Source organism: Sparus aurata, chromosome 8 (genome assembly GCF_900880675.1).
Source record: "Sparus aurata chromosome 8, fSpaAur1.1, whole genome shotgun sequence".
Lineage (NCBI taxonomy): Eukaryota > Metazoa > Chordata > Actinopteri > Spariformes > Sparidae > Sparus > Sparus aurata.
Window position 1 is genome coordinate 27000453 of NC_044194.1, and position 72089 is coordinate 27072541.

The 72089-nt window shown below is 41.6% G+C and overlaps 1 protein-coding gene and 1 long non-coding RNA gene across 2 annotated transcripts in view; one reads left to right on the forward strand and one right to left on the reverse strand.

The window, feature by feature from the left end:
* The first annotated feature begins 12266 nt into the window (after positions 1–12266).
* LOC115586165 (uncharacterized) lies at positions 12267–36379 on the forward strand. Its single transcript, XR_003984827.1, has 5 exons — positions 12267–12400; positions 33329–33411; positions 33510–33580; positions 33694–33757; positions 36172–36379. It is a non-coding gene; the product is annotated as an uncharacterized LOC115586165 (long non-coding RNA).
* Positions 36380–56175: 19796 nt separating this feature from the next.
* The window catches only part of LOC115587024 (transmembrane protein 189), a 51805-nt gene continuing 35891 nt past the window's right edge, over positions 56176–72089 (reverse strand). The window contains exons 4-6 of the mRNA XM_030426573.1: positions 70487–70631; positions 65825–66037; positions 56176–60305 (exon numbers count right to left, since the gene is read on the reverse strand). Coding sequence (XP_030282433.1) covers positions 60181–60305; positions 65825–66037; positions 70487–70631 — 483 coding nt within the window. The 3' untranslated portion in view covers positions 56176–60180. The remainder of the gene's footprint in view (positions 60306–65824; positions 66038–70486; positions 70632–72089) is intronic.

Consider the following 72089-nt stretch of genomic DNA (forward strand, 5'->3'; position numbering starts at 1 on the left):
TTAGCCAACCAAGCTCCTTGGCTGGCTGTACTGATGAGGGAGATGGCGTGATCTATTGTTGCGTAGTGCATGGAAAAGTCGGGGCTAGGGATTAGGCTGTTGATGCTTGGGACTGGGGAGCTGTGGGGGGATGAGAGGTCTATGATGAGTCTCTTTTTTCCTGAATATTTCCTGGTAGCGATGCCGATTGGACTGATTCTGAATGGACTGAATGGTGGATTGGGGAATGGACCGATCATGAATCTGTCTTTGATTTCTTGGTCCAAGTGTTTGTCAACTATGTCAGGCTGGGAGGTGGCAGACTGTAGGTTGTGGCATGTGTGGAAGGAATCTGGTGTGACTAGTAGACCTGGGTGAAATCTGTTTTTTGAATCCTTGGATGAGGTAATTAACAAACTTGCGGTCGGGATGACATTTTAAAGCATCAGTGAGAGCGTGGTTGTTGATGGGTGTGTTCAGATACTTACACAGGCCGTGTTTGGTGGGGTTATGTGGACAGGTGGCTCTGTCGTGGGCTCCGCCGCAGAAGGAGCAGGTATGGAGGAAGCGGTAGCTTGAAACTTTGCAACTGAGGTCGTTGATGATGTTGCAGACCATCCTCCCGCCCTGATATAGGACTGGTCTGCCTCTTTTGTCAACTCCTTTAGGGAGAGCGCAGAGAGCGATTGGTTGAATGTTGACTGGTTTAGGGGTGATGGATGGAGGAGGGGCTGTTGGGTGCATGTTGTGGAAAACGGCCGGCTTGTGGTTAGTATGGAAGGAGGTAGGGGGTAGAGAGGCAGTGAGGGTGCAAGTTGTGGTGGGATGCCGCACAGGTCGCAATTAAGCGAAGCGCGGGCCGAAAAGCTGAGCAATAGAGCTCTGTGTCCAGCGTACCCCAGTAAGTTCCTTGATTGAACTGATGAAGGCGGCCGGCAGCTTGGGAAGCAAACAGAATGTGGTATGTATAGAAACCATTGCATCTGAACCGCAAGGCCAGGTCGAGGACCAGAGACATATAGTCGTCCAGCTCTTGCCTGCGTTCAGCGAAAGATGAGCAGATGATGTAGCGGTACAGGGAGAAAGAGAGGGTGAATTCTGCGGCGGTGAGTTCTTTGGAGCGGGTGGACAGGGGTTGCTTAAGCTCAATTGGACCGAGTGCAGTTTGTAGTTCTCTGGGTATATGAGGGTTGCAAGTGGACGGATGTTGCCATGGGCCGTTGTTGTGGGCACGCTCTGTGCGGCTGAGGCAATATGACTGGGTGTTGTAGCCGAAACAGGAGGGACAGGGAAGTTAGGAAAAAGAGAAGAAGAAAGGATGGTGGGATGGAGGGATGCGTGTGCTCGGGTTGTTTGTAAAGTGTGAGGTAAGATGAGTTAGGAGCGAGAAAAGCAGGCTCTGGGTTTGGTACGACCTGGGAGGGCTGTTGAGGGAGGTTGAGCTGGGTGCGTGATGACGTCATCGGCGCTGCGGTGGGCGTGAGGTTGTGAACCCAGAAGTGGCCGTGGAGTTCTGCGGTGTGGGATGCTGCTCTGCTGGGAGTTGGTGAAGAGTTGGAACAGCTTCGCCTTGTTGTCGGTGCGGTGGAAGGTTATGTTCCGCTCTGTGAGGGCGCGCTTAAGGCGAACGACCGTCCACTCTGAAATGTTTGGAGCCGCGAGACGGCGAGGTGAGGCCGGGTCGCGGAGGCTTCGCCCGGAGCGGCTGGAGGAAGGAGTGTCGGTTGGACGCCGGGCGCGAGATCGTCCCCTGGAGCGGTGGGGGGAAGATGGGCTGATGGTGCTGGAGCTGCCGATGGACGGAGGCTGGGAGCGCCTGACGACGTGGATGGTTGAGCGGGTCCGGGCTCGCTGATGAGGAGGGATGATCGTTGATGGAGAGGACTCTGGGATGTCGTCAAACAATTCGCTGTCTGATGGGTAAGAGTTCGTTCTCCATGGTTAAGGTACTGCTTTCTTTTTGTGTTTTCAGTTTTGACGATGTAGAGAATCAGTCAAAGAGGGAGTGAACGGATGAGGTGTGCTTAAATATCATCTCCACAATGCACCATCTACCCTTCCTAATCTCCAGAACCCTCCTTCTCATGGTATAAATTTCTGTTTGTAGAAAAATAAGACAATCTGTGAGTGTTGGGTCAGTCTGTGTGTTTGGCTGCTGGTGTGAGTACAGTGTAAGATGAAAAAAATGAAATAAATGAATAATGTTTTCTCCAAAGTTACACACACTTACAAATTATTTATTGTCTGAGCTAAGAATTAAGGCAGTTTCTAATGTTGCCGTGGCCTCACACCTAACCCCGCTATGTAGCACTGTGCAGTGTCATTGTTATTTCCTGTTTTATGGATGCATCAGCATCGTAAAGCTCTGATGCAGCAGGCCGGCACAAATCTAATAGGTTATTTTATATACAGTTGTTCTGGCGTAAGATTAATTAACATACGCTTCGGCTATTTATAGGGATATTCTTGAAGTGGGGCTGCCATTAAGTGAATTATTGTCTGTCACTGCATCCAGCACCTCTGCTGAAATAATCAAATCAGATATGTAAAGTGCAGCCCATAATCTCGTTTTCTCTAACCCGATTACGTTCTGTTGACAGGACATTGGTCGATCTGATGGTTGCTGGGCGTGACAGCCTGGTGCACTGCAAGGTTGTCACGTCCTATACGAAGTAGTCCGCTACGTGCTGAGTCATTTTCAGGAACACTCGACCAACGGAACAACATGAAACAGCTGTTTACAAAGTTAGATTTTCAAAGTAACAGTAACAGTATCTTCTTCCAAGCACTGAATGATGATTTATATGACAGCTGCGCTGAATTTGAAAAGAATAAACTGGTGTCTCTTGATTACATTCACACACCAGAGCATTTATCTTCGAGATGTCTTGGAACATGGTGAGATCACAAAAAATAGGTCGGATAGACGATCATGTCCTTAATTTTGTAAGCAGGCCACCCAGTTGGAAGAGGATGAAGACAAATGGTAAGATTTTTACCCATACTGTGTCGTAAACATCCATCACAACTTGTTCCACATCACATCCATCCAGATCTTCAGCATCACCCTTCGCTCCTTTGCCACCACCAATGGCTACACTTCATCAAGGTTTTTATCCTGTGTAACCTATGGCATTACTCACATGCTTCATTTTCACTATGAGCATGTTAAGGAATTTGATCACTCTTTATGTGTCTGTTTTATGTATGCTTGTCATGTCTGACCACTAGACCTCACAGTGCACCCCCCCACTTTGAACTGTTTTTTGTTCTTTACACACAGTTCTGATCAGTATTTTTACATGAACAATGGTTCAAGTCTAATACATGTAAAGTGAGAAGTGTTGCTGGTTGTGGAGAACATCAAAATAATTATCACCTGACTGTAGATTCTGTCAGCTCAGTGGACATCTTAGCATCTTTCACCAAATTGAAAATGTACTTCACAAACAATCACTTTGATTTGTGAAGTAATTTTCACTATGCTGAAAGATGTCCACATTTTGGTTTTGATCTTCACAACTCCACTGGTTTGATTTGCTCTCACCATGCTCATCAGCTTCATTTTCAGCCGCAGCAGGCAGCTGTCTCAAGTGAACCGGCTCAGATAAACATTCTGTACAAAACCTGCCCAGCAGGTAGTGGAGACCAAAAAGATTTAAAAGGAGAGGGAATATAATTCACAGAACAGTGAGAGACTTCAAATAAATGCTGATGCTGCCCTGCATCTGCTCAATGTGTAAATAGGGAACTGTTAACAACACTGCCATATTAACTTGAAATGTGCTTATTTCAGTTATGTGGTTAGTCATTGTTTCTACCACCTCCAGGTGACCAGAGCAATCTGTAAATGGGCCAGTGTGAAGGACTGAGCAGGGTGTATTGACAGAAATGTAATATTACATTCATTATTTCATTTGTTCATCGTCGCCTGAAACTGAAAATCCTTGTTTTTGTTACGATAGAATTACCTTTTTAGTTCTTTAGTCTTCAGTTGGAGCAGGTCTTCTTCCAAGCAATCCGACATGTTGCATGTTTCTTCATTAGCCCAGAGCAGACCTGGAGAGGACCGTTCACTTTTTTCCTGGCAACGTGGTTCTCCTACGCAGAGAGGGTGAGTAGATTAGTGTTCGGTTGGTTGCAACCTGCAACTTCAAAGACAGATGCCACTAAATCCTGCACACCTGACCTGGGACTCAGAAACATACAACCTAATGATGATTGTTATAAAACTGTACCATGGAATTGGCCCATTTTTGTTAGCTTCATAATCTGCAGCCCCTCTTTGTGCCATTAATCAGTGCAGGTTTGCAGTTGTCATATATATACACAGGTGGACAACTGCGTATTTGATGATGTAGTCAATATCTACAGATCTACCAAATGATCGTTAGGAGTGATATAAGCTCTGCAGAGGTGATTGAGGAAGAATCGATGCAAGCACCAGCCTAAGTTCACACAACATATCACAATGGGTCAGTGTTTTCTTCTGGTTCTTGTGTAGTTGTTGATCCAGGGTGTACCTAATGTATGATGTTTTTGGAAAATGTTTTTTTATCCGTCTCCTGTGCTCTGTGCTCCTTTCTACCATGGAGAGAGCACTCAGCTGAAATAAGCAACAAACTCTCTTGGAAATCTGTCATCAATATTACATGATATCCATCTACTATTAACGACAAAGTAAAACCACTCAGAGCAGGCATACTTAATATCTGAACCTGTACCTTGAGTGCATATGTTTTCTCTCTATGTTTAGATAGTAAATGAAAAGTCTGGGCTCTGTCCTGATCTGGAAAAGAAAATCCAATAAAAGAAACATGTTTCTCACTTGTAGATTTAGTAGTGTGGTTACAGGGGGATCTATTATACAGAGCAAGCTCCTGTCCTATAGCATGGCCTTGCAGAGACCTTTAGCAGGGCAAAAAAGGGGGGGACAGGGGACTAGAGTGCCTTTGTGTGGTGACGTGGAGCGGAAGAGGGGATTGCCAGCTGCAAGACTGACAGGAAGTTACATGACGACAACAATGACAGCAGCTTTATTTTCACATAAATGATGCAGGATTAGATGGGGAAGCCTTGTAGCGCTTGTTACTGGCAAAAGACAAAAAACAGGAAAATATACACAGCGCAGAGCATATTGCACCACACACACACTCATACCTTTTCCCGAAATCTACTAGTTTGATCCTGATCCAGCATCTGTCCTTAATGTAATTTAGTTCTAGCGCTATATTACAGAAAATAATCAATATCAAAATGATGCGTTCACATTCGTTTGACTATTTGTTTGACTATCTGCTTTGCTCAAGGGCAGAAAAGCATATAAAGTGTTCAAACTGCAGATATAAAGGCTGCAGGTTAGTAAAGTGAACGTCAGCTACATCTCAAGCACCTGACGTAAACGTCTGTAGGTAAATAGTTGGTACCTGGGCCCCATTAAGTTAGATTAAATACATTTGCTGCCAGCTATTGTTAAATAGTGAACTTAGACAATCTCTAAAATGAAAAAAGAACAATGAACAGAAACGAGGCACGCCTGAAAAACCTGCTCATATCTTTCTCTTCCAGCAGCACAACTGTGTTGTTAGCGGACGGCTAACGGATGCTTGTACTGTTAAATACAAGAACAGCACTGCTAAAAAACACAAACACGAACGCAGCATGCAAACTTTGTCTGGTAAAACCAAAAACACATCAGCTACAACTGAATTCCCACCCACTGAAATTAAATCTGACGTGTCTTGATATCCTTTATGGAGGTCTGTTTGTTGCAGCTGCATCTCTTTGAGGCAGGTATGACCCTTCAAGTCATCAGCATCGTGTGACGTGCTGCCAGATTAATATAATTATAGCCAAATTACATTGTTGTTTAGTTTTTCTTGACAAGGGCCATGAAAATAATAATGGAATACACCTTAACAGACAATTTGGACTTCAGGGGCGGGTGCTCAAGCAGCCTGTGCATCCCCCTCTACATGTACCTGGTTATAGAAAATTGGTGTTATACTCCTTTTATTAGACAAGTTGCAGGTCCTCAAGGATTCCCTCACCTTCACGTAAAACTTTGGACAGTCCGTCAGTCTTTATTCCTAAAGTTTTATGAGTGTAGCTGTAATTAGCTCAGAGGATTTGGGAACATGTTTCAGCACATTTTGTGGTTGGAGCATGATTCATGGCTCACTGTAGGGGTGCTCCTTTGTGCTCTCCAAGTAATGCATAGTTCAAAGTTACCACACTGTTACATCAGTGGCAGACGGAGACCAAAAAAGCAATGTCACTTACACTTTCACAGTGTTTATTTTTGTTTCTCATACAACTTACAGAAGGTATACATGAGATACATGCAGAGAGAAAATGCAGTAAAACTAAAGGAACCCAGAAACCTTCATTCATAAACCTATGAATATGTGCAGCAGCTGATGTTTTTCAAACAGTAGGCAGTTACCGCTGCATCTGCCATCCATCCTGTTTTATATTTTGAGTCTGCCAGCGTGGCTAAAGGCATAATTTCCTATTTTTGATTTCTATGTGTGTTAAATGAATGTCTTATTCGATGAGTGGGTAATGAAGCTTTGCTGGTTTTGGAAGAGCTGGGCTGAGAGGCAGCGCAGCCCAGTCTCACAGCAAACCATGTAACAACGTGACCTGAGAAATGAGACCTTCCCTGCTCTCTAGTCTGCCTGTACAAGCTTTTGGACAATTTGCTTCAAGTTGGTCAATACTAGGGGCAGGTACCTCGCGATATGATACTATCACGATATTTTGCCCACGATAACGATAATATCACGATACAGCGATTCTGCGATAATCGATATATTGCAAGAAATTTCATCCACAATACATCACGATATCTGTGTCACTGAAGAAATTCAGAATTTATTGACTGCACTGAATCCATTTCACAGGAATTACAAAACATTGTCAATCAATTTCACATGAATGACAGCCAAGTAAACAAAGAGTATATTGCACAGTGTCTCTTCTTAACACACACACTGACTACAACTATCATTAAATATCTATATGTGTGGGTTTCAGAGCTACTTAAACCATTTTTTTGTAATTTTATTTGGTTGTATACCTATGTTTGAATAAAGATAAAGCTGTCCTCCGAAGAGGGGTGGTGGTGGTGGGCCAAAAAAAAAATATATATATATATATATATTTATCTATTTATTTACATTTTTAAATATCGATATTTGGCACCAGTGTATCAATAATGTACCTCAAGACGAAATATCGCGATATCTCGTAGTATCGATATTTTGGCACACCCCTAGTCAATACTGGACTGTGGATTTCTTTGTGAAGGAGTCAGGTCAGATTTTCCATGATAGTCCAAAGGATGTGACTTTATACACGTTCTCGGGTACCTCGTCTCAGTGCCTCTCTCCGCTCCACTAACAGAGAGCAACAGTAGCCAACACTAGTTTAGAAATGTAGTCCGCTGACATAAACTAAACTAACATCACTGAAGTTCAGCAGAGCTCCTTTATGGCTAGATCCCACCAGATACGAGTCTGAAACAACAACATATTATCTGGTAAATTTTCAAAATAAACAGCCCGTGTTGACACCAGCACAGAAATCTAAAAAAAGGGGGAAAAAACAAGCACTTCTCCAAATCCTTCGGTTGGGAACACTCTGCGTTACCTATATACCTACAATTGCGGTCGGCAGTGCTGAGACGCGCCGGACTCAAAACGCAGCCGGTGGGGGTTGCCGGACGCAATGCACATGCATGCAGTGGAATCTTAGAGTGAAGAAAGCAGTTACCAACCTAATCGAGGAGTTGGTGACTGATGACTACAGACTGGGTCAAAACATAAGATCAGGATCAGTACTTATAGGACAATAGGACACTGGAAAGCTAAGTAACATGGAGCGAATACAGTGAGGCACAGACCGAGTTGTGGTGTGGTAATGAGAAACAGGTGAGTGATTTGATCCACAAGTTTCCTGAGGATATCATTTGGGGAAACGACAGCTCGGCGGAATTAGCGTAAGTAACACACTATCATACTAACTGACTAACCAGCAGCACTCTAAAGCCTTTAGAAGCGTTAGCTATGTGGGCTAAGCGATAATAGAGTCACGCTGAGGGCAAAGATGTTCACCCAAATGCAGGAAAAAGAAAAAGAAAAACCACCGAATGTGCTTGGACGAACGAATGGGTTTGGAAGAACGCTAGGAACAGGGCAGGGCTAACAAACTTATGCAAGACGGGTGTTGAGGGAAAATCAGTCTCGCGAGGGGCACAGGAACACAAGAACACAGGAAGGAAACAGAACCCTGGGAACAGGGATGTTTATGTAGGGCAGGTGCAAAGGGAAGGCAGACTGGGGAGGAGAGGAATACAGGATGGAAACAGAGCAGTGGAGGCAGGGCAGGGCTAACAAGGCTAGTGCAAGACAGGAGTGGAGGGAAAATCAGGCTCAGGTGGAGTGAAGGAACACCAGAGGGAAACAAAACACTGGAAACTTGGCAGGGCTTTCGAAGTTGATGCAGGGCAGGTAGGTATGGAGGGAAAATGTGGCTGAGAAGGAGCACAGGAGCACAAGTAAGCAGGAAAAAGGGCTTGAAAGCAGACAAAGACAGGAAGTGGGAAGGTAAAGCGCACCATATGAGGAGAGAACCTAAAAAATTAATCAAGAAATAACTTAACTAAAAACCTAGAGACCTAGGTCTTCATGAAGAAACAAGATACACCATATATATTGGTATAGATAGATATTGAAGACCAAGGCTTACTGTCCTGTCACTATGGAAAAAACTGGTTACGTGACTGGACACACCAGTAGTCTCACCCATAAATCATGCAAGGTATCATGGGAATGCAAACGTGCAAATTGTGAGGAGAATAAGGTAGCGCAATAGAGATGACTGGATCCGACATGCAGTGTTGGAGAGATGCCTGATTTTGACCTTTCGCTTTTTCTCACATTCACACTCATACCCCCAGCGCATACAAAAACTGAATTTCCCACAGTTCCCAGGGTGAGACCCCTCTCTTTGTCCCATTAATAGACTGATCTAACCTGATAGTAGTAGTGGCACATTAGAGAAACATTCACCTTGACTCTCCCCTCTCACACCTATCTGATTAGCTGTCATCACCTCTCTCTCTGTGTCTTTATCTCTTTTTTGGTGTCTTTGAGTTGCTCCGTTTCTCTCTTGTTGACCCCGATTCTTTAAGAAAAGCCTCCTACTGTGGGTGAATCTCTCTTAAGAATTCCAGATTTCAGTCTTAGACTTGGAGTAAATGCAGTGTTGCTACAATCTGGAGATCATATACATGATATACGAAGGAGGTTAGAGAGGGGAGGAGGCAGGAGAGAATGAATAAAAACTGAGTAGGGAGGGAGGTAGGAAGAGGAGGAATAATAATTTACCAGTACTCACAGAAGAGATCTTCCATGGGGCTTTTATCTTTATGGCCTGACGCACACGGCTCGCCAGCGTTGCGCGTATGTGTGTATGTGTGTGTTTGTGTGCATATACTGTGTATATCTCCTGTGTACACACTCAGCCTTGTGTACAATCATAAACCTCTGTAAACTAAGAGCAGGAGAATTAAACCTTCACCCCATGGTCTTTACTAGGAACACACACACACGCACACACACACATAAATATAATGTAATTGAAAACTAGAAACATGCATACATTTTCACATAATGCAAACTGTGACTTCTGTCATTTATGTTGCATATACAACTGTGTGTGCGTGAAGTACATATAGGTGCACCCAATGTAGGGTGTGTGTGTGTGTGTGTAACACTGTGACTGCAATATTTTTTTCTTTCATTTTGTGTGAAAGTATCAAGGATATATGGTGTGCATTTTGTGTCGTTTCTATGTTTATGTGTGTGTGTGTGTGTGTGTGTGTATGTGTGGTCCGTGTAAGGTGTATGTAATAAAGGTTTTCATTTGGTTATGGGGCTTCAGAAGGGCCGTCCAGAGAAGCCTAAGATTGGATCTGCTGTGTGTCCGAGGAGAATGGGAAATAACATCAGCCGTCAGGAGAGGAAAGGTGAAAAATAACCTGTCATCACTTCTCCCTCTTACTCGCTCTCTCTCGCATCCTCTCCTTCCTGGCTGTCCTCCCTCTCACCTTTGGAGCATCCCCGCTCTCACCCATCTGAAACTCACTGGCTCGTAGATTTTCTCGCTTGTTTTTATCCCTTTTTTTTGTCTTCCCTAATCGTTTGTTGCGCAGTGATTCGCCTCTTTACATCTCTTGCATGTAGAGGCTTATTAACAACAAAAAAAACGGAGCAAGCACAAATGAGAATTCAAGCTGAGATGAAGCGCCGTGTTAGATTTGAGTGGGCACTGGGACAGATTTGCGAGACAGATTGAAATGTGCTCCTTTTTCAGAGGCTGCTGATCACTGGAGATCATCAGAGGACCGCGGCCAAAATATAAGACACTGTCGAAAGTGGCAATCAAGGTTTTTTCTTTTTGTCTTGGTGGGATGAATGAAATAGGATGTCATTACAACACTACGAGTGAAATCCAGTAATCCCACTGAAGATTGAATTTTATTGATACAAAACATTTTACATAACATAAACAAACTTTTCTTGGGGATCAATAAAATATGTCTGATTTTGATATTTGACAGATCCATCATGTCCCCCAAACAAAGCCTAAATTCATGGGCTAAACTTGTGTCAACTAGTGCAGGGTGAAAATTGGAAAAAAGAAAATCGAAAGAAAGCATCCTGACTAAAAACATCTCAAAATAGCATGGTCCGTACACGGCCCAGACTGGAATGAAAAGGTGGGCGATTAAAACCGCCGGCAACATCACTGATAACCATCTACAGAGCATCAGTGACTGCGGTGAAGTGAGATGTCTGCACAGAGCCCAAAGGATACTAAAAGACAACACCTACCAGAGCCACAGACTGTCAGCCTGCTGCCACATGGCAAAAGATACAGAAGTATCTGCTGCCAATCCATCAGACTACAGAGCAGCTTCATTCATTGGGCTGTGAGACTCCTCAATTCATACTCCGCACCTCATGGCATAAAATAATTTGTTTTTCTTTTTTTTTCTGTTTTGTAGCATACAAGTTAATATTATCTTATTAATCTCTTTCCACCTTTTTTTGTTATCTGTCTTCTACTGAATGCCATCTAATGAAGGCAAGTAACACCCACAAATATAATGAAACAACCACGCAGAGTTTCTGGGATTGGGTACTCCAGCACAGAAAAACAGGAAATGCACACACGGAGAGAGGACCGGAGAGTATTAGCAATGCAGCTGCTTATTCCTGCCCGCCAGCCCCCTGAGCATGGTCATGATAGCCATGCTCTTGAAAGATTAAAAGCTGAAGAATCTAAGCTGAATGAACAAAATATCTTCACATAAAACAAAACCTACTTTCCATACTGATATCTTGGGCTTTCGCTAATCCTTAAAAACCCTTCATAGAGTTTTCTTTCTAACAAAAATCTGTTTTCCTTTACCTTAAATTACTCCTCTCTCACTTGATTTCACACTCTGTCAAAGCCAGTTTTCAGGGAACAGAGTGTGGTGCAAACGTGTGTGCATGTATAACAATTGGACTGGCACACAGAGAGAGAAAGCACCGTCATGACGGATGAAAGTTGAAGAAACTTGATTAAAGTTAATAATGATTAAAGTGAGAGGGTTAAAGCGTAGACGGTCGCGCGTCTGTTGGCAATGACAGTTGGAAGCTGGGACTTGCAAGCCGAGTGTGAGAGCGGGAGCGAGGGTGGTAAATTGAAAGAAAAGACGTGGGAGAGGTGAGAAACACCAAGATATATATAGCTGCAAGCCAGGTGCAGCTCTGATAAAGAGTGATCATTGTGGCGAAATTGTTTCCTGATTCCATGTGTGATAAGATTATCGAGAAGATTAAGAATACCGAGCTGCATATGAAATATGTGACATGAAGACTTTTGACTCATCACAGATCAGCCGCCCAGTGAGCACACACACGGCTCAGGCTGACAGGAAGAGCTACAAAAAGTCAGACGTTAAGCTTAAAACACACCGTGCAGTCATTTATCCTCAGAATTAATCATGTTAATTGTTCTTATCGGTTTTGTTCATGATATGAATTTTCTACTAGTCCTCAAAGACGTGTGAAGTGGGCAGGCACTGAGAAAACAGCTAGAGCAAAAATAGACTGACTCCTTCTCCATAAGCTGCTCAAAAGAGCGATTTAAATAGCGTTGAATGGGAGGTGTAAAGTGGGCAGTCAGTGAAAACACTGGTGTGTTCGCCAGAGGAAGCCAGACATGTTGGAGAACATTTGGTATGCAGCACACCCAGAAGAACAACATGTCACTGTGGCCAACACCAAGTAGTGGTTGCTCATTTTTCTCAGACGAGTGTGAATCTGCTCCGTAGACAGCAGGTGATGTCTTCAATTCTAACAAGGTGAGTAGGACACAAGACTGTTTTGCATCTCTGTTTATCTAAATGAAAATCTTGTCAGGTCACAGTGTCATTTCAGTGTGTGTGTGTGTGTGTGTGTGTGTGGAGTCAGGATGGAGCTGGGGTTTCTTACATTTTTTTTTTTTTGATTGTGTGTGTGCCTGTTTTAATGTTTGTTTGCACCTGTGTGCAAATATCAGAGAGGCGTGAGGTGTTGTGTTGACTCTGAAGATCAATGGTTGATCTCTCAGGAAGAAGAAAAGGCCAATTTTCTACTGTACACTATACCTGTATGTGTGTGTGTGTGTGTGTGTGTGTGTGTATGTTTAAGAGAAAAAAAAAGTATTATAAAACATAGTCCGCCCCTACAAAGACATGATAACCAAGGCTTTCATCTTAGAGGAACAATACACAGATTAGACGACCATCAGTTTGGATGTCTGAGCACATCCTTCTTCTATTTTATTTTGGAATTTGCTGTTTTTTGTTTGTTAGACTGTGTCCTCATACTATATGATGCAAATTCAAGGACAAAAAAGATCACAGCCCAAAAGTTATATCTCTAAGCACTTTCTTCTGACTGATGCGGTTTGAAATTCATTAGTAAACTATTCAGATCTGTTCAACATGTTTAACATACCCAGGGGTTGCACCACGGCCATCTTTGAAACTCGATTTCAACTAGGCACCTGTAAAAGCTTCCTAACTGCAACCTGCATGGTAGGGACACTGTCAGGCTGACAAAATCTGTCTTCAGACGTACTTACACACACAATGAGAACAACCGGACTAGTGCCTGGAACTGGGTAACAGGCCAGCAAACATTTCCGTATAGGCCCCATATGGGCTAAATATGAACTACATATGGGTCCCAAGTGGGTTAGTCAGACATTTTATGGTGGCCCGACTGAGGTGGTGCCCATATATATGGATCATATGTGCATCTTAGAATTTGCCCATATGGGCATACATGGAAATGTTGGCTGGAACTGATCTGCAATTTAAAACGAATGTGCCAATAACCCCTTTCCTACGTCCTGCCTACCCAGTTCTGGACCCCTCACTCGAACTTTGCCCATCTTCAAACTTCAGACCCTTCATTTTGATCTTGACTATCAGTGTTGGGAATAACAGCGTTACAATAAACAGCGTTACTAACGGCGTTACTTTTTTTCAGTAATGGGTAATCTAACTAATTACTATTTCAACCGTTCCAACGCCATTACTGTTACCGACTATTAAATGTGGCGCGTTACAAACTGAAGCTGCTCATTGAAGCTGTTGTCATCCGACTCGGCTCTCAGCCACCGGAGCTGCAAAGGTGTTTTACTTGATTATTTTTTTTAGCTTGGCGAGGGAGGAGGGAGGGGCGGGACAACCGCATAGTGATGGTGATTGGCTCTCTAAGGTAGAGTGAGAGTTCGTAAGCCAATCAGAGGCAGTGTTCAGTTTACACACAAGCCACACACGCACACAGCAGCCTCGCACACACTAACTAGCAGAGGTCAGCTGCAGCACTGGTGAGTCCGGAGGGAAAGTTGGCGTTTTCAAAGTGGAAGTACAGACACTACTTTAATCTCTTTTGTCTACGTCCGTTGTAAGCAACTTTTATCTAATGAATCAACTCTCAACGGCACACGCTTCTACAAAACCAGTGGCCAAAAACACCGTTGTTGACACTGTTGATGATGACAGCAGGCCAGGTGTGGCTAATGTGAGCTCCGCTAACAAAGAAGGACACGGAGCTGTCCAAGCAGCTACAGCTGGATTTCTCTGCTCCAACTTCACAAAAACTTGACACAGACTGAACTGAATGCAATGATAGGCAGGTATGTTGTTGAGAACTTGCTTCTGTTATCAACAGCTGACTCAGACACCTTCAGAGCACTCACTGGCAAAAATATTGGGAAGAACAGGAGCCGGTCCACCATGCAGAGAGGCATTTTCTAAATACATGGATGCCGAGTAGCTAAAATGAATGTCGAGCTCAAGATGGGGAATAATTTAAAGTAACGCAATAGTTACTTTCCTGGTAACTAGTTACCCAGCAGTAATCAAGAAGTTAGGCTGGTATCATCATCTACGCTGCCCACAGTGGTGCGTTTACTATCATGGACCAGTTAATGTTAAGATAGCAAACTAGTTATGATTAGGTACAGCCTGCTCTATGACCTCTGTAATTTTCCAACAGCCGATTTTAATTCAGCTGTAAAATCCAAAAGAATGTTTGAAAAATGTACATGTATGTACCCCCTTATGGTGTTTGCATGTGTGTATGTGTGTATGTGTGTGTGTGTGTGCGTGTGTGTGTGTGTGTGTGTGTGTGTGTGTGTGTTTGTGTGTGTCTGTGTGTCTGTGTGTGTGCATGCTCACTAGTAACTGGCGTGCACTACAGCCCTTAATTAATAGCGCCACTTAGCAAATTTAATACATGTTAATGAGAGCTTAGTGGCCACTTTCAGCATATTAGTGCATACAACCATGTCATCAGCATATGTCTGAGCTTCTACCTCCTCACAGATGGGAGATCATTGATATCACTGAACAGCAGCAGCCCCACAATTGATTTTATTCATTTGTTTGATTTTGTTTCCATTTATATTCCTTATAAATCCTTAATTTATTTGGTTATGAGTTGACAGTTTACCATAATGCCCTCTTATCAGCAAGAACTTGTGTGTTCTGTGGGGCAGAAGGCAAGTCAATGTATCATAAAACTTTTAACCCTCTAAGACCCACTGTTGTAATATTACAACGTTACCTTTAGCCACCCTAAAAAACAATCTGTTATATTTTATCTTGTTTTTTTACCACATTTACATAGTCATTGGGTCCTATTGTTCAGTCTCACGATGCTATTGGATAGTACATTTGTTTATAAGTCCGGCCTCATGGCCATGAACTCACACAACCTCTCATGGTTTCCTTCGGACAACATTGCTTTGTTTCATTGGACTAAATTCATCAGATTCAAGTAAGTAAAATGTCTTTTATATTTTTTTTTGTTGTTATTACAATGTCTAGAACATGTACATATGTAGTTTTTGTAGAACAGATTCATCACATTTCATTTAGAGCTTGTTATATAATTGTTGTAATATTACAACGTTGGGTGAGTGTGGTAGTCAAAATAGCAGGCTTGTTGCAGTGGGAACAAACAGGTTGTATTCCCTCCACTACACCACTGCCTGAAACAGAGTGTTTTTTATACATGGACAGTATACATACTACCCTTGTGTTGTGTTCTAGTCAAATTTGACTGATTTAAAAGTTTTATCTCTAAAAAATTTAGTTAATTTGATCAAACTGACCTACAATTCCACAACTTTGTTCACAAAGTGGATATCAACAGACAATTCAGTTCTAAGAAAGATGAACATTTTCCTGAATGTGGATGTGTGGATGTAAGTGGGGGTATGCATGTTTTCCTTTTAGTATGATAATTAGAGACCATTACAAGCAGTATTGTCATGTCAAGGCAGTATTGTGTGACTTAATGGCTGGTGATTGGGATGCACATTTCTTTTAGCATGATAAGTAGAGAGCATAGGCTGAGCCATTTACATTTACATTTAGGGCATTTAGCAGATGCTTTTGTCCAAAGCGACTTACAATAAGCAGACAGTATTGTCTGCCTGGAAAACATTGGGGAATTCACTACTTGGGAACAGCCAGGCAGGTGCGCCTGCCCAACTGTGACCTTGAAGACGAGAAGAGCTTGAAGAAAAAGGGGAGAGGAAGCGATGACGTCAGAGTGGAGGGGAATCACAACATCTGTGCTGTCAAATGGTCTGACAACAGGGCCATCACACTTGTGTTATTCTTTGCTGGACCTGAACCTGTGCAGAAGATTCAACGCTGGGACAAAGCCAGCCGAACCTACACTGAAGTTGAGAGGCCTTACATTGTTGGTGTCAACAAGTACATGGGAGTTGTGGATTTGTTGGACTCATTTACAGCCAAATAAAGGTCCCCCATCAAATCCCCTCGCTGGTACATGTACATCTTCTGGCACACCATCATCCTCTCTCAAGATGTCTAGCAAAGAGACAATGAACAGGAGACAGTTTCAGGCACAGCCAGCATCCTCTCTCATCCTGGTGAACATGGCGCTCCAAACTCCAAAGAGAGGACGACCATCTTCAGGCAAAGGGAGCCCAGCAACAGTGACATCAGGAAGCCCTCTTACTCCTCAGAAGAGACCATCCAAGAGAAGTGCACACCTCCCATTGGATGTACGCAAGGACCTAGTTGCGCATTTCCCAGTGAAGACAGGGAGAGGAAGCTGCAGACACTGCACTAAAGGATACACTAACATGCAATGCAGCAAGTGTGATGTTCACCTTCGCTTTTCAGAGGACAAGAACTGTTTTTGGGACTTTCACTATGAATGAAAGTCAGCCATGAAAAGAAAAAAAGGAATGAAGAAGTCACTAGAAAAAGCTATTTAATAAAAAAATTATAATAATTCTTCATAAAAATATGAATGTGTGATTATCATTAATGTTATATACCTTTATGCGGCTAAGTAAGCAATCAACTCTGCAAATGAACCCTTAGTTGTTCTGAATTGTTGTTCAGAGAACATGAGTACACATACAGAAATTCTGCTCCCACCTAAGCCCAACGTTGCAATATTACAACATTTCTCTAAAAACGTACATAAACATTTTTTTTTAAAAAACTCTTTCATTTCTGCATCAGAGGCCTCCTACAACAATATCTGAAGGGTCAAAAAAATTTTTTTTTTAGGTTTTTCTATATTTGGGTCTTACAGGGTTAAAATAAAATGTAATTCCTTTCAACGAGACTGATCAATTTATGAGTAATTGGGTTTGTTATTTATTTATTTATGAAGGTAGTGCCCCACATCAAGGACGGCAAAGGTTCCATTCTGAAGTAGTATGTAGGCTTCACTTGGTAATGACTTGTACACCAATATAAATGGAATCTATCATTCCAAAATGTACCATTTAAATAAAACATACATACCACTGTTAATCAGTATGAAAAATTATTTCTTGGTCTCTTTTTGCATTAAAAATACATTGCGCACTCAACAGTAACATCAGTGAGTGGGAAAACATTTTCAAACAGTCTACACCTATAAATTAAAATATTTCCTCTCAAACTACTCTACTCCAACTACTTTTACCTGGAAGCAGTACACAGAGTGGCTCAGCACAGTAATTAACACTCTCAGTGTGTGTGTGTATGTTTCAGTCCGTTAGTGTGTTAAACATACCTGATTGGATTGTGAAGATGAAAACTCAAGTTTGCTTCTCATGCCCCCAATTAATTTAAATATATGCAGAGAGGAGAGCCTGACCGGTCCGTTCACTTCATACACACATTAAAGGAGGGATGGTTGATGAGGGAGGAAGGAAAGTGTGAAATTCAATAAAGGATCTTTAAAAACTAAAGAGTGAGTGTGGAGAAGGACACCGTGAGATGGAGAGACAGAGGGGTGAAGAGGTGGAAAAAGGGGCAGTAAGGAGGAAACACATCGACACTGACTACCCATGACTCCTCCTTGGAAGCAACTCTGATTACCATTCAGCTGAAATACATATTAGGTAGGAAAGACCCTTTTTCGGAGCAGACATCTTGACTTGTTAAAGTGGAAAAACACAATGTAAATAATAGCATTAACATGTGTCAATCATGTTCTGCGTCACACTTCCTGTCCTTGTGTATTTCCAGCCTCTTTTTTTATTACCTATATTCATTTCACCTGTCCCTCATTACTTTTCTTCCCCAAGACTATTTAAGTCTGTGTTTGTCCCTCTTTGTCATTTCTGTGTGTCCTGTGTATGTTCCCTTATCCTGTGTTTTCTCCTCATAGGCCCTCAATGTTCCCCATGGCTTGCTGGTTTGTTCTTAGTTTTGTATTCTTAGCTTCTTTCTCATGGATTCTCTTTGGCCTGGTTTTGCCTGCATGTTGATCTTTAGGATTCCAGCTTTGTAAATTGTGGTTTCATTTTAACCTGCCTGCCTCTGTGTCTGCATTTGGGTCTGCACCTGTTTGCTAAACAGCTAGGTTATTTAGAGCATGAGGAGATTCTACACCTTCCTCGACTCTTCAGGCTCCTGATTCCCTGCTGATCACACATCCCTTACATCAAGCTCATCACTATTCAACCCTGGCTCTTCATCCACTCCTGAAAGACGATGCTGACGATCTATATACTACAAGTGCTGCTAGAGCTTTTTGACTTGTTTCTAATTTTTCCCCATACTCCTTACTCTTCTTCTTTATCCACTCATCGTCAGATGGTTGTTTCAGCTGCAGTGGTAAAGCATCTTCTCTTGGTTAGCTATCCTGTGACTTCAGTAGTTTGTCCATGTGTTGTTTTCCTCCGCACTAATATCCGTCTCCTTCCTGTGCTGCAGGATCATTACTTGCCTGCCTGCCCGCCTGCCTGCTGCTTGCCCGCTCTCCAACCAACCAACCACCTGCTACCCCTAGCCAGCCCACGCCATCCTCCACCTTTCATCCACCCTGCTCCAAGAAGATCCTGCAATTCCTCACCGCCCGTGTTGCCCGCTGCTTCAGCTCGCTTCATCCCATCTGCAGTCCCCGCCACCCTTCCAGTAAATCATCTTAATCCGTTTTGCTTCCGAGTCTGCGTTCAGGTCCACCTTGCAAACGCGTGTGATTTTCCATTTAAAGGTTGCAACCGGATCACGTCTCACTCCTTGTAGCCCGGATCTGCGGGTAATTTTTTCATCATATCAGGCATCTTTCTCAGAGGGTGCAGCTTATTTGAAAATAGCAGAAAACACAACCGTGAGAACATCAAGCAACAGAAGGAACCACTGTTTTGTACATTTTGTCACAGCAGAGAAGGAAAAGTAAATACAAGGAATGAGAGGCACTTTGTTGTGTTGCTATTTTTGCTTGCAGGTAATCTGGAGTTTCCCCCTCCATAAGTGAAAGAGAGACACGTGAGGAAAGCACCCAAAAATGGAACATAGAAAGAGAAAGGGACAGGGTTTTTTCAGGGTAGGAAAGAGGCTAGATCTATCCCAGGGTAATGTGGGCAGAAGGACGGAAAATAAGCCAGACAGATCACAGAGCCATCACGGCGATAACACACAATAAAAAAACGACAAAACACACTGACATCCGCGGCGTATTAGGGTTTCCGGTTCAGCTCACTCATGTCTGTAAGATTGAAAGCGGGCTCACGAAAATGTGTTGAAGACTTGCAAAATCCTCACAGACGAGGCTGAGGTGGAGGAAAAAAACAGCTCTATTTGCAACCACTTAGCTGCTGTGACCGACACTCAGTTTGAAAAAACACTGAAGGAAAGGAGAGATGTGAGGAGCTGGGATGGGGAGGCTGGCAGAACGAACACGGGGGAAACGGTGAGGAGGGTAGCTAAGAGCTCAGAAGACAGAGGCCAGCAAAAAGAGCTATTTAAAACACAGTGAAGAGACGAGAGGACCGATCCAACTAGCACTTACCTACAGGTCACGGGCTGTTAATGGAAAAGATGGAGTGATGGATAGGAGGAAGGGATGACTGTGAGTGGAGGAGGAAATCAGTTAGGGGTCGAGAGAAGGTAAAGACATAGCTTCCAAAACAATCAGACACATTTAGATACAAACTAATCAAATTATTGTGTGAAATTTGGCGAGTGAATTTTAGCTTAAAATGATGTGATTGTAGGGAAACTCGAAATAGATTTTTGCATATTATTACACATAAAGGGAGAGAGAACTACTTGGAATGGGGCGAGAGTTCGATCATTTTCTCTGTGGCCCTGAAGAAGCTTTCTAAAGTCTGAGAAAATTACCCTGATTTCATCTACTGATGGCAATTTAAACCACAAGGTCAGTCCACCATTTCAACCTGGATAGAAGTATCTCCCAGCCTTATTTTAAGCTAATGCTAATGCTAATCTTCAGATTCATACTTGAATTTGGGGATCCTAGTAAAATAGGTTTACATACTTTAATTTTCAAAAAACACTTGCTTCAGCATCCGTTTTCCCACTGTGTCTTAAACGTTCCATTATAGCCACGGACTGCTAGAGGCATCGCCCCCGTCTCTGTCGAAGTTAGCCAACCATTTATAAAATCATAGATTGAGTTTGCAGGCTGATGAGCAATCAAAACTGCAAATTTGTTCAAACACACAAAGCACAGAGAAGAGAATTTTAAAAAGGTGACAGACTGAATGCCTTTACACACTAATAGCATCCAATTATTAGACAAAAAGAGACGCACGCTGCACTGATGTCACAGGATTTAATCAAAATGTTGCAGCCGGGCCGCTATTAGGACTGTTGTGTTTTAACAGGTTGAGAGGCAGTCCATTAGCAGGGTGAGTCACTGCAGCGTCCCGGTCACAGCCTCCCTTCCCTTTTCCCCCGTGAAAAATCACCGGCGTGATGCGGCGGGAAGGCTGACAGCTGTGTAAAGCAGCACACACTTACACCTGTCCAGTCACATTACGAGTCCGATTAGTCCCAGAAAAATAAACAGCAGCGCTCACTGTAAAAGTCCTGCACTCTGCATCCGCACTGTGTTTGCAATGTAGACGTCCTCTGCGCTGCTTTCCCAATTTTCACTCTCTTGTCACACCTGTCTATTTTTACCAACCTGCCACACTTAGAAAAGCAGAGTAAAGAGGAGTTTGCTCCTGTTCAGCAGATGTAGCACTAGTTTATGTATTTGAATACCACTTCACTTCACTCACTATGAATTCTATGTAAATTGGCGTTGACATCAAGACCCCCCCGTTTCAAGCAGACACGGAACGAGAGTCGTGTGAGCAGCACGGTTTGAAATGAAACTCAAAACGGAATTTCATCTAATGATAATTCAAAAGGTCATCTATTGGTGTTTTGAGCTTAACCAGACAAAAATCAATACCTGTTGTCTGCTGGCTCTATAATCCACTTTTTACTCTCCCAGTCTTTCTTTGCTCTCCTTTCTGCACACTTGCCCCCCCCCCCCCCCCACTTCTGTTCCCTTCTTCCTCCACATTTCTCTTAGTTTTCCCTCATGTGCTCTTTTCATCCTTTTTTTTGTTCGTTGTTTTGTACGTCACTGTATACAGTGAGGAGGTGAGAGCCTCTCTCCCTCTATCTCCAGACTGTGCGTGTGTGTGTGCTGGTGGTGCTGAAGGGTTTTGGGGGGGTGGTGTGAGGGTGTAGGTAAAGGTCAAAGCTGACAGCCATTTAGCAATGCTGCCAACAGCGCACCGAGGAAAACACATAGACAGACAGGCGGATGGAGGGAGAAGTTTGTGCAGAAACAGACATAAAGAATGAGGGAGATGGATGGCTGAGGGGTGGAGGGGGGAGGGGGGTTAGCTAAATATCTCCTCAGATGGATGATGAATGGAAGGAAGACAGGAATAAGGAGCAGACAGGGAAAGGTGGGGATGGAAGGATGGGCAGACTTGACATTTTAATCTTTATCAATCCCAGTTGGCCTCATTGAGACATCTGAACTGCTAACTAAGAGGAAGAGAAGCGAGATATTTATCTGGAGTAGTGCTCATCAGTGGAAGTGAACATGCGCAACACAACATTAGCCACGAATCGGCTAATCGGACAGATGTTGGAGGGAACAGAAAAAGCACCGGGAAGGAAAAACACACCTGAGGAGCCGAAAAGCAAGACAAGACATTTTTAAAATAAAACAGGAAACGAGAAGATAAAAAACTGGGATCCTAACAGAGGTGTAAGCAGGTGTAAACAGGTTACACTAAACTATTTGTTGCCTAGGGGTACATCAGCTTGTCACTGGGACCCTCTACAGGTGTTGTGGTTACACCCCGCCTTTCCGAAACCCCGCTGCTCCGAACATAGAATTCAATTCATCGTAATGGCGGGGTTTCCCTTTTTTTCAAAGACCCCGCTGTTCCGAAAAGTCTACTGGGGAAACCCCTCCATTCCGAAACCCCCCCACTCCGAACGGACACAATCAGAAAGGAAACGGAGGCTGCACATTTATCCTTTTTTCCTTTGTGGGTTCAAACTGACCATGTGGCTGATTAACCGCAAAACAAGCCTACTTCATATTAATGACATAACGCTCATTATGCTTCAGATGGACAAATGGCTATGTTGAATTGAAATTACTTTATCATGCTCACTTGGTAACTTTACATCTTTTGAGTACCTGGCCATGCTTATTGGAAACCGCCAACATATCCTGGCACTCATTTATCGACCACCCAGGTATAAGCCCATTTTTTTTAACTGAGTTCTCTGAATTTTTATCTACCGCTTTGATTAAACATGACAAAATAGTTCTGCTTGGTGACCTGAATTTTCACATTAATGATGTTTTGGATTCTGAAGCAACCGAATTTCTAGATCTTCTTTCTAGTCTCAACTTCATCCAACGTGTCACTGGCCCCACTCATAATCTTGGTAATACTTTGGATCTAGTCTGTACAAAGGATATTACTGCTGGCCTCCCTTCTATTTTTCAGGTCCCGGTCTCATATCACTCTTGTGTCTTTTTTAACCCTTCTCACGCATGCACAGACTATTCGCTCTGAACCTAACCCTCACTCTTTTCGTCCCATTAACAACCATGTTAAGTCATTTCAAATCATTTGCCTGATAAACTTGAGTCATTCTCCAACACGGCTATGTCTGTCAACAATCTCACAGATAGCCTAAACAGTGCACTGTTCAGTCTTTTGCTCCTCTTAGAACTAGTAGAGGCACTCGAACTAAATCTGTGCCTTGGTTCTCCGACCTCACTCACTCATTAAAACGGGCTTGCCGTAGACTTGAAGACAAATGGCGCACTTGTAAATCAGAGCCCTCTCGTGTCGCCTGGACTCTTAGCTTTAAACGTTATAAACATGCACTTTCTGATGCCAGATCTTCTTATTTCTCCAACTTGATTGAAACCAATAAGAACAATCATCGGGTCCTATTTAATACTGTGGCCAGGCTTACACACTCTTCACCTGTTCTGAGCCCTTGTTTTACAGCTAAGCTTGAGCTTTTCTCACTGATAAAACCTCCCAAATAAGGAACAATATCATTAGCCTGCAGCTCTCTAGTACCATGACCAACCAGTGCTCTGCATCTTGGTCCACAAGTTCACTCTCTCAGTTCAAACTCATTTCTGCTGAGGCCTTGGCCTCAATGGTTGCCGCCTCAAAACCAACAACTTGTTCATTAGATCCCATCCCTTCTGACCTCTTTAAGGAACATTTTCCTATTCTGAATGCCCCTATACGTGCCATCTTGAACACTTCCTTCTCTGAAGAAACCCCTCAAGAAACCCAATAGCGATCCACTGGTTATTGCCAATTAACGACCTGTCTCCACTCTCCCTTTTTTATCCAAAATACTTGAGAGAATTGTTGCTGATCAACTGACTGCCCACCTTTCTGCCAATAATCTCTATGACAATTTTCAGTCGGGTTTCCACTCCTGTCACTCTACCGAGACTGCCCTAACTAGAGTAGTTAATGACCTACTTGTCACTGCTGACTCTGGATCAGCCTCCTTGCTTTTAATTCTTGACTTAAGTTCGACCTTCGATACCGTAGATCATTGTGTGCTTCTACACCGACTGGAGCAATACGTTGGTGTTCACGGGCTGGCACTCTCATGGTTCCAGTCCTACTTATCTAGTAGAACCCAATGCGTTAGTTTTGATAACTCTTTGTCTGAATCCTCTACAGTTACTGCTGGTGTGCCCCAGGGGTCTGTCCTGGGCCCTCTGTTGTTCTGTATTTATATGCTCCCTCTGGGTAGGGTAATTGAAGAATATGGTATAAAATTCCACTTCTATGCTGATGACACACAGCTATACAATCCACTACAGCCTAATGACCCCTCTCAAATACAAAATCTGAAACATGTGTAAACCGAATCAGGATCTGGATGAGTCATAACTTTCTCATGCTTAATACTGCTAAGATCGATTTGCTGGTGATTAAGCCTAATAATTATAAGTTCTCTTCCGAGAGTCTCTGTTTTAATATTGATGGATGTTTGATTTCTGAAAGCATGCACATTAGAAACCTAGGTGTTATCTTTGATCCAACCTTGACTTTCCAGACTCACATCAAGGAAATCACCAAGACGGCTTTCTTTCACCTGCATAATATTGCCAAAATCTGCCCTGCTTTATCCCGGCGTAGCGCCAAGGTGGTTATCCATGCCTTGTGTCTTCCCGTTTAGATTACTGTAATGTCCTTTTTTCTGGTCTCCCCATCAGTACTACTAGGAGTCTTCGGCTTGTGCAAAATTCAGCCGCCAATCTTTTAACGAAAACAAGCAGATTCTGTCACATAACTCCTGTTCTGGCATCATTACATTGGCTGCCCATTCAGGCTAGAGCCGATTTTAAAGTTCTTCTTTTAACTTATAAGGCTTTAAACGGACTTGCACCATCTTATTTAACTGAACTACTTTCTCCCTACATTCCATCACGGCCTCTTCATTCTCTTAGTTCAAACTTCCATGTCATCCCTTCAATCAATAAAAAGTCAGCTGGTGGCAGGGCCTTCTCTTACCATGCTCCTCTTCTATGGAATGGCCTCCCACTAGATATCAAAGAAGCTACATCCACTGCAATGTTTAAGTCCCGTCTTAAAACATACCTCTTTACCCAATATTTTGGTTTAAACTAATTCTTAACTGTTTTATCATTTTCCTCTGGTGTTTTACTACTGTCTGTTATTATTGTACTTGATTTTATTGTAAAGTGTATTGAGACCATGTACCATGGTGATTTTGCACTTTAAATAATAAATTGATTGATTGATTGATAAATATCTGAAATTGTATGAAAATTGCTCCAATGCGTTATACCGATCTTCGTGCATATTCAGACACAGCCTGATATGGGTTCTGAGCAAAGGAATGTCTGTTTTCTCCCCCGGTCTGTTGTCAGCAGGAGCGGGGGCTGCAGGCTCGCGCCTGGGTGAAGTGGGCTCAAGCCAGAGTCCAGCCGGCTTATGCGAGTGCGGCTGGAAGTGGGGATTTCAGCACCACGGATAGCGCGTGTAAAAGATTAGACAAATGTTTAAATGTGTTTGCTGCAAGCGAAAATATACTACATAATAAATGAAGATAGTTACATAGGCCTATTAGCAATAAAAAAAAAATGAGTTGTGTGAGTGCGGCCAGTGAGCGGACGGCAGTGTTTGATGTAGGAAGTAATGTAAACTTGAAAATCAATTTCGGAACAGCGGTGTTTAATTTCGGAACAGCAGTGTTTTGAGGGGAGGGTCGGAACAGCGGTGTTTCGGAGTGGGGGTGTTTCAGAATGGTGGTGTTTCGCAATGGAGGGGTGTCGGAATGTCACTGCGCACCCAGCTAGGTGTTGGTTGGTGTGTTGTGCCCTTGACATTGAGTACTTTTTTGTACCCTTGTGGTTTGTATCTTAAAGAGGTCAGTCTTGTGCCACTGGTGGCAATTTTGTACCTAAGTTTAAGGGGACGACAATGTAGCTTTTAAAAAAGGCACATAGAAAAATCAGCACATGTATTTATCTTTTACTGCTTGAGAGCATACATGTAACTTTTTGGCCCTCACAATGTGCACATAGTTACCTTGAGGTCCAATATTTAGCCCTTACATTAGTGTATACTGTATTTCTCATATGCTATATAAGTTTGTGTGATGCTCACAGAAAAGTGTTTCATCCGTTAAAAATTCATATTCATATAAGATTTGCAAGCAGCACAAGGTTATCCAGTGTTATTATGGCTTGTTATTCCTCCCAAACTGTATGGACGTCACAGCTGAGGGCATGCAGATATGAAGTATAAAGACGACGTCTGACTCAGTCAGTCACATTATCGCAGAGAATTATTGTTTTGATTCAAAGGCAATGCACCCAGTGCAGCTAAAAGCTGTTTGCCAACTACCATTAAACAACGACAGCAGTGGGCGGCTGTGGCTCAGTGGGTAGAGCATGTCGTCTAGTGATCGGAAGGTCGCCAGTTTGAATCCCGGCTCCCCCTGTGTCGAAGTGTCCTTGAGCAAGATACTGAACCCCAAATTGCTCCTGATGAGTAGTTGGCACCTTGCATGGCAGCCTCCATCATCAGTGTATGAATGTATGGGTGAATGTGGCATGTATTGTACAGCGCTTTGAGCTGTCGTTAGACTGGAAAAGTGCTATAAATATGCAGACCATTTAGCAGTAGAAGAAAAAGAGGAAGACAATAAAACAAGACAAGGAAGAGGACTGCTTGACTGATGACTGGTGCATTGTGACGAGTTCAAATAAGACACAGGTTAATTTCAGGTCTATTTTGCTGAGAACTGTGCGTGTCGCAGCACAAATAGAAATAGGCTCCAAATCAACCATCTCGGCAGCCATGATTGACAGGCATGGGAATCTCATTTAATGTGAACGGTGGAAAGCAAGAGGTAACGGCACGCAGCAGCGCTGCACACGCATCAAGTGTGCCCAGCCTTTAACTCTCAGGCACTTGACATCCATGCATAATTTCAGTCTCCTAGGACAAACACTGTGGCCACAAACAGATGGGCACATTTTTGTTGACTTGACTTGATTGCCATTTTCTGTTGAGTAATGACAAGAATCTGATATAGATTCAAATAAATACAGTACATGCTCTTGTAATTCATAACATGCATATTCTATGTATTGATTTTCCTTATGATGTCTTAAAGTTAGCTTGGTGAACCCAGCAGACACCCACCCTGACACTGAGGTGTAAGGCTGTATGAAAATAAAAAATACATGGAATTTCTGTAGGAAGACTTACTTTTGGAGTAAATGTTTGATAAAACTGCTGAGAAATGAATTTATTTTTCCATGAACAAGGTACACATTATTTTGGAACCAGAACATAATGCATAACTCCAGCAGAAAAACGATAAACACCATCTGTAAGAGGATAAGTACAAAATCTCTTGATATTAACTGCACTGCAGTTTCAGTCCAGCTGTTCAGCCAAGCGACAAGCTGCAAATATCAAACTTGAAAAGTGTATCACTGACGGTATAATAAACACCAAACAGCCATCACATCAACGTTTCAGCAGCTAGTCAGCATCCTGGCCTGACTTGAATATCAGCTGATGGATTTGAACTTCTTAAAAGGTTTTCTACTGAGTGGACGTTTCTTTAATTCTGCCAGCAGGCCCCACAGAAAGCATTCAGCATCTGATAGCACAAGGGTGTCATTTCTTCTAGATGACTTCTGCATGACTGTGGTAGATTATTTTTAGGCCAAAGGGCGTTCCGTAAAGAAAAAGAGTGTCAGCCTTCTCCTCTTCCCTGCTGGTGCAATGTTTAAAAGTAGTGGTGGGCCGTTCTTTTTGTGGTTGCCTTGCCCCTTCATCTTCATCAGGAGATTCTTATGGCTGGCTCCCAAATCCCTCTGCAGTTGTTCATTAGGAGAGTGTGGATGGTCACCGTCTGGGGGATGATACTGATTGTTGCTCGCTTATGTTAGTGCTCAACAACTTGAGTAGGGGGCCCCTGCATCAAAACACCACCACTGTTGCCTCTGGGACGCTTCTGATGCAATTCTTTTGTAAATAATAGATTTTTCTTCTCTTTCCTGGAGAAATCCTTTATTGGTACAACAGACCAGAAGCACATAATAAGGCACGTTTATTTTTATGCACAATATGGGTACATAGTAACAGTTGACAAGGCTGCACACAAGTACATTGTCTATGAGTATTTGCATGGTAACAGCTTTTCCACAGCACACTGAAGCATGGGCGTAGCACTGTGGCACACTATACATAGAGGTGTTTGTTGCACTTGTGTGATTGGCTTATTTTGAGTTGTTGTGTTTCTGCAGCATCAGTAAGGGAATTACATTTTGGTTTAATTAGTGATGTGTGAAAGGGAACCCATCATATCATACAGTCGTCCATCGTCTTCAGTGGGTTTTTAACACAAAACTTTTAGTACACATTAGTAGGACTGAACATAGCTTGGTTTAATATAGCCAAGTGACTTTTTCTATAGTTAGCTCCAATCGAGAAGTTGTGACTCACCGATGCAAAGAAAAGACTGTTCTCTGGCATCAGGCCTCTATACCTATGGGCGTAGGATTGGGTAGGGACGCTAGGGACATATCCCCACCAGTATAGAGTAAGTTATTATAATGGTACACAAACACTTGACAGATCTTGTTCTCTGCTAGTCCCGCCTCCCTGAACCAATAAGCTAACAGCCTTGGCTTTGCATGTTCTTGCTAACGTGTGACAGGCCGGTTCATGAATATGAGCTGGCTGTAGAAGCTAGCTACACCCTGGTTGAATTTATTTGCGCCAAAGCCGTTCTGTACATCCGGGGATGAATACAATGAGAAGAACTGTCATTAGCCAACATTTGTTATGTGCTATTTTCATCAAAATCCATCGAATGTCGCAATGGCACAATCGTGTATTTGTGTAATCGAGGTTTTTTTTTGGTCACCTGGGGGTTTTGTTTGATTTTTAAATGAGTCAGAAATTCTGACTAATTTAAAAATCAAACAAACCCCCAGATCAGCTCGTTTCCAGCTTTTTCGATTATTATTATTTTTTAATTATATATTATTAAGTGTAAAAATAAAATGTTTCATAATCAAATAGATTACTTTAATTTCAAGAGGTTTCTCTATTAACATCTTGTATAAATATAGGCAATAATTACGGTTTATTATGTGTGACGATATGAATATTGATAAATGTATAATTAAACTTGTTAAAATGTACATTTTGGTGTTATTTCGTTTTTAAAACATGAATGAATGACACAATGAATGCATTCATCACTCTATCACGTATTTACATGAGAGATTATAGAGTTTAAAATCTAGTGGTCAAAATGACCGCTTACTGCCGGTCTAGCAGTGTTGGAATTCTGGCCCTTCTAGTGTTAAAAGTAACTACCTAAATGTATGTGTCTTTTATACATGAATATCCTCTTTATTCTAGATAAGTTGTGTTTTTATCTTATCCTCTTTTTTTTTACTAACTAACATTAAACAGCAAACTCTTGTGGACATTAATTACCTGTTTTGTTTTTTTTTTAGTGTGGGCATGTTTCCTTTCAATTTAAAATATTTTTAGGTAAAATATTCTTGTGGGCCTTGGCTAATTTCTCAGAGAAAAATGTGGGCCTTGAGGTTGTTACTATGATATGAGTATGGTATGGAGCCACCCTACTTGTACTTGAAAACAGTACAGATTTAATAAAGATACATAAACTGCATTTGTTACATTTTTTTTTCACCTGGTTTATGTTTGTTTTTATTAAACAATAATTTGCCCAATTATATCACTGATTATTGTAATGCAGCTTTTTGTCACCTTGTTATTTGGGAACTCCTCAAAACCTCAACAAATTGTGTCAATCCTTATATGTTACACCAGGTTGATCCACCATCCCCAGTAGAGCAGTGTGTGAGAGAGGAGTCAGAAGAGCAGGAGAGAGAGTCAGAAGAACAGAAGAGAGAGACGGAAGAGCAGGAGAGAGAGACGGAAGAGCAGGAGAGAGAGACGGAAGAGCAGGAGAGCATTCTTAGATCACCACCCACAGCAGAACACCAGCAGGGCAGTTGTGACGAGGGTGTTCACCTGTAAAGATGGCACTAACAGGAAGTGGCTCACTTACTGCAAAGAACGCCATTTATTGTTCTGCTTTGTGTGTCTGGCAATTTCAAGGTGGACTGATACCAGCGCATTTATCACAGGCATGAGTGATTGGCGACATGTACATCTGTGCCAGTGTTCTGGGTAACACGTTACAAAGTAACAAAGTAACGCGTTAGAGTACTCTAATTACTTTTTTCGTGTAACGTAACGCGTTTCGTGCGTCAAGCGATCAGTAACTTCGTTATTTTTTTTAAAAAGCAATCCGTTATTTTAAGAATTTCTCCGGATAAGGAAAGGAAAATCCCGACTGCAGCCTGCTTTTTGTCAGACAGTACTGTGCCACCTGCGGATGTGTCAGTGGAGGCGCAGCGCTGTGATGCGTCTGTGCCCTGCTGCTGACCTACATTACCTGTGTGTGTGTGAGTGTGAATGAGTGTTTTCGAACCCCCGGCAAGATGGCAGAGAGGACAGCTTTTGTATCGTGGAAGTACGCACATTATTTTCAATTCGCCAGCAAAAAGGACAAGAACAACATAACGGTAAAAAGCACACTCTGCGTTGGTGAAAAGCTTCTGTCGACCGCAAAAAATTACGACTTCTCTGTGCATTTAAAGGAGGCTGTGTGTGTGTCAGTTAAGTTGCAGCATGTGCGAGGCGATGCAAACGGCTTTTAATTTTTGGTAACGCATGAGTACTCTAACGCGTTAATGCTGTAACATAACTGATTACTTTTAATTGATGGTAACGTTGTAACCTAATTAACTACTTTCCAAAGTAACTATACCCAACACTGATCTGCGCACAGAGGAGCATGAAAAGAGCACTGCACACCAGACCTGTGCTGAAGCTTTTTTCTTAAGGTGCTCAAAAAGCAACATCAGCAGCTTGTTCACTGGCAGTCAGATGTCAGCTCATAGGGAACAAGTGAAAAAGAGACGCCATGTTTTGGAGCGAGTAGTGGATGTGGTCAAAGAGGGTGCTGAGCTACAGGCAGGTGGACACCTGGATGATAACACCATCGATCATGGTAACTTTTTGGAGCTGATTGTGTTCTTAGGCAAGTATGATATCTGCCTTAGAAAACACTTGAATGACTGTGTCGAAAAAAGAAGGAAGTTGCATCAGTTCAGTGGATCAAGAGGTAGAGGGTCTCTCATCACCCTGCTCTCCAAAACAACCGTTAACTCGGTGATTGATGCACTTGGGCACCTCATTCAAGAGAGCATCGCCAATGATGTCCAGAAAGCTGGAATGTTTTCTGTTCAGCTAGACACAACTCAGGACATAACAGGTTATGATCAGTGTTTAGTAATTCTTAGGTATGTTACTGAGGCTGTGCAGGAGAGGCTTGTTGCCATAGTGAGTTGCGAAGCGTCCACAGGGCAGTATTTTGTGGACTTGCTCTCAGGAGTTTTAGAGCATCTGAATCTGGACAAGGCCATGTGCATCGGGAATGCAACAGATGGGGCATCAAATATGCAGGGCCAGTACAAGGGCTTTTCAGCACTGATGACCTCAGTCTCCAACTCATGTGCATGTGTGGTGCTATACACACGTACTTAATCTTGTGCTTGCTAACACAACCCAAACTGTCATTGAAAGTGGATCACTCTTCAGTCTACTTAATGACATAGCTGTGTTCATCAAGGAGTCCTATCAGAGGGTCAATCTGTGGGAAAAACAAACCCAAGAAGAGACAGGACACAGACACCTCAGTCCAATTGGTGAGACACGGTGGTGGGCCAAGCATGATGCTCTCAAAAAAATCTTTGGACATTTTGGAAAACCAGAGAATGGCCTCTTCATTGATGCAGTGCTCACACTGGAAGCCATCGAAAATCGGGAAAAAGAAAAGCCAGCTGTTCGTGCCAAAGCACGAGGCTTTAAAGAGTGTCTCTTGAAACACGAGACTGTGTTAACAGCACAGATTTTCCTTAGAGTGTTCAAGCAAACACCTCCGCTGTCCAAGTACCTCCAGTCAAAGGGGATGGACATCCTCTATGCCCATCGTATGGTGACTGCCACAAAAGAGAGCCTCAAAAGCATCGCCAGGGACTTCACATCTGTGAAGGCAGCTGCAGACACATTTGTGAAGTGGACAAATGAGAAACTGGAGGAGAGGGAGGACAACACAGACATGGAAGTGGAGGCTGCACTACCTGAGAAGAGAGCCAAGAAGAGAAAAAGCAGGGCTGGAGAGATGGCTGAAGATAAGGTACATATCAATGCTGAGAAAGTATATGAGGTGAAAGTGCACAACACCATCCTGGACACAGCTATTGAGGCAATCCACAGACGATTCGTTACACATGGCACTCTCCTCGCTGATTTGGCATGGCTGGACCCCAGGAAGTTTGATCAGGTCAGAACTGTTTCTCTTCCTAGTAATGCACTTCAAAACCTCAGCACGTCTCCTCAAATTTGACAGCAGGGCTACAGTAAGTAACCTTCAGTCAGAACTGAAAAGTTTTGCTGGACAGTGGAACAGGCTTTAGGCATCACATGTGGATGAGTACAAGACGAGAACAGCAGAGGATGGATCTGCAGAATGGGAAGAAGTAAGTCAAATTGTGACCAAAAGCTGTGATTCTTGCAAAAATTGCCCACTGTGCTGCTATCAAATACTCAGGCGGTTCAACATGCTATCACATGCCTATCGTCTCTTTGGGCTTGCATACAAGTACCTACTGACCCTCTCCCTGACTCAGGTGGCCTGTGAAAGAACATTCTCAACACTCAAGTTCATTAAAAGCAGACTCCGAAGCAGCCTGTCCGCAAACAGGCTGGAGATGTTCATGCTGATGGCCACTGAAAAGGACATTCTCATGTCATTGGACTCTGACATGGTTACTGACAGGGTAGCTGAGAAGAGTGAGCTGTTGAGAAAGCTGCTTTTGTAGCCTGATGAGGTAAAATAAAATGATCAAAACACTCATTGTAATGTATCAGATAAGATTAGATTAAACTTTATTGTCATTGCACAAAGTACAGTCCAAAGAAAAAGTTTTGCATCTCACTTGCAAACGAGTAAAGTGCTCAGAAAATGCTTAAATTAGAATTAAATAGAATTGGTGCATCTCAATAGGTCTTAATGCATATGACACTAGGTGGAATAAATATAAGAATGAGGTATTGTATATACAAACAGCCGCTTTCTTCCAGCCTTAACCTCTCACTGTCTCTTATAGGGTGCTGTCACTCATTTTTGGAAGCCTGCTGTTTTTTCCTCTAAGAACTGTATAGAAGACATGATTCAATAATTTTTCTAGAGTGAAGATACCAGTACTGTGAACATCTGAGCAAGTCCATCAGGTGTCATTCTTTCTCACCATTCTCTGTCTCCTTTCACTTTTTAAAGGTTGCCATGTTTGAGGAAATGTGCTGTGTTGCTGTGCTGAGTGTTACTGCTGTGGAGGTCTAATGTGACTGTTTATTGATGTGGTGAGTACATAGTCTGTGAAAATATCACTCAATCACAATCTGTTATTCATACATTTTATTATTCATCTAATCTTTGTTCCTCTCTGTCTTATTTTCAGGATTCCATCATATGTGTTCATTGTTTGTTCAGGAGGTTCACTAGACCATGCAGCATTTTGGGTCCCTCTAAGTAAGTACCGTATAGAATACATGATTCAACTATTTTTCTAGAGTGATCATCTGAGCAAGTCCATCAGGTGTCATTCTTTCTCACCATTCTCTGTCTCCTTTCACTTTTTAAAGGTTGCCATGTTTGAGGAAATTTGCTGTTTTGCTGTGCTGAGTGTTACTGCTGTGGAGGTCTAAGGTGACTGTTTATTGATGTGATGAGTACATAGACAGTACATAGTACATACACCTCTATTCCTCTCTGTCCTAATTTCAGGATCCCATCATACGTTGTACATTGTTCAGGAGGTTAACTAGACCAAGCAGCCTTTAGGTTTCCGCTAAGTACTGTATAGAATAACGTGATTGGGAGGATGGTATAGGTTTAAGTTTATTAGACAAGTACATATACATCAACAAGACAGTGTACAAGCATTGTCACAAGAAAGTTTGTTTTCATTCATAGTCTTGTCTTTCCATCAATACCTGGTGGGCCGGTCTCGGCTCAAAATGCCCGGGCCAATTTTCTGTCCCAGTCCAGCCCTGGTAAATTCAGTCAATAAATACATTCTGAAGCTTGTCAAGGCATGACAACAAAATGTGTTGTTTCCACCAATTTTTTTTCTCCAAATGATGAAATAAACCCACAAGTATGCGTTAAAGTCATAATTCTAGTATGCATGACCTCAGTATCTATGAAATCATTGCGACATCCCTGCATGCAAGAAACTCTTCCACCTTAAAAGATGCAGGTGGTCCTTGTGAATTAATTGTTCATTCTTGAAAAGGAAGTAACCGTGTGTGAGCTCATCTTCAGTGTGCTCCAGTACTTAGTGTAGTAATAGTGCTGCAAGCCTGTAATGTAGCTTGCGTAATTGCTGTCCTCTCTGCCTTCTGCCCTTCTGGTGCGAACAGACACCTAGAAACCTCAAGACAGGCAGTGTTTTGCAAACGCTTCACGTTTTAATATCTGTGATTTCCTCTGTTCCCACCAATATCAAAACTAAACCTATGTCCTTGTCTGTACCCATATTGGAATGCAGTTTCCTTTTGCCTTATGTTAAAGGGAATCTCATATGGTAATGAGCTAAGACCCCAGGAAGAGCGGCAGACTTTGAAACCAACTTTCATAGTGGCCAAACTGTGTAATTACAACAGCAAGTGATGCACTGCAGCCCTGAGAGACTTTTTATCGTAAGCTTACATTGCGAAAGAAGTGGCTGTAAAACGGTGGATTATAATTTGTATCATCCTTGTGACAAACCTTCGATGACTTCCCCCAAACCCTATACACTTTTATAATAAACAAAACAAAGTCGAATAATATCTAGGAATTTTACACTTTAAAACTCCAATATTGTGTCCATTTTACTTTTTCTCCATAGAGCAGAGTAATGGGAAATAAGAAGTAGAATAATTTGATATTACTCCCAGGTTCACCAACAGGTCAACGACTACGACTAACCATAAGTTTCTAGTCTTCAGGATTGCAAGGTGTGCAGGCCCAGACCGCTTCCCTCTTCAGCCGGCTACCATTTAAGTTCATTTGTTTTGCTATCAGGGATGTTGTAGCAGGGACACAGGCGAGCCGCATCCCACAAATGGCTCCCTGGGGGAAGCGCAGGAGCAGGAGAGCAGAGAACAAGGTGACATGTCTAAAACCAGGAAATATGGACAAGGAGGCTAAATCAGGATGCATGAACAGAGTGGAGGAGCATTGAGGAAATATGAGGAGAGGAGTGATGCAGAAAGAAAGCAAAGGTTGTATGTGGAGGGCATGAGAGAGACGAGAGAGAGGGAAAGAAAGAAGAACAGAAAGGGCAGCGGGCTCAAGAGAGTGAAATAGAGAAGAAGAGAAAGAGTAAAGAGTAAGAGAGGAGGAGAAGGAAAGATAACGATTAAAAAGAATCTCTGAGGCCTTGCTTGTCCAGGTGTGTGTCGCATGTGTTTGTGTGTGTGTGTAGGTGTATGTGTGTTAAGGATGAATGCGCTTGCAAGAGGGGGTAGACGGATGAGAGGCACCGACTGAAGTGACAATGCATCCCTCCTCTCATCATCCCAAAGACTCATGGGGCACCACACACACACACAAACACACACACACAGACACACAAACATACACACTAAGTACGAACATAGTGTAGAAAGACAACAAGAAAGCAAAAGAAAAGATGTGAGGAAGAAAAGAACAGGAGGGACAATGTGTCAGTCCACAGGGAATTACATCAGGCTGAGACACCCAGTTCCACTGCATCAAGCGATTGTTCCAACAGGGACCTCTCATTCAGCTCTGCTCTTATACTCTCGTGTTGTCTCTGGAGTTGTAGAGAAGGGTGAGAGGCCCTCAGATGCAGATAGGAGTCGCTTTGTTAGTTGACATGGACAGCTCAGTGGTTCAGAGCGAAAGGTGTGCACACCGAGTACTAGCTAAGACGATGGATGGAGCGATTCATAGTAACACACACTAAAAACTGTTTCAACATCTTCGCTCCGAAACTGGAAATAAAAAAAAAACATCCCCAGTGGTTGGTGAGGAAAAACAAAGTCCAGCAAGAAACCATATAAAACAGCAGTACTACAACACATTAAAGGGTTACTTTATCTCTCCGGCAGGTCCCATGGCAACAGCTTCAGGGATGAATACCAGGACGAAGAAGAATTAGAGCAACATCAAACTGATAAGTCAGCAAATGTTAACGCCATTCTGGAGTCCACAGATAAGATTGGGAAGAGCACTTAGCACTTCTGTACACATTACTTTTTATGTTTAGTGAGATTTAATCATGTTAAAGTGTTAACAATAAAAGCATCTTCCACTTCATTTTGGTGTCCTTCTGCCTGCAGTGTGACTCCCACTGGCATACTGCTGCAACACAGATGACTCTGAGATTAAATCAGGGGATCAGGGCCTGTGTTTATCAAAAAATCTCAGAATAGCTCTCATGGAGAGTAGTCGCAGGACCAAAAATCCGCCTTCACCAGGGTACAATTTGAGGTATTCATAAATATTCCCAAACACTCTCAGCAGGAAGTTCTTCTTTGAAACTGAATGATAACTATTTGTGACACAGCTGTAAAATGTAACTGGGTCATTCCATGGAAGTGTCCGTCGCCTTTCCAGAAAAAGTACCCATACGCCTTAAAAACTTGATTTTTTTCCATACCTTATAATAAAACAATAGGTTATTTAAAGTTAGAAATTTGAGGATATTTTAAAGGACCAGTGTGTAAGATGTAGTGGCATCACCTTAACACCCCTCGCCTCACTGTCGGCTAAGGAGGTTGCTGAAAACACAAAAAACACCAAAGGCCCTCTCAAGAGCAAGTGTTTGATTTGTTCATTCTGGGCGACTGCTCAGATATAGTGATGCAACATGGTGGGCTACAGAGAAGACCTGTAGAAGGCTAATTTCTAAGGTAACAAACACAAGTTTCTGTGTTTCCACACTTCCTGGAATCTGACACATCTGCCTTGTCTTTCACCATCTGGTATGAACTAACACACTGTAACAGCTCTGAAGCTAAATCCTGGAAAGGAAAGGAGTTGTATCCCATGCTGATTAAATTTCATCACTCCACTGATTGCAACACAATTCACCAAATGTGTCACTCAGTCATTGCTATTTCTTTTGAGTTACCAAAAAGTTTTGTGATCATTCTGTCCTCTCTATTTTCTGTGTGTCTGTGCACAGTACAGTATGTGTGCGACTATGATGCAGCGCATCTTAGATTAGGCATCGGTGCCTCTAGCATTGAGGCTTATCAGCTGCCATACAGGAATACACACACAATGATAACACATGCACCCGCGCCCAGCCCAAAACATTTGATCAATACCCTTCATCTATCTGAATACACAGAGCCAACAAAGACTCAAAGGTCTGTTGTTAGTTTACTGATAGTTGTATAAATGTGTGCATTCAAAAGCACCTACAATTCATAAATCATGTTTGTATTCACCAGGTGGGTAGAATGGAATGAATGAATGGATGGATGAATTATTTTGTTTTGTTTTGTTTTTTTTACAAATATTTTCCCTTCACTAATTCATTTTTTTTTTTTTTATGGAAATGCAGGAAAGATGCACTTTGTATTACGTTTGCTTCTTCTGAAATGTCTATGAACAGCAATAACCTTTACACCACCATTCCAGTTTTGTTGTTCTTTCAGTGGTTATGCCTCACTAAACTGTGATTCTAAACTTCAGTCTCAACACCTACTGACCACCTAACAACTACTAATCTACATGACCAGTGCTAATCCAAGCCACCCTGGTTTTGTGAAATCCTCTTACTGAAAATGTAAAATACATAAAATATGCCATAAAAACACACACGATAGTATGTCAATTTGAAATCAGCTACCAGGATTGTGACCAACTGTCACTAATTTGCCTTGGAGCTGCTGTGTTGTTGTGTTGGCTGTCTGCAGTGTTGGAATCAGGGAGGAGCCACCAGCTGCTGCTCATCATTATAATCAAGTTCTCTTCAAAAACTCTGCCCAGTCATCTCCACCCTGTCAGCTCATCATTGCCCTTCAGTCAGTGCTACCTTAGACCAGACTCTGCTCTCCTGACTCTGGGCCTGCCCTCCCTCCCCGCACACTCAAGCCTGCTCTTAATCCACCTGCCTGCCACAACCACTTTGGACCAAACCAGCCCTCAAGAACCCCCGCCCTGGACCCACTCCTCTTTGCTCCATCTTCTTAAGATTCCCTGGGATAAAAGAACTTAAACTGACTCCCTAGTGTTGTCTGCTTTTGAGTTCATTAGCCCTTTAACACTTGCTACAGTATGATGGTGTGAACCATTTTTTCGTATAATCTTTTGTGAACTAATCACTTTTTGAGTGAATTAAATACACTCTACCAAGGAAATGGGTGCAGTCAGCTTTCAGTGATGAATGATTGAAGTTGACTGAGCATTTGGAGAGTAAGAAGTGCATTTTAGAGTGCTCGTGCCCTGTTTGTTGAGTAAATAAGCTTTGTTTAGCTCTTATAGCACTTGTGTAGTGCAATACACATCTGTCAGCCCGTCAACTCGACTGTACAAGCAGCTTATTAAGAACAATAACTTGCTTACTTTTGGCAGCAGCCTCTAGTGGCTGTAGTGATTGTAACAACAGCATAGTAGAGGTCAGAAGGAGCGTACTACATAGGGAGGTGGACAGGGTGGTGTGATGGGTCAGACAGACAGACAAACACAGGACTTTCAACCAGGTAAACACTATTTGTGTTCCACCACTACGAGTGATGTGAACTTGATAATGTAGTTAAGGTGCATCATGTGAGTTGCGTACTGTAGGAAACACACAAAGGTCTATTTATGTTGAGTAACATGCCTGACCAAGTAGTTTTGTTACCTAAACCTAACCAAACTGCAGCCATTATGATGGTCCAGTACACCTGTTGCTGGTATGTTTTGGGAATGCTGATATATGTCATTTTCATTGGCAATTGAGTTATTCAGTTCGTTAGTTGAGGATGTGTTACATATATGCATGTATGTTCACAAGTTTTTCAATGTTAGCAAAACCATTTCCTAGTTCACTGACAATATTATACAACTCATAAATGTGGATTTTGGGGGGAAAACTGGGCCGTTCCAGCTGAAAACTGCCAGGGCAGAATTTTGTCACTGCTCTGACCTTTTCCTCTGTTTCACTTATTATCTGCCTGCCTGCCCTCTGGTCTGAAATCTGCAACAAGGCATTTTGTTGTCGTTGATTTAATTACATAACTCAAGGAGAGAATGTGGTAAGGTGAGGAGTCATAACAGCACTCTCATGCAGAGGCAGCCATTTCGCTCACATCTGTTGTGGATGCACATGGAGTGTTGGTAAGTCTTTCATGGTGACAGTATGTAGGTAGGAGGTAATATCTCAAGGTTTTATTTATCTCACGGAGTAGTCATGTGTAGTGTGTGACGTTATGTTCCTGAGTCTTCTGACAGACCTGTTCAAGGATATGACGAGTGCAGTATTACCATGGCAACAAACACTGATAATAATGCAGCTCACCAGTCTTTTTTATTGCCTTTAAGATTATGAAACCCCCACTTGTACACAGCAATTATGAGTTGTACTCTGTGACATTTTTTGACGGCTTAAAAGAGACAACTGTGTGTGGAGTCAAGCCTTAATTACACCTGTTAAAAACTACGGCTATAAAGGTATGTAAAGAGCACATACATTCATGGTTTGGCGAGAAACTCTCTGAAATCCTTACAGATGAGCAACTGCAATCAAAATATGTAATACTTGAACAAAAAGTCTTCCAGCGTTTTGTACTGAAAGTGTCTCAGCAGCTTACAGATATCCTCCTATTATAGCTATCTACACAGGTCGGGTAACGACCCTTGCTTTATGAGCAAAATGTGACCCAAATCATATTTTATGCTTCAAGTCCATTTTCTGCTGTTTTACACATGTGACTACAACTTGGTGCCCTTTATCACAGTGGTGGCTGAGGGTTATGGGTATTGTAGTATTAAGATCCATTCTCCATGCCAAAATGATGGACAAAACATGATTTCTCAGAAGCAAAGTTGAGATCATGTGACATTCTCCATGAGAGTGTAAAGTGTTTGGTTTTTTTACAAAAATAAAAGCAAGAGGAAAATAACGTCCACAACCAAAAGCCCCTTTAATTTAACACACTCTAAATCTCCGTATATCGATACGTTCACTGTATCTTGGAATGGAGATGAGAGTGTGATTCTCTCCCAGCAATTTAATCAGACTGAATTGTCATTTCATTTGATTTCATTCACTCAGCCTGACTTTTAGTATCATTTACAGTCTGTTTCAGGCTAAACTTACTGATTGCAATCAAACCACTCCAGAGTTTGAGTGGGGGCGAGCCAAGACAATCATTTCCAAGCAATCTCTGCCCGCTTGTTTTAACCTGCATCAGTACATAAGTACAACTGTATGCCCAAACCCACCAAACCTGGAGTTGAAACCCTGCAGGTTTCGAAACAACTGATCCAAACGAGCTTGGTGTGAATACATCCAGTGCCCACAGCCATGGTAGCTGCTCTGTGGGGTTTTGGCACAGTGAAAGGTCTACTTTGAATGAAATGGACAGAATTCAAAGGTAGCTCAAAAATTATACAGGGGGCAGCCTGACCTGACTGCTGCTCCCTTTACTCTTGCAATAGCAAGCTTGGGCTGTAGCGACTAGCTGCCATTAGCAAGTAGCCCAGTTAGCCCTAACCCATTTTGCTGAGCGGACTCCGCCTGCACCACAACCACAGGTAACATGAGGAGTTATGATGGCCAGATTCAAGTTTAAAGACAGGGGATGCAGTATGGAGGTTACAGCAGCTCTGACCAGGCAGGGACAGCAAGACAGAGATTAGACTAGCAGCAACTGGCTGCTTCTACATCGCCCAGCTGAAACTGCAAGGGTTTGCAGACTCTTTCAAAGGGGTATTATGAGACATGACAGGCCAGGGCTAGCTGGTTAGCATGCTAAGTTCAGTAGCCATAATGTCAACACTTGTGTCTTCACAATCTGTTGATATTTTTAGTTGATTTTTTTAGTTTTTTAAACAAAAAGTCTGTCCATATCTTACACACTTTAACAAGCTTAAATGTTAACACATGCATGCTAACATGCTCACAATGGCAATACTTACAGTATATGCTAATGCTATGCTTAGATTTAACATATATTGTAAGTATTGTCATTTTGTATTATGTTAACCATGTCACCATGCTTGCATTCTCTGATTAGGACAAACAGTGGGATGAGATCATAATTAGTAGGTCGGTCAGGTCCATCCTCCAGCAAGGAATGCCTATACCAAAATGTATGACAATCAGCCGGGTTTTTGTTGAGATATTTCAGTCCCAACCAAAGCAGTGGACTGACGAATGTGCCGCTAGCATGACTAAGAACCATCAGAGAAATACAGAATTTATCTGCTGAGTGTAAAATAGAAACACAAACACAAATTGTTTTTCTGAGCTTTTGTCATGTCACTCTGTCATCCTGTGTGTGTGTGTGTGTGTGTGTGTGTGTATGTTTGTTCTGCCCCCTCCTGTCACGTAACTCTTTGATCAATCACTGTGCTTGGTGACAGTTGCCATGACAACCAATCACATGATCAGAGAGTGCACCACAGGTGTGTGTGTATGTGTGTTGTACAAGGTCACAACTCAGGGTTTCTGTGCTGACACACGAACACACACATGTGCACACACACACAGTACTGCCACTATCATTCCCCATCAAACCTGGACACACATACAGTACACACAAACACATGCACTGTATGTACAAAAAGATAGAGGTGCGAGGGAAATCACTACTGGTCTCTCTCTCGCTCTCTCTGTGTGACTCACTAACACACACACACACACACACAGACTATGTGCATTCACAACAGACTCATACATAAACCTACAGAGAACAAAAAGATCCATACTGATCTTATTAGTAATGACTGGTCAGACAATTAAAAAGCTACTGGATGGATATAACTATTGTCTGGTGGGTCAAAACATACACATACACACTCTCTCCTCCTCTCTCTCCCAAACAAACACACACAGGCAAAGTAAGGGATTGATTTCTTGTTACATAGCCAACCCACAGTAGTTTAAAGAATTGACATTTTTGAGTTAATATTTTTGTGGATTTTTTTGTATGTCATTTGCAAGTGTGTATGTATGTGTGTGACGACGTGTTTTCCTGACATTATAGGGACTTAAATCTCTTAACACATTGCGGGGACCTGCCTTCATTATGGGGACAGAATGCAAGTCCTCATATTGTAAATGGTTTAATCCTCAGGCAAAGACTTGGTTAGGGTAAGTCTTAGGCATTAAGTGGTTATGATGACGGTTATGGTATGGTAAAGTCTCAAGGAAATTAGTGCAAGTGAATGCAATTTTCCCCAAACTGTTGAAAACACGACCTTGTGTGTGTGTGTGTGTGTGTGTGTGTGTGTGTGTGTGTTTAAAAGAGACAGAGAGAGAGAGATTGTTGTTTCAGAGGTACAGCCAACTTTACTTTGTTTTAGCTGCAAGCTTGTTGTTTAATCGGTCGGTCGGTGTGCGGTTGAGACTCAACTGCAGTTATTAGCTTGCGATCAATCATGCTTTCCTCTCTACTGATCCTCTTACACACATACACATTCACACACACACTTGATGTCAGCAGAGGAAGAAGAAGGGACCGGGAGTTGTAGGAAGACGGAAGGAGAGCAATGAGGAGAGGATAGCCAGAGGGAGACGGAGGAGAGAAAGGTTGGAGAGGATGGTGGGTTTTGTCTCAACCTTTCTGTTTGCCTCGGCATTGATCTCTGCCTCACCCGAACACTGAGGTCAGCCCACACACACACACACACACATATTTGCTGAGGCCCTGGCTTCGACCGCCTGACTGGTCAAATTAAACCCAGATCACTGCAAGGCTCCAGAGACACACACACACACACACACACACACACACACACACACACACACACACTGGAAGTCATCACTGTCAGTGGAAGATTTTGAAGAAAGATTTCTAGATGAGATTAACATTTGAACAAACACCAACTGAGGACGTGTGTGTGTGTGTGTGTGTGTATGTGTGTGTGTGTGTGTCAGAGTGTATATTGAGGACACACACACTCAGATGGATGCAGTCATGCAAGTTTGTGTGTGAAAGCATGTTTGCATGTGTGCATAGTGTCCGTGTGTTTCAGTGTGTGGGTGCGCTCATGTATGCATTTGCGTGTGTGTGTAAATGTCTTCTCGTACTTGTGCTGTGTCAGCACCTCAGACAGACAGCGCTGTTGTTTTGTACCCACAGAGGAAATAAAATAACAGCCCACGTCTTTTCAACCCACAGACAGCTCTCTCACTCACTCACTCTCTCTCTCTCTCTCTCTCTCTCTCTCTCTCTCTCTCTCTCTCTCTCTCTCTCTCTCTCTCTCTCCACCTTCCCCCTTTTCTTCCCTCTTTGTTTATCATTCCTCGCCCTTTCGCGTTCATTCTCTCTCCTTTATCTGCGCTCCTTGCTGCACACTTTTCTCATCTGCCTTGACTTCTGAACTTTGTCTGCTTTTCTATACAAAGATAATTTCTCACATTAGAGATACAATTACTTTTCACAGGAAGGAAGTCATATATATATATATATATATATATATATATATATATATATCGTGACAGGTGGTTAAAACATTTCTCTCTTGATATCTGTCGGTAAAATATATATAAAAATGGAAATAACAGATCTTGTTCGAGTGTCGGCTTACTTAATTACTGTTAACAACACACACACATACAGGATATCATCAAGTGAATCATTCCTGATCAAACAGGCCTTTCAAACAGGTATTTCAACAATACAAGCATAAGCATTTGCTTGGCTATATCTTTTTTTAACAAATCCTCAGTGTTGGAATTACACTTTTTTTGACAAAAACATAATTTGTTTGGTTAAATTACTGTTGTGAAATGTTCATTATAGTATTAAAGCAGAGAGAAAGGCACACACATACATCATCATCATCATCATCATCATACTGTACTTGTCTAAAGAAAGAAAGAATGACCAACTATTGGATGATTCACACATGAAATTAGGTAGAGAGATGGATGGATGGATGGATGGATGATGGAGGAAGAGGAAGCTGAATATCTGGACAGATGAATGATGAATGGATGAAGACAAGCAGCAGCAGATGGGTGGAGGCAAGAAGGGATAGCGGTGGTACCGGCCAGATTTAGTTAAAACAAGTGAAGCTGGGATCAGATTAAATCACACGCTGTGGTTTCTCTTTAAAGTGGACGGTGGGCATCTGAATGGACAAAATAAATCAAACAGCACTACTTTCCATGTTCCAGTACCCAGCTATGGTTTGTCATTCTGCAGTTTGAGGTGCACTGCTGCCATCTCCTGGACCTTCAGAGAAATGTTTACGCTAATCAGGTGGAGAAGTTCAATCCAGTCAGCCCCACTTCCCTCTGGTCTGATTTAATTAATTTGCTTCAATGGAACTGAACAGATGTGACAATACAAAGGTGAAGCTCTGACACATTGTGAATGTAAATAGAAGTGTGTGACGTATGGTGTCACAGAGAGCCATTACTGGAAAAAACACTTGAAAAATGAGCACATGGGAGGTGTCCTTTCATAGCAAGTATTTTTGTTGCCTAAACTTAAGGAAATATTTTTGATTGCCTGAACCTAACCAGGCATTTTTCATGCTAAAATGTTAAGTATTTATTAGCTTGCTCTAAAACTGGATTTCCATTTGCTTAGTTGCAATGAGGTTCCAGCAACATCACATTACAACATCAGATAAACCCATCTCACCATGAAATGGTCAGCCTTCCATAGGCTTGTCTCCCAGGTTTTGGGTACGTTTTGAGGGTTTAAAAGCTGAAATATCTTACTAAAAATGGCAATGACTAATATTTCTATAATAACAATGTATCATGCGACAATGTGACAGCTGTCACCCACCGAGAGTCTCCTGAATCTGCCCTGTTTTCAGAAAAACAGCTCTGAGAACACACTGTACATTGTGAAATACCAGTTAAGCACCAAATCGCAGACAACAGCACTAGCTGGTGAACACAGTGGAACATTAAGCGGGTAACGAGCCAGATATTTCCCCTCAGGAGTTGTTGAGAAATTAAAAACAGCACTAAAAGAGAGATTATTTGACTTACATTGATCACATGGGCGGACGCATGACTCCAAATGAATGACAATGTTTAAGTAAGGATTAACATCAATCCTTTGACACACAGGTAGACAGGAAATTGGTGTGAGAACCTGGTATTACTGTTAATGCAAATGTTGAGGTGGATGTTAAAATTAAGAGTCCCTGACTGTAAGGTTTTACTGCTGAAACGTAAACAGTGAATGCTATTTTGATGAAATCTAAGTGCTTGGAAAATAAAGCCTATTTTTGAGAAAATTTAACCGGCTACAGACATTTTTTTAATTTGTTTTAGCTTTAACTTATATTGTTTTAGGTAAATGTTGATTGCACAGTGTAATGACTGATAATGATGGCATCTATATTCAAATCTGTCCCCATAACCTGGCTAAGAATATGCAAGTTTGTCTATTTGTGTAGAAATTAAAAAATGTCCTGTTGGAAACTGAGAGAAAGGGCTGCAGTTGCCCTCAAATTGTAAGTCAAACTGAAACCCGACTTGTTTATAATGGAGGGGTCATTGTTGTAAAGACATAAAACAACAATTTCTTTATTTTGTTTTGTATTTCTGTATTTTCTAACATTTTTTTTCTAGTTTAGTTTTTGTAGTGAAAAAAGAAAAAATAGGTTTTACTCTTTGAGAACTGGTTCTGACTCCCAGTCATGTTCTCCCAGAGTTCTAACTCATACGTACTTTAGTCTCTCACACACATGCATGCGCGCACACACACACACACACACACACACACACACACACACATCTCTAATTAGCATTCCCAGTGTTTGCGAGTGGGAGTGGTATGACAGTTTGACAGTGCCCGGGTCCCCGTAGTCCTGTGTCAGCTATTCATCACAAGTCCCATGAAACCAGAAATGCCCGATTTCCCACCCTGGTCCCCACACTCACTCTCCACCCCCTGCATTTTCCTCACCTTCAACCGTCACCCCCACCACATCACACTCACCTCCTGCGCTGCAGAGTATGAATGTGATACAAGACTAATTGAACTGTATATAACAAAGAGGTATGATATTTGAAAGATGTTTGTTTAGATTGACATATTTAATTGTCTCTGATGTCAACAAAATAAACAGTAATGAAATATTGTGATGCTAATAGTCGTGGTAGCATTTATGGTGAATTACCAGCATCCTGCATGTACCCAAATGAGCTGCAGGGTTAACAATGTCTTTGCATTAAATCATACTGATGGTGATCCATTTCTTTTGACTCCTATGATCTTAGAGGAAGGCTGCAAAGAACCTAGGGTAAAAAGTAATAATTCAAAGTTCATGAAAGACTTAATAACTTATAAATGCATGAGAAGATTCACGTTCTACACCAATCTCCAAACCACTCTCATCATAATCCTGCCCTCCCCAAACCCTTAGTTACTGTTTACACATTGGTATACATCAAGTATACAGTCATATTTTCTTTTTTGGTGAGGTGCTCTTGTTTTTCTGCCTGTTTTTCGGTTTGTTTGAAGACCTTCCATAATATTTGATGAGAAACTTTAAAGTTGCAGTATGTTAGAAATTAGCCAGCTGTGCTACTAGCTAAGTTAGCCATGCAGCTAGCGCTCCTGTTAGTTCCCTCTGGACTGGGAACTTAAAGCATCACATCTCAAGGAAAAAAGTGGCAAAGGGTTAGCTGGTTAACTTCAGTAGAAATCTAGAAAAAGGAATAGTTTTAAATATTTGCATTTACTTTCTTGCTGAGAGTTATATGAGAAACCTAGTACTGCATTCATGTATGTATGCTAAACAAGCAGTATGTTAGCTTAGCATGGCATAAAGAGTGAAAGCAGGGGGAACAGCTAGCCTAACTGTCTAAAGCAACAAAATCCACCTACCAGCACCTCTAACGCTCACTAATCAACATGTACATCATGTTCAACTCAAAGATGTAAACTCATGACTTGCAACATAAGCGACAAAGAACTTTGTATATTGATTAAACGATTAAAGAAATATGTTTATATTGTTTGTGCGGCTAAACTAAACTAAACTAACCCTCATGTGTACATACAATGTATTAATGGAATGGATTTTAGTTGACTGGATAAGCATGCTTGTGTTCATGTCTCACTGGAGAATGTTAAGCTGTTTGTGAATCTGTTGGCTGCTGCAGAGTGACTTCTTGCTAGATGATTTGTGTAAGCACTTGGACATGCAATCACCCATTATAATTATATCAAAATCACTGTACTCATGACTTACAGTACATGTTACAAAGAGCCTCCTATATGTTATGTCAGCATGTGAGTTTGAAAATATTTATCTGCTTGATTGTGACAAACATCAATTTGGATCACAGTTTCAATTTGCAAGTTTAAGTGGCATCCAGCGCTGTATGAGGGGTGGAAGTGACAAAAATTAACTGACAAAAATGGAGGTGATGAAACTGCATGTTAATTAAAAATGGAGGGGTAAATATGGATGTGAGATGGAAAATGGAGTGTTTGATTAATTCAAAGATGATTTGATTAAAAATAGTTGTGATATGACAGAGCCATGTTTTATGATTTTCCCCATCTTACCTTCATCATTCATCCTCGACAACTCAAAAATAACACATCATGTAAATTAAGTTGAAAAAGTTGACTGACATTTTATTTGAAAAAGAGTTTCTCTGATAATTAACTGGGCTTTGTGACTGTCTCAGTTGACGGCCTAAGTTTTTGTAGGGTGAATCTTTTCACTTCCCTCTCTTTTGCCAACACTCTGTCAAGAAAGCTCACAAACAGGCCAGGCTTGCAAGATGAGTGCCAAAAACTCTGAGTTAGTCAGTGGATATGGTTTGTGATTGACATTATGTGCAGAAGAAACAAAACTTGCCTGCTGTAAATGATAGATCTCAGTTGGGTGTTGTGAATGATGGATAGTAGACAGGAGGCAGCAACACAGCCCATTTGATTTTCAGAGCAACCCTACATTTCATACTTCCACCCTTTAGGCCACTTTCCCTAAATAATAGTTTCCATTTTGTGTGGGGAATGATGACTGATGAACATATGACAGGGAAAAGTATTTTTTTTTAATGTAAATAAATGATATCACTTCAATCAGTTTATATTTCTAGTTTTCATTTCACATCCATTTTTACCTTTATATTTTTCATTTCTTACAGTTTTAATTACCTCCATTTGTATCTGTTTATTTTTGTCACTATCACCTCTGATAGCAGTTGTAGGGTCGTATATTGCAACCAACTGAATACCCCTCCCTCGGGCCTCCCTGTCCAAGTGTGTAGGAGAAGCTGCGGTGGCCTTCAGGTAGCATAAAAATGTGAAATGACACCCTGCTCCCAAGTTAATACAAAACAAAACACAACAATTCTCAGTTTCAGTGGATATAATGAACACATAATTATGTCTTTTTTATTCCAATTCTGTACCCCTTAAAATATACCCACTATTCCTTAAACCCTTGTAAATAGATGTTATGTTGTCTTCCCTTTGAATGCAACCACCAGGTGGCATCACAGTACCTAGCTTGTGCTGTGGTTTTCTTTCCAGTGACAAAGACTGTGTGCTATTCTCCACATCTCCAGTCTCCTCCTCAACATGTTCATATATACAGTGTTTAACAGATCTAAGAAAATGCAGATGCATGAATCAAACATTGTGTTCGTTTGGTTTTTGTGCTTAGGGTTCAGTTTGCAGGGAGAAACAATCATCAAAAGCCATAAAGTTAGAACCATAAATGAGGATGAGAGTATTTGAGCTGAAGTTTTGAACTTAAGATGCAATGAAATGTAAAACGGAACTATCTCATCAGACCTGTTCAGGGTGGGTTCAAGTACATGTATAGTAGATGCATTAGTTGTAAGTAATGCGAATTTTAAAATAAATAAAACATAATATGTGACATTACTGCTTTAAAATGTCTGAAAACAATAATTTTGTTGAGTTAAGTACTTACATTTTTCCAACACTTCAAACTCGGAGAGATCACATTTTCATTTAAGGTAACAGTGTGTTTCATTTGGTGACCTGCCATTCTAAGTCATATGACACAAGTTATAAACTTAACCTGAATAAAAGTAAAACATGACCTCGTCCATAAACATTTCCTAGTCCATGTCACATCAGATAAATTTGCATCGTAACTGGTGTTTGTTTTATGATGAAAAGCGACTCCTATGATCCCACGCTACTTCATGTCACCAACCTAAAACATAAAGTTTAAAGCTTGAGAACTTTATTAAATGACTTCAGAGAACAGGGATAAGACTGGTAATATTCTATTATGTTTCTTAATGTCAATAAATCCCATGACAAGATGAAAACTAACAATACATTGATCCTGACAACAAGCATTGTCAGTGTATCAAAAACGTTTCTTGGGCAAGTCAATTGAAATCACATTATGAGTCAAGTCCAGTCATTCCCAGCTCACATAGGGCAAGCAGCGGGGTACTACCTGGTCATCTCAGTGGTTCGTAACAGCCAGAGTGCCTGTAGACAATGAATACAGACAAGTCATTTTAGTCAGCATGTCTCAAGTCCAGTCAAGTAATGAGTCTATCACCACTCCAAAGTCCAAATGTAGTCTTAAATTATTTATTTTTTGTCAAGTTAAGTTGCAAGTCATCAAAAAATTGAGTCGAGTCAGCTCATGTCCAATTCCCACTGGCTTGAGTCCAAGTCTTTGAATAGAGCACAAAATTTTTATTAATCCACGGTAGAAAATAGTCCATGAATTATTATAACTATTTGCTCCTGTTTGAATAATGTTAACTAAATATACTATACTAACTTTTGAATTGTTAAGCCTTTTAAAAAATAAAAGTATATGTATGTAACTGCACATTGTAACAGTTGATTGTCTTTGGTAGGAATAACCACATTTTTGGTTTTGGTCATTCAACTACATTTGTAACACTAAGAAAAATCACCAGATTAACCCTTTAGTTTAGTTTACCCCTTTTAGTTTTGGGAGAGCATTTACAATTAAAAATCTGCAAACAAAGCTGATTTTTTTTTTTTTATTTGACTTGAATTGTATTTTGAAAGTTACCCTTAATGCTTCACTGCTTGTCTGTCAAGTCTCTTAATTGGTTTTCTCACTTGTGCCAGCACCTGCAGGTGAGTCACACACACACACATACACACACTCACACACAAACTCCTAAAGGAGTTGAGGTTACACTCAATGTAAAAAACTGCAACAGAAAAATATATTCTCATATGCACACGCAGCAAGCTACTGTGAGGAGTGTGAACGCACCTTGTTCTGTAACGAGACTCACTGGCATTCTCACATTCCAACTGACAAAAGTCACCTGTAGCCACATTGCAAGGGAGTTGGCCTCACTACAAACCCTGATGAAGCCCATTAGACCCAACCGGGACAGGTTGAACCGACCCTCAATTTCCAAATTTTGGATTAGGAACATATGAAGACTAATTATTTATATACTTTTTTAGCCTTATTATTATCACATACAGTCAAACAAAAAACAACAGAGACCTGCTCACAAACGTGGAGGAAGGGAAGAGATCTTCTGTTTCTCTGTTCTGCTCAATATTTGGAAGTTCTACCAGAAGAATGGTTTAAGTTACTGGTCCTCAGTATTTGGTCTGGAGTCAAGTTGGGATCCAATTTTGAGGCCTGAGTCAAGCTGTAGAGGAAACCATGACCGAGACTTTTGACATATTTATTTATATTAGGTCAGACCAGCACAAATGGATCTTGCACTAGTGTACATTTCTATGATGAGTAGGATGTCTTATTTATTTATAACATCACGTATTTAATGATAATGCAATTGTAGAATGACTGATGGCAAAAATCACATGCTGACTCTACTTATTCCAACTATTTATAATCTATTTTGCCCTGATCTGTGTCTGCCAGGTATTCTGCGTCTAATCCTTAGCTGCAATGTTCAGTCTCCCTCAAACCTCACCACACCTTCAAGCTGTACTAATCAATATTTTCATATCAACAATGGAACAAATAACAATGGAAAAAATGAAAGCCTAATGTGAAAGGTGTCCCTCAGACCCACAGAGCATTTCATTTTCTTTGAGCTCAGTGGTTGGGTTTTCTGTTTTTTATTGTTCAGCATCCAGCAGCTGTACTGAATAAAAGCTAGAAGTAAAAAAAAGCGACTCTCTGAGAATAGTTATTAGTAGCTACAGAGCCAAATATTGCCTTTAGGAGACCATAACAGATTGGTTGAAGTGTGAATATTGGATTCAATTTAAGGAAAATGCTATTCTAAACAATTGAGGATATTGCTTCATGTCTCAATGAGTCAAGTGGCACTTGTCGGCTAAAACACAGGTTTAATCTGTTAAATCTGAGCTTTGTTGGGCTCTCTGATATAACTAATGTCAGGGGTGAATATACAAAATAAACAACAACCTAATTCCTCATGAGACTTCATGTTCCTGCTCTGAGCTGTGTGGTGGTCCCACATTCAGGAGCATCAGGTCTGGTAGGAAAACATGTTTCTTTTTGTATCTTTGATATAAGTAATACAAATACTAATGTTAATAGTAATAATCATTGTCATTATAAATAACAATTATGCATAATTTGTGATTCAAATAAGGGTTGTTGGTAATGCGTTAGTAACCCAACATATGTGTGATTTTACCAATTTACTGCAAGCTCAGACCCCACTGACTCCCATAAAACTAAAACTTGGCAAACACATTCTCACTTAAAAGGGCACTGTGTATTTTTAAAGAAGTAATTCAAGCTCAGAATTTCAATATTTAGAATATGAATGAGGTAATTGTTTTATTAACTGGATAAACAAACCGTTCTCAGAGAAAAAAGGTCCCCAGAACACTGTTTGAACCTATAAAGGTGGCAGGGTCTGCCACGTATAAACAAAGTAAAATAAAGTGTGTTGTCCTTTAAAAAGTCAGGTTTTTTGTTTTTTTTTAATTAGTCTGTATTGGTATATGGAAATAAAAATAAATCATTTAGTGAAACTCTTTGTCTTCTGGTAAAAATGTCTTCCCTAAAACTACAAATTGCACCTTTAATAAAAGTGTATAACAAAAGCATTTACAGCTTCTTTCCTCTGCCCCTAATTGAACAGAAGGGACCTATTATTGATGATTGTTTATTTTTCATAACTCATACCATTGGATCAGTAGACTTTCTTGTGAGACACAAACATGGAGGCGCCAGTTCAGCAAATTTCTCCTAAAAAAAAGTTGCAAAGTTAGGCAAGTGATGACAAACTCAAATACATAAAGCTTTGATTGCAGATATATTTAAAATATAAAGATGTTACAGTGCTCCATCATTTTTTTTTTCATGTAGTTTATGTTTCATACTTTTGGCTGACTGTAGTATTACGTTAGGAGGTTTAATTTCATTGCTATTTAACTTGAAGGTTTTCTATCTTTGTGTAATACCAGTTTATCCTGTTTTTCACTGTGTTCAAGAGTTACAGCTTGTAACAATATATGGTATTCATATGTACTGTATGCACCTTGGATTTTTCTGACTCGTGCACTTCAGAGAGACTGAGAGCTCACATAATATAGTACCGCTATATAAAAACTGTAACTTTCATATTATAATGAAGTACCAACTTAAAAGCTTAACGTTTGTCCCTGCATCTTACTGCTTGGAAGTGCTGCCATCAAGCCCCGCATCTCAGTATGTCTGATAGAAACTTTAATAGCTACCAGCATGAGACACTGATCAGCCAAGCACATCAGCATAGTGAGATCCAATATGTCACCGACATGCAGAGAGAGAGGGAGTTTGTGTGTGTGTGTGTGTGTGTGTGTGTGTGTGTGTGTGTGTGTGTGTGTGTGTCAGAGAGAGAGAGGGAGAGAGAGAGAGAGAGAGAGAGGAGAGCAAGAATGGAAGCCTAGCCTTGTGTGCGTCTTGTTAGCGGTGGGTGTAACAGTGGAAGTGATGGCAGTAATGTGGGAATGACAAAGGAGCTCTTACTGTGAGCTATATGAAGATGTGTGAGATCAGTGAGAGTTCCGCAACATGTTACATCCCCTGGAGTGTGTGTGTGTGTGTGTGTGTGTGTGTGTGTGTGTGTGTGTGTGTGTGTGTGGTTGTGTTCACACTCAGGTATGACGAACACTGTGTCTTTGTGCCCATTTGTGTCCTCTACATAACTGTAAGTGAAAGGTCTACATTCAATCAAAACATTCAGACTTGTGGAAGACTAGTTAGTACATAGTACATAAAATTGCCTTGGCAAAGGGTCTTGGAAACATTTTGCTTAGCTTGGAAATGGAAGACTTCTCACCTTTCCTCTACCCAGCATTTCTCTGTGGAATTACTGTTGGCGCGCTGCAGTGTTAGCAACATGGCTACCACTAGCAGCCTTGCAACTGTCCAAAGCAAAAAACAACCATAAGAATCCCAACTTGAGGTAGGTAAGAACCCTGATGTCAGTGCTGTGAAAAGACAGAGTTGTATTAATAAGTAGGTTGCCATTGTTACTTACTGATCAAGCAGAGAGAATCCTGGTTATGAACCATCTCAGGTCCAACTGGTAAGAGCAGACACGTATCAACGAGGGAAAAGACAGTGACACAAAACCAGAGCGCTCCTCCATTGAGTGAAAGCTGTTCGTTCTTTCATTTTTACTTTGTTTCTTATCACTCTAGGCCTTCTTTGCCTCCTCCATCAGCCAGTTCTTTCACTTTGGCAGTGACTTTCCACAGCTATTCCAGTTGTTCCACCGTTACCTGGGGATAATGACCGGGGAATACAATACCTCTTCCTGTTTTGAGTGAGAATGGAGGACACGCTTCCTTTGTGACCTAATTCAAGCCTGGTTGCAGACCGAACGGCATTGAAAAAGTAAGGTTTATAGGGAACCATTCTATACGCAGATGGTGGCACTTTCCTGGAGCCATTATACAATGACATCAGTATTTACACTATGTTTGAACATGGATTGTTTTACTAATGATGTGTAATTGTATTGACTTTAGCCTTGGTCCACCTTTGGTCCAGACTGACAACTGCTGGAGTTGTGGCCATTAAATTCATGGTCCCCAGATTACTTATCTAATGACTTTGGCGGTTTTATACCACTGCAACCTTTTTCCATTCTACAGCAACAATACTCCTGCATGATAACACTGCAGCAGAAGACGCTGTTTCACTCTGGTACCATGTCTCAAATTGAGGGCAGGGTCTATGATTGTAGAGCAAGCGGCTGCAAGTGTCACACCCCAGTGAATGTTGGACACCAGTGATTACTGTTGAACGTAAATGTACAAGTTACATTTTCTTAAAGTTAATTATTACACTAATTAAATATTTTCAGACACATTCAGAACTTGGTGTCCTTTTCACCTAAATCCGTCTCAGGAGTTCATTCAACTCATTAAATAAAGTTTTCTAGAAACACGATCAGTATATTGGCAGACCTCCGAGCGTGCATCGTTTGATAGTTTGGACTCTCCTGAGACCTTTCCTTTTCACAAATAATGGATTGTAGGATACTGATTTTCACTGTAGCTGTGTGCCTATTTGTGCTTTGTGAATTCGACCTTTTTTTTGCAATAAGCAACCCTTTGCAGCTACTTTGAGAATTACACAGCTTGTTTTCATTATTCAACCTTCTTTCAGTCAACTCACAGACATAAGTTTGTTCATCTTTTACAGTGTAGAAACTATAATAGTATCACTCAGTCCATTAGCAACTAGTTGTAATGTTGGTTAAATACCTGCTTCATTAGCTTCTACCACACTTTTCAGCCCTTTAGTCGTACACCCTTAAACCAGGAAATGAACATAATGACACTTTTCTTTAAATCTTCTCTTTCACTTTTCTTTCACCTGTCTCTGACCCTCCTCTCCTTTTCCTCTGCTGTTCTTGTTTCCTCTGCTTTCTAATTACCTTCCCTTCCCTCCTCCACAACCCTAGCCATGCCTCCAGCTCTCAGCGGGATCCAGAGGGGCCGCAGCAGCAGCTGTACCCCAACAGGGGCTCTGCTTTCTGGGGAGACAGCTCTGGATGGTGAGACTCAGGAGGTCTGATGACAGGGATGTAGAGCAGAACGAGGTGACCCTCCGACCTCTCCTGAGGATGTGTCTGTCTGTCTGTCTGTCTGTCTGTCTACCAACAGTGAAAAGTAACTAAGCAGATTTACTCAAGTATTTCACTAAATAATTATTTTGAAGTACTTTTTATATATAAATATTGCGCTTTTTATTTGACAACTTTAGTTTCCAGTTACTTGCTGAAGTAATCTAATAATACAAAATATGATCAACAAATAAATGATGATGTCATTTTATAGATTAAGATACAATTTCACGGATTCCTGAGAGGAAATTCACAAGCTACAAAGCAGATAAACTACATCAAGTAATTAAACCACCTTTATTAGCTTCAGCATTAAAGTGACAAAGACATTAATGCACCACTGATAATAATCAAATAATAACATTCATTACTGTGAAATATGTCAGTCTGTATAATGTGTTTTTTTCCTTTTCGGATTTTTAATAATATCATACTTTAACTGGTATAAATAAAAATGGAAAAGCATGACTTCAACTTGTAACAGAGTATTTCTACATTGTGGCATTACTGTTTATGACTACTGTGAATATTATCTGAGCAGAAACTTGAACCTACACTAGAGGGCGCTGGTGGTTCAGCAGTGGTTCAACTACCGCGTGTTGCCTCTCTCCCAAATTTAACTTTTCAGTCTGGCACATCATAAACCCAGACTGAAACTCATGCTAAGATGAATGAAAAGTGCACATCCTTTACCCATTTGGTATTCTCATTTTGTCTGCATATATTCTTAGATCAACAAGCCTCTTTTACTTCTGCACTAAAGACACTAATTGAGGTCTTTGAAAAATAATTTAATTGTGTAATTCTAAAACTGGCCCTGCAATCCTCTGAGCAGTGCACCTCAAATCCACACGTTTTTTTTATCATTTTTTTTATGAAAGACGACCACAGAGAGAGAGCATTTGGAGTTATTAAACCTTTATTTAAATCAAAGAGCAGATAAAAACATTAAGGCAAGACGAGCAGCAAGCGTTGAGCTGCAAAATGGAACGTCAAAATCGAACTATACAAGGCTTGATCCATTGATTAAAAAAATAGAAAATTATAAAGCCAGAGAAAAGAACAGAACACAACGTGAGTAAGAGCAGGTGTGTGCATGTGTGTGTGCAAGTTTGTCCATTCGTGTATGGCTGCATTCAGAGGATTTGTTTATGTGCGTGCGTGCATGCGAGTGAGTCAGATGTGTGATTTCATCGGTTTGTGTGAACGTGTGATTGCAGGACACTTTTTTTTTTTTTAGACATTTACTCAGTAAAACATTAAAGTGCTGTTATTATTGACCTTCTATGACCGAAGGGATTTCCAGCCTAGATTTAAACTACAGTCAAGCAGCTAGACTCTAGTACAGAGTTAGTAACAGCCAACTAAAGTGCATGTGTCACCATATGAAACAGAAATCTGAGATACTGGAGACAGTGTTCCAGAAGCAACTTGGTACCCAGATTTTGATGAAAAATAATGTGTTTGTCTCTCTTGTGCAACATTTTCTTCCCCTCTTCGTTTCACACCAGCTGTCCAAACATTTCTTCAGTGAGCCCCTCTGATACAGGCTTAAAGGTTTGTGACACGCCTTGTTGTCGTGTGTTTAGTATGCATGGCTGCAGTCAATTAAGCAGCACAGTGGGTTTTGTGAACGCAGCATTTTCCAATCAAGATTTCTAAAACGGTTTGAATGACTGCAACTGTTGGTGAAAGGACTGCAGATTTTTAAATCAAGATTAAAAACATTTCTGTTTGCCACTGCTTTTAACTGAAGCAATTTCAAGTCTTTGAACTGCACTGTGACTTTTATTCTACAGTCTTGTCTCTTTTAAACCTTTTCTATTTCAGCCTCCTTGTGTTAATGTTTGTTTCTTTATGTCTTCTTACTTGTTTTTGAATGTCTTTTTAATGCATTTTTTTATGTCTTTTTAATGCAATTTTTTATGTCTTTTATGTAATTTGTATGCTCCTGTAAAGCACTTTGAGTTGCCTTGTGTCTGAATTGTGAATAGCAAATAAACTTGCTTTGCCTTGCAGATGTTTATTTGTGGTATAAATTATGTTCAAGCTAAATCAATACTGTAAGAATTTAACACATCAGTAATCAAAGCTGAATTAAAATTCTTAGCAATGTCAAATTTGACAGGCAGCCGGACCAGGTAAGCTTTTCCTGCCCTGAGCCATCCAGTACAGCGGTGGAAAGCTATTGCTAACTACACATGTAGGACTCATTTTATGGCCTTCAGGGCAGCCGTGAGCATTCTCCAAGAAAAGGAACTCGTGCTGGATATATTTCTGTCTGCAGCCGTGGCACGAGTACAGTGAGGAAAGTCCCCTGAAGGTTCTGCTTCCGTTTGTGCCACTTTATGTTAAAAGGAAAAAGGAGACTCAAGTTTTTATATAAATATCAACCTGCAACCCGAACTTAATACCAGACTTTCTTCATTCCATCTTAGTTTTTGTATTTTAGTCCAACAATTTGGGAAATTTACTTCCTGCTTGCTTCCTCTTGGTGAGAGTTCAATAAGAGGACAGATGAATTCACATGGACAGTAACATGAGGTTGCCACCAGAAGCTGGCTAAGTTCACTTAGCACAATGACAAGATTTGATTTTTACATGAATGAAATAAACAAGACCGTCTTGTTTAATAATTTTATCCATTTTGTTACCTCAAACACACAAACCAAAAAGACCAAAGATTTGTTGCAGGCAGAGGGGTCTATCTATGTAGGAATTGTTTTGGTAATATCGTCAGACACGTAGCAAAATAAGCACTTTAAGTGGATGTAAATTTGGTGGTCAGAGTTGCCCCAAAGGATTACATTGTAGCCACTGCAACTGTGTTGCAGCTGCCAGCTGTGGCCGACCAATGGACCAATTAGGAAACTTTAAGTAATTATGAATTATTTAAACGCCCAAACATGTAAATATAGAGCCCAGGTAAAAAAAAACAATTTAAAAAAACAAACAAACAAACACCGGAATTCATGTTTAAAGTGGGTGAATTTTGTGAACTTCGAACAGAGGACAGGCTAGCTGTTTCTTACTGTTTCCTGTCTTATGCTAAGCTAGCTGGCTGTAGCCCCATGTTTATCATCCTGATCACGCGAGACCATTGGCAAGAAAGCAAATCATTTAATTTCCCAAACTGTCAACGTGTTCCTGTAAGAAAGAACTTGTTCAAGTTCTTCACATTCACCACTTGCTTTAAACCTACTTCAACTTGCTAAACCTCCACTAACAATTGAGCTCCGCAGGGGTGACGTATAGTTGTATGCTAACACAGATGTTTGCATCCCCTGGTTCCCTCCATAAAAAGCCTGTGGAATTTTTCCATCGGAATTTGGATGACTGCAGAAAAATAAGCCCAGCGGCAAATACAAGTTTATGATACTTACAGGTTTGCTTCAGCAAGATAATCTTCACAAATGTAAGACAACTTTAAACACTTAAATACAATCACCAGCAGTTCAGCTATCAACAAGGTACACTGTGTAGTTTACTATGAATTGATCGAAAAGTTAGTCAGAATCAGATCAGTTCAAACTAAAGTCCACTCATACAGACAGATTTGTGAGTGGATGAGAGACTTTGACACGAGGGCACCAGAAGTACAAAAACGCTAACTGATTTTTGGGGGGTTTTGGACTCATTCTTGTGGTGCTCTATTTCAGCCTCACTGTCACTGGCTCTGCAAAAGGATTAAATGCTTCTTTACTTAAAACTAGGTTATCATTTGTGCGAACAAATTCTAAACACACCTAATTTCAGGTGAAATATAGCTTCTAATAAAATGTCCGATCCAGCTGAAAGAAAGTACTTTACTGGTTAGTCTTTTACTCAGTTACACCTTCAATTAGACGCTTTTGTTCACATAGTTTATAAGTGTGCTCTTAAAGACTGCTCCAAGCATCTTTCTGTACAGAAAGATCAATGAGAAATGTTCTATTATTTGCAAAGCAGACAGGATCAGATGAACAGAAAGTGCCGTTAACAGCAAACCAAAACTGGACGACATGATCTTGAATGGTTGTAGTTGTATGTATGCATTTTGCAAAAGTGTTTTAAGTGTGTTAGTATGCATCTGCAAGTTGACTGCTGACATGTTTTTATTAGTACTATAAAAGTTATTACGGAAGCCACAGTATGTATTTTAGAAAACTTCTTTTTTTCACATTTTTGTCCCACCAAGTCTTACCTCTGGCACAAACAAGGGGAGTCAGAACTGTCTACTCTTTGATACTAAAGCACACAATCATCAGATTTTAAACCTTCTTGTGTGTGAAAACAGCCGTGAGAATTTAAAGAGGGCGCTGAGGTTTGTAGAAGTCAAAAACAGTAATAATACGGACAGACACAAAGAAATCGGAGAAGACGGTTACTACACATTTGACTTTGAGACTCTGTTTGTGTTTGTGTGCAAGCGTGCGTGTGTGTGTGTGTGTGTGTGTGTGTGTGTGTGTGTGTGTGTGTGTGTGTGTGTGTTTGTGTGCGTGTGTGCATTTGTGTACGTGTGTGTGGTGTAAGAAGCTGCCAGCAACAGGCAGCACGGTGTCACTCCTGGAGAGCCCAACCTCCAGAAACCTTCTACACCTACACACCACAACACCAGCACAACTCATTGGTTAAACAGGACTACAAGATGATAGGCTGTTACAGTGTGACCCTCTTGTCATGTGTTCGCCTCCTACGTTGAAAGCTCATCGACATACAGACCCCAGCACAAACAGAATTCTCTCGAATCATCTTAGTTTTTTGTTTTTTTTTTCGTTTTTTGTATGTTTGCTCTTTAGCAAAAAAGCAAGAAGCACAGAGACATGAGTAGAGTGTGTGTGTGTGTGTGTGTTTTTCCCAGTCCTATTTCTATGCGTCTGCATCTGCAAGCCCATCTGTCACCCCATCCGTCCGCGTGTTTGCGTGTTTATCTGTCGGTCTTCTTGGCCCACGCCAGGTCATCTGATCGCGGTTTCTGCCCGGTAAGTCGTTCGATCAACTGCTCCATCCGCCTCCAGAAGCCCAGCTGGTCGAGGGGAAAGTTACACCAACCTGGGACGTGAGGAAACGTGGAAAATAGGACAGAAAATGGAGCGGAGAGAGAGAGAGAGAGAGAGAGAGAGAGAGAGAAATTGGGGATTTGTGAGTATTGGTGTCTGATATTGTAGGTATTAGTTTGGCCTGTCTCTGAATCAGGATTTAATTCACTTTTAATTCCCCATTTCACACTGGAAAACAAATTCACTAACATCTGACTTTACTCTTCAAAGAGAAAGGGTGCAATCTGTATTCAGTTCTTAACGGAAAGACTCTGCAGTGGTGGTGGATGCACTGTTGAAGTCAAGACCACCTGAACCAAAACCAAGTCATGACAGAGACCGGAGTGTATCGAGACAGAGACAAGACCAAGAATTTGAGGTGTTGAGACCAAGTCAAGACCAAGACCAGGGCAGGGTGAGACTGAGTTAAGACCAAGACCGCGTCTCACACTGCATATGCGATCTGAAATATCCACATTTCCATTAAAACACCCACAGAGGACAAATTGTCATATATTATACCGATCCCAAAAGATTGACTGTTCAATATAACATATATTGGTATTAGTGTATATGTTTTCCATGTTTTACCATCCACCTGACACAACTCAATTTTTGTGCAGGCATTATGTTTTCTAGGTGACTTTTGTCTTGTCTCCTAGAAACAACCATTAAGTACAGAAGGTATCAAATATACAATACAGTCAAATCCCTGCGGTCTTGACTTGTCTTGAAATAAAATCCACAGTCCTCCTTGTCCGAGACCAAGACAAGACTGAATAAAAACGTGGTTGAGTGTGTGAAGAGACCCAGACTTTGAAAGAAGTTGTCTTGAAATCAAGACCGATCTCAATTAACACGGTTACTTATCGGCTCCAGCTCTGATTGGGTTTAATCGAAACATGACATCCAGTTGAACACACAACCTTTTCGCACTATGACGTGAATTGAGGTTAAGGACGTTGGCTCTCTGTTCTAATATATAAAAAAGTAATACTGTCTCACTCCTCAGCTACTTCCTCTTCCTCTCAGCTCTGTAAAAAAAAACACTGTGTTTACTTCCTAATGTTATGGATTAGGACTTTATTTGGGTGTAAAAATGGTTCTTAACCTTTCACCAGTCTGACAGAAGATGATTCAACATAATCCATCATCACTCAATTGCATCTTATTTTTCTCTATTTTTTCATACTTTTATGTGTTTTCACCTGACGGGATGAATGTTGAGGGATGTTCTGGAAAATGTTTTGTTCACTATTGAAATGTTCCCAAAAGCTAATACAGAGATTTAAAAGCTGGCATGTGTGCTCTCACGTTTAAACGCCTTTGTTCATCACCTATGATGTGAAAACATCTGATTTCCACACAGTGGGAGAAAGGAGTCCGTCCTGCTCTGTAATAAAATCTTCTCGCACCACAGAGCGTCTCTCCTGCTGACAGCGCTGTCAGACCAACACTCACACACACTGGGCAGAAGTTATGGAATGACCTGAAGGATGACACTCATGCACAAGCCTAAGTGTTTCAGACAGATCAGTCTATAGTCATGGAGCCCCGGGGAGATTTTGATACTGTATTTAGATATTTATTTTGCCTGTGGCCCCACCCACTGCTCCAACAGCACCCACTGAGGGGTTGCTATTACCATCCCATCTCCAACCTCTGTGTTTCCTCTTCCTCTTATTTCCCCCCGATCATCTTGGGCTTCACCCTGTCTTTCTTCGCGTCACCCATTGTCCTTAACTTCCACCTCTCCCTCTTTTGTCTTCTTTCTTTCCCTCCTTTTTCCCCACCTGCAAACTCAGCTCTTCTATCTGCATTTCACCTCCCGTCTCACCCTCATCATCATATTCAGACTACATTTCAGAGGGGTGGAGGGATGCTCCCAGGAGACGTCCTTAGCCTCTACTAACACACAGAAAGATGCACACACTCACACTGTCTCTCTCTCTCTCACACACACACACACACACTTCCAGATTCTCAGTTCTTTCGCAGTTTACAGAAGTCTCATAGCCGAGAGTCTTCTGTATGTTTAAAGTAAATACATTAATGTATGTATGGCTGCAGGCCAAAGTACATTTACATGTACAGATGAATACATGCATGCCTGTACAATATTCTCTGTACAGACATGCTGCTACCACACACACACACACACACACACACACACACACACACACACACACACACACACACACACGTCTATGCCGAGCATGTTCCACACATGTTCAAGCGTCACTGCTTCAGAAGCAGCAGAGCAGTCCCTTGAGAATCAAGATAAAAGACCTTTTTAGTATAACTACCAGACACAAACACACACACACACACAAGATCTGTACTTTTGTATGTAGAGTAAAGCAGTAGCACAAATCCAGTTTTACTTTTCATTTAATTTCCCACACAGTCAATAACAAAAGCACACAAGTGTAGCAATAAAAAAGATGTCATGCGCACACATGCACGCACACACACACACACACACACACACACACAAACACACACACACACATACTGGCAAGAAGCAAATAGAGACATCTACATGGGCTGTGTGTACTCAGGCTACCCTTGTCTGATGCTCACACACCACCACCCATGATGTGTTTGCATAGGGTGCATGCTATAGCTGCAGGGGTGTGTGTGTGTGTGTGTGTGTGTGTGTGTGTGTGTGTGTGTCCCTCCTGTGACCCCCTCTCTGCTGGAAGACAGTAAAGCAGCCAGCGGTTTTGTTTGATTTCACTCTTTTTTTCCCTCCGTCTCTCCTTTCCTCCTCTCCTCTCCTTCTTTCGCCGTGCGCTCCTTATTCTTCCTTCCAAATCCCGGCTTCCTTCCCATCCTCTCCTCTCCTCGCCCTCCCGCTCCCTCCCCTGTCCCCCCACCCCCCGCCTGTGAAGTCCTATTTGTTAGAACAGACAGCAGGTTAGCATTAAATATACATGGGGATTGTCAGCCGGTGGCGAACACAAAGGCAGCTAGGCGAGCCCCAGTGGAATCCAAGCCCGGCCCAGGCAGCCAGGCCGGGGGAGCGGGGGGCCGTCAACGTCCCCTGTGGGCCCCCGACAGCCACCAACCCACCTCCCCCCACACACACACACACCCACAGGTTAGAATCCGTGGAGGAGGTCAAAAAGACTAGTACACACAGATGCTCGAGTATGCAGATGTACACGAGTGTGCACGCGTACAAGCACACACTTTCCCTGTGCCACCCCCCCCTCCACTTGACTCACACACACATCTGTCGTCCGCAGGGGCACAGGGTGACGTACAAGCTCAGTCCCCCTTGTGTATCCTCCCCTCTTTTTGCTCCCTCCCTCTCTCCCTCTCACCCAGATGCACACAGAATACCGAATGTGGATCTATTACGGAGGCCACTTGTCTCTAAAGACACGCACGCACGCAAACAGAACATTTTCTTTTAGTTATTTATAAGAAGCAGACAGACAGACGCGGACGCCATTTTGTCCCGATCTGACGAGAACTGTAAGTCAAATGATTCTGGAGTCATCAGCTTCAATTATGGCGATCTAAAATGGCCGCCGAGATAGTGTTCAAAAGTCATGTTACACATGCTCAGTGTCTTCATGTTGCGAATTAATGCGAAATTAAGGAAGGGATGTTGTTTTTCTTTTCTGAAGGTGGTGGTTGACCAGGAGATCGACTTTGATCCAATATGTCTGATCTGTTCTCAGAAGTATGCGGATGATCTCCCACAGCACTCATGATGGACTCATTCTAATTCTCAGAGACTGGATGGCAGCAACTTCACTTCTTTTGAAAAATAGTGTCATGAATAAACTTCTGTTATGCACCTGGGTTGCCCTGCAAATATTACAAGTATGTAAGCGCAGCAGATATGTTTAAGTTACTTTGAGTATACGTTTTCCTGAACAACAATGTGCTCTTATTATGAAATAAAGGCAACATGAGAAGATAGCTTAGAGTGTTGATTGCACTGTATGATTGTATCAATGATCGATGAGCATAGCGCTAATACCGGACAGCACATTTTACTGTTAATTTCAAAGGGATATTTTAACTATCTAATGAAAACTGCCCAAAACCTCCACAGAGCACTTTAACCTTCAGTTCAGTAATCAGTCTCAATTATATAATTCACTTAAAATTCATGAAACTCAGCTGATTCCTAATGAATAACACACACGTACATTTTAAACTGGATGCAAAATTGTGTAGTTTTAGTTTTTGAATAATATATTTATCAAAATGTCCAGCTCTATTAGTCCAGGGCTGCTCAAGGCGGGGCCCGCAGGCCAAAGTTGACCCCCATAGACCAACATTAGGTCATATTTCAAAGTAGAACAACATATTTGATGACCCATTGGCTTCTGACATCAGCTTCCAAGCCCAAATTATCGTTTAATAGCGTTTCATGATATAATATGATATGTTCGGAAAGGCTTAGTTTTTTCCAAAATATTAACGCACATCTTGAACATATCAATCAAACAGTTTATGTAGGCAGGTAAGTTGTTTAATGCTAATGTTAGCTAATAGGTTGTCAAATATATAGTTTTACCTTGAAACACCGCTAAACATCCCTCAAGTTGTTCACTATCAGTCATCTCTTCAGTTGATGATTAATCCCTGAGCCGGACATTGGAGGAAAATGGCTGCCGTGTGAATATGGTCTATGCCGTTCAAAAAAACTGGAATATAGATTTCTGTTTTTGCTGTTTTTTATCTGGGGTAAAAATGTGGTGTCCCTTATCATTATTCATTATTTATCGTAATCTGAGCATGATAGGCAGAGGTACACTTTTGTCATATCGTTTGCATATTAACAATACATTTCAATAGGTGTTTGCTTTTGGCTCATGGCCCACCATTACGTTTCCATTTTGGCCCTCAAAGGTAAAGTTTGAGCACCTGATGAAAATCAAAAAGTATTTGTTGAATTATTTATAATTATGATTATCACGTATTATTATTATCATTATTATTGTTATTGTTATTGTTATTGTTATAATTAGTATTATCATTATTATTTCCTCAGCCTGTTATCTTACTCTTTATAGTAAAGATTACTTTTGTACAATAAAGAAGTCATGTGTTTCAGACAACGAGTTCATGTTCGCTCTAAAAAGTCTTGATTATGTTCCGGGGCATCCTGGTAGATGGAGACGTGGACCACAGAATGTCAGTAATTCAGCACAGATCCCCGGTTCAAGTCCAGACAAAGCTTTGTTCCATCTCTGCACTTACTCCCTCTCTGCTTTGTACTTCTAATAACAACAAAACTGAACTTGGTTTATCATCCTGCTCACTGTGAATAAACAGCTCAAACGTGTCCATCCGGCCTTCTGGATTCTTTGGGTTTTTATTTCCAAAGTTTATTTATGTCTTTTTAATAATATCCTTCATACTTGTTTGGGCAGTTGTTACTTCTACTCATGTTTACACACAAAAAAACTGACTGCATCAGTAATCAAATAATAGATCTCATATGTGTAACCATAGGTTTTACCCTAGGATTGGCAGACACACTATTCGCTGGTCACCTGTTCGTACCTGTAGTAATGCAGTAGTATGTCTCATGCGGTGAGACATGGTGGATGCGGTGGTGTTTCCGTGGCAACACCAGATGCCAGTCCTGGAGCAGTGTGACCCAGCGCGGGAGGCCGAAGTAGGAGTGGCTCCACTTGTGAATCTGATTGGTCAGCGTCACGAAAACCGCCAGGGCGAAGACGTAGCAGTCCCAAGGATAGGACGCCGCCAAGGCCTCTGATCAGTGACAGACAGAGGGAGGCAAGAAAGAAAGTGAGACACAGAGCTAAGTTAATAGAATAATTGATCAAACTGTTTAGTGTAATGAAGAGGGCCAGCATGAAGGCGTAGTACTCCCACAGAGAGGATGCTAGCAGGAGCCTCAGAGAGAAGGAGAGACTGAGGGGGAGGATGAGGAAGGAGGGGAAAGAAGAGGAGACAGAGAAAGAGATGGGGGAAGAGTGTTGGCAGGGGAGAGGGGAAGAGAGGACAAAGACAGATAAGTAGGATAAATAGCCCGAAATGTAACACAACTTGTAACCATGAAGACAGTGAGCAGTGACTCTCACAGTGCCTTCCAAAAATCACAGACCGTTTGTTCCAAAATCTGAAATCAGTAGTCCAACATGAATATTTTGACCTCAGCGCCGCGGGCATCAAGGGGAAAATTTAAGTCACTCAGTCAGGGGTGAGACACATCAGCCTGGAAATAAGTCCCTGAAAAATCTGCCTGGTATTTATTGTGCAAGTAAAAGTCCTACTGATGTTGAAATGCTACTATGAATCACTCCCCCTGCATATAACCTTTTAATACTCAAACAACTTCTGCAGTCTCACTGTCATAATCTGAAACGACTAAATATTTTTCCTACAGAGGCGCCCGGGGACTGGACGGAATAAGTGCTCCTATGTTTCTGTGTGATGTTCAGATGAAGGTGGAGCTGGAGCTTGAAGGCAGTTTACCGGCTCGGAGAAAGTCACACACCCAAACAGCATTTGGATTACATCCTTCCTTAATGACATACATTTAACACTGAACCAGGAAACAGTGCCAGTGCCTCATTTACAAACGTATATGTCGTTATTTATTAGTTATAAAACCTTACTTGGATGTGAAAATGATCTTATTTCTCAGCAAAGTCCAGACTTGACTTAAGTGATTTTCCTGGGCATTTCAGTTTGGGGCACATCATTGTCCTGTGGTGAACTTTGCATGAGCTTCATGATCAATGTGCAACAGCAATACACTATCTAGTCCACAGGATGAGACATGTTGCCTGGCTTCAGTCTGCTCTACAATTACCGAGGCGTTAAAAAAGTTTGATATTCTCTTTTGGGCTATGTTTATTCCTGCCAAATCCTTATTTTTCCGTTGGAAATCATCTAAGGTAATCAACCTGGCTGAACTTTTTGTCACCATCTGTCTGAAAGCTCCAGAAGCCTTCAAAGTTCTTGCCGTCTTTTCACACGAAGATGAAGCCAAATACCGAAAGCAGTCAAGCAAATCTGTAATTCTTCTCAAATGCTCCAAAAATTCTAACTAAAGGCATCTTAATCAGCATGGCATGAGTAATAAAAACAGTTCCCTAAATTCACATTTACACGTTAAGCTGTAAAAAAGAGCACTTGAAGAAAAGAGTTGTTTTTGTGAAATAGTTAATGTTCAGGGTGTCGGTGTTGATGCGAGCTGACAGGTGACAAACATGTCAGGACTCACACACAGAAGCAGCGGAGAGCATCAGTCCTCTAAATAATATGAAGCATGTAAACAGCCTGGAGCGCCGTCACTGTTGTTGTCATTTGGATTCAGGTGTAATTGAGCCGCCAACACCTGCTTAGTGAGAGTCTGGTTTACGTCCGTCCTCTCTGTTTACAGCCGGTGTGTCACAGCGCTAACTCTTGTTATTCGCCATAGTCTTTCTGTCGGTATGACTTACAGCTGTCCTCTCTCCGTCCACCTCCATCCCTCGTTCCCTCTCTTTGGTTAAAACAGCGCTCTCTTGACCCCAGTTCAAGAGCAGACATGACAGCTGGAGATGTCACCTCGCGGCTTTCAGCTTTTCCCATCTACCTCTGTCCCCGTCTTTGTCTGGTGACCGTTGGACACAGTGAGGAGCTTGACATGACAGGTTTAGATGTCATCTTACCGCTACATGACCCTCGTCCATCCCCCCCCCCCCCCCCCCCCGCACGCGCTCTCACTCCCTTGCCTCTCTTCTCCATGTACTCTCACCCTCTGTCTCAAACTCTTAGCGGTGACCTCTTGAGGTGCAGACATGACAGGTGTAGATGTCACCGCGTCTCTCCCTGTCCCCGTCTCATGACCTCTTGACTCCCCGCGGTGTATGACATGACAGGTGTGGATGTCACCTACAAGTGAAGCTCACTACCGCTCTCGCCGCTCTAATCTCCCTCTCCTCACCGCCCACTTCCTTGGTCTCTGCTGTGGACAAGCAGCTGACCTTTGCAAGTTTCCCCTTTGCTCCTCTTTCCTCCGTCCAGGACGTATAAAACTTCCTACATTCTTTATGCGTTGGTTCATGTGTATCAGGATTCTCAGTGTTTTGTCTTTGTATCATCCTTCATGAGATTGACTGTCTGAAATGAAGAACTCCACTACTATCTACTATTTGACTACAATCATGATCCACAATCTAAATTTCGATCTGTCTTCCCAATTTTTAAATGCTCTGTAGATGGAATGGCAACCGTGATGGCAGCTCCTTTATTACTTTTTGTAAACTGTACTAGAGAAGAAAGAAAAGGTTTTGGATTAAGAGCTATAGACTTTAAGATGACCACTGACCACAGCATCTTTTCCACCCACCAGCCGGACAGCATCACGAAGGAGATGAAGAGAATTGGGGTAAGAGCAAAGCTGATGCAGATTGGACTGAGGGTGCTTCTGGGTAATGTCCAGTCACAGTAAACTAAAAAGTATAATGTGGGACTCGTTTGCCAAACACAGAGACGTGTCTCCACAACGACATCCAGGATTAAGCTGTTGCACTAAACTGCCGATCTGTGTTTCGAGCCACATATTGACACTCCAGGAAGGAGAGTTTATTGAAATCATAAATATAAAATCCACAGAAATAAATCTGCTCAAGAAACTCGTACTGTAAAATTCCTGTAATATTAATGGTCGAAATCTTCACACAAAGTTGTGGTCATCATTTTCTTCCACTCTAACATGGTGTCATGGGTCAGGTGGTAGCCAATCTATATGTTTTGAGCAAATAGCCACCTAAGTCAGGGCTCCAGCCTGTCCTAAGATGCCTTATCAGAAATGTTTGAGCTGGGAAAGTTCTGCCATGGCAGAGTGTGGGAGGAACAGGAAGTGATCAAACACCACTTTGACACTGATTCAAGAGGCGACACATGACCAGGCTATCATAGTTTCTAAGTATGTGTGTCAACTGTCGCTGTCTGCTAGTAGATAATCCAGTTTGCAGTGCAGGTCAAATACTTGACCGATAAACCAGAGAACTCAGAGTATCACTGGGCCTGGAAAGTTTTTGTATCACTCCTACACTTCTGTCCATAATCAGCATGCTCCCTCTCTGGTTTACTGGATTTTGTCAAGCACTTAAAACATCCGCACCTTCTAACTGTATTTTTTTTTAAGCAATTTCTTGCTGTGTGTGCTGTGTTAAATGAAGAAAATAAAATGTGCACCTTTATTCCTGTTTATAATCATTTGATCAGCTTGTCATCAAGATCTGCTGAAGCCTGATGACGACCCATTCATCTGAATGGGGTGCGTTGGAGCAGGGAAACGTCTGAAACATGCAGGGGGCGGCAAGGACCAGGGTTAAAAAAAAAAAAACCCACTGTTTTAAAAATAATGTGTAGAAATTAAATGTGTAATCGATTAAAATGACCCTGGCTAGCTGATGTCAGCTCCCCTCCCTCCCCCCCCCTCTATACCCGTCAGTGACCTTCTGGCTCAAGTTGAAGTGCAGACATGATGGGTGAACATGTTGCCTCCTCAATAACAGGTTGCTCTGTTTCTCCTGCTGATCTTCCTCCTCCCGTCCCTCCCCTCCTGCCCTGCCCCGCGCTCGTAAGGTCAGCGCACATGATTACCAGCCGAAGTGCCCCCACGCCTTCCAGTGATCAGTGGACACACTTCAGCCAGAGTCCGCGCTACCTTTGGTATCCTGTAACACTAAGCCACTGCTACAGTTTGTTAGACCCTGTAAAGTTGACGACCGAAAGTCCTTACAGACACATTACAGCTTTACAATGTGACTGTGAGTGCGTTGGCAGTGTCTGTGTGTGGGAAGCCAGTGAGGGATCACTCCATGTTGTTGAGCTTGTGATTCACATCGCTTTGTTGGGGCATCTGTGCAGTGGAGGTGCGATCTAACAGGAAATCACAGTACTCTTACACATTTTTCACACGGAACTCTAAATACTGTAAATAAATTATGAATAATAAATAAATAACAGTTTTGGCAGCTCACTTCCTTCTCTCTTACTTTTAAAAGGTTGTATAATATGTGTAATATTTGCCATTTGTGTATTTCCAGTCGCCTCAAGCGCTGTACATGCCGTACATGCGTACGGCATGTACAGCGTTCTCTCTCCTTCTCTCTGCGTACGTGCTTTTTTTGGTGCATGTGTGTGTTTTCTAGGCTTTATATAGCCAGCGGAAGAAATGGAGAATTCTGTGTGTGCTACCTGGTGTGTATGTCAGGAACTTGTAGGCCATGTGAGCCAGCGGTAGGATGGGGATCATACAGTTGTCGCCGTTGGTTTCAATGAAGTCGTGGCGAGTGATGGCGGTTGGATCGATGTGGTGCTCCCTGAATGGACGAATGAATGCCTGCAGAGAGAAAGAGAGAGACAGAGAGAAAGAAAGAGAGTATGTAAAATTCACAAAATAATAATTTGCTGTTTTCTCACTAAAGCAGTCTTATGTGGTAGACTCATACCTCTTCTCCACTGGTCAAAAATACCACTTAAACCCGCTACAATCTGGCTTTTGTGTTCAATGGGAATGTGTACACTTGGCATATACAGGGTCTCTGCAGGTTTAACCCTCTAAGACCCACTGTTGTAATATTACAACGTTACCTTTAGCCACCCTAAAAAACAATCTGTTATATTTTATCTTGTTTTTTTACCACATTTACATAGTCATTGGGTCCTATTGTTCAGTCTCACGATGCTATTGGATAGTACATTTGTTTATAAGTCCGGCCTCATGGCCATGAACTCACACAACCTCTCATGGTTTCCTTCGGACAACATTGCTTTGTTTCATTGGACTAAATTCATCAGATTCAAGTAAGTAAAATGTCTTTTATATTTTTTTTTGTTGTTATTACAATGTCTAGAACATGTACATATGTAGTTTTTGTAGAACAGATTCATCAAATTTCATTTAGAGCTTGTTATATAATTGTTGTAATATTACAACGTTGGGTGAGTGTGGTAGTCAAAATAGCAGGCTTGTTGCAGTGGGAACAAACAGGTTGTATTCCCTCCACTACACCACTGCCTGAAACAGAGTGTTTTTTATACATGGACAGTATACATACTACCCTTGTGTTGTGTTCTAGTCAAATTTGACTGATTTAAAAGTTTTATCTCTAAAAAATGTAGTTAATTTGATCAAACTGACCTACAATTCCACAACTTTGTTCACAAAGTGGATATCAACAGACAATTCAGTTCTAAGAAAGATGAACATTTTCCTGAATTTGGATGTGTGGATGTAAGTGGGGGTATGCATGTTTTCCTTTTAGTATGATAATTAGAGACCATTACAAGCAGTATTGTCATGTCAAGGCAGTATTGTGTGACTTAATGGCTGGTGATTGGGATGCACATTTCTTTTAGCATGATAAGTAGAGAGCATAGGCTGAGCCATTTACATTTACATTTAGGGCATTTAGCAGATGCTTTTGTCCAAAGCGACTTACAATAAGCAGACAGTATTGTCTGCCTGGAAAACATTGGGGAATTCACTACTTGGGAACAGCCAGGCAGGTGCGCCTGCCCAACTGTGACCTTGAAGACGAGAAGAGCTTGAAGAAAAAGGGGAGAGGAAGCGATGACGTCAGAGTGGAGGGGAATCACAACATCTGTGCTGTCAAATGGTCTGACAACAGGGCCATCACACTTGTGTTATCCTTTGCTGGACCTGAACCTGTGCAGAAGATTCAACGCTGGGACAAAGCCAGCAGAACCTACACTGAAGTTGAGAGGCCTTACATTGTTGGTGTCAACAAGTACATGGGAGTTGTGGATTTGTTGGACTCATTTACAGCCAAATAGA